The sequence below is a fragment of the Cornus florida genome, unplaced genomic scaffold (assembly GCF_030987335.1).
Source record: "Cornus florida cultivar Cherokee Brave unplaced genomic scaffold, ASM3098733v1 CherokeeBrave_3.0.0_Hap2_Chr10, whole genome shotgun sequence".
Classification (NCBI taxonomy): domain Eukaryota; kingdom Viridiplantae; phylum Streptophyta; class Magnoliopsida; order Cornales; family Cornaceae; genus Cornus; species Cornus florida.
This window is the reverse complement of record NW_026775580.1, coordinates 112,481,185-112,542,132: the sequence shown is the minus strand read 5'-3', so window position 1 is coordinate 112,542,132 and position 60,948 is coordinate 112,481,185. Positions and strand designations below refer to the sequence as shown.

General features: G+C 33.4%; 5 protein-coding genes and 1 non-coding gene across 7 annotated transcripts in view; 3 read left to right on the top strand and 3 right to left on the bottom strand.

The window, feature by feature from the left end:
- The first annotated feature begins 7,987 nt into the window (after positions 1–7,987).
- Positions 7,988–12,292, top strand: LOC132277232 (protein PGR). Its single transcript, XM_059779016.1, has 5 exons — positions 7,988–8,308; positions 8,459–8,572; positions 10,146–10,368; positions 11,225–11,473; positions 12,088–12,292. Exons 1-5 carry the CDS (start codon positions 8,163–8,165, stop codon positions 12,217–12,219), a joined length of 864 nt encoding a protein of 287 aa, XP_059634999.1. The 5' UTR covers positions 7,988–8,162; the 3' UTR covers positions 12,220–12,292.
- Positions 12,293–13,900: 1,608 nt separating this feature from the next.
- LOC132277230 (palmitoyl-acyl carrier protein thioesterase, chloroplastic) lies at positions 13,901–20,995 on the bottom strand. The gene is made up of 7 exons (XM_059779015.1): positions 20,733–20,995; positions 19,105–19,626; positions 18,779–18,912; positions 16,801–16,914; positions 16,206–16,377; positions 16,034–16,102; positions 13,901–14,527 (listed from the first exon to the last, which is right to left on the bottom strand). Exons 2-7 carry the CDS (start codon positions 19,606–19,608, stop codon positions 14,258–14,260), a joined length of 1,263 nt encoding a protein of 420 aa, XP_059634998.1. The 5' UTR covers positions 19,609–19,626; positions 20,733–20,995; the 3' UTR covers positions 13,901–14,257.
- Positions 18,446–18,517, top strand: TRNAS-ACU (transfer RNA serine (anticodon ACU)). The gene has a single exon. It is a non-coding gene; the product is annotated as a tRNA-Ser (tRNA).
- Positions 20,996–46,552: 25,557 nt separating the features above from the next.
- LOC132277228 (E3 ubiquitin-protein ligase At1g63170-like) lies at positions 46,553–51,798 on the top strand. 2 transcript variants are annotated; one of them, XM_059779013.1, is made up of 5 exons: positions 46,553–46,771; positions 48,024–48,806; positions 50,189–50,314; positions 50,401–50,692; positions 51,380–51,798. In XM_059779013.1, exons 2-5 carry the CDS (start codon positions 48,127–48,129, stop codon positions 51,569–51,571), a joined length of 1,290 nt encoding a protein of 429 aa, XP_059634996.1. In that variant the 5' UTR covers positions 46,553–46,771; positions 48,024–48,126; the 3' UTR covers positions 51,572–51,798. The 2 variants fall into 2 exon arrangements, with proteins under 2 accessions (XP_059634996.1, XP_059634995.1); XM_059779012.1 differs by having other exon boundaries at positions 47,965–48,806.
- Positions 51,799–52,223: 425 nt separating this feature from the next.
- LOC132277229 (non-specific lipid transfer protein GPI-anchored 14-like) lies at positions 52,224–53,884 on the bottom strand. Its single transcript, XM_059779014.1, has 2 exons — positions 53,418–53,884; positions 52,224–52,713 (listed from the first exon to the last, which is right to left on the bottom strand). Exons 1-2 carry the CDS (start codon positions 53,746–53,748, stop codon positions 52,448–52,450), a joined length of 597 nt encoding a protein of 198 aa, XP_059634997.1. The 5' UTR covers positions 53,749–53,884; the 3' UTR covers positions 52,224–52,447.
- A 698-nt stretch (positions 53,885–54,582) lies between these two features.
- The window catches only part of LOC132277227 (dnaJ homolog subfamily C GRV2-like), a 28,268-nt gene continuing 21,902 nt past the window's right edge, over positions 54,583–60,948 (bottom strand). The window contains exons 16-22 of the mRNA XM_059779011.1: positions 60,557–60,902; positions 60,129–60,472; positions 59,579–60,046; positions 59,369–59,493; positions 58,723–58,846; positions 58,027–58,095; positions 54,583–55,215 (exon numbers count right to left, since the gene is read on the bottom strand). Coding sequence (XP_059634994.1) covers positions 55,009–55,215; positions 58,027–58,095; positions 58,723–58,846; positions 59,369–59,493; positions 59,579–60,046; positions 60,129–60,472; positions 60,557–60,902 — 1,683 coding nt within the window. The 3' untranslated portion in view covers positions 54,583–55,008. The remainder of the gene's footprint in view (positions 55,216–58,026; positions 58,096–58,722; positions 58,847–59,368; positions 59,494–59,578; positions 60,047–60,128; positions 60,473–60,556; positions 60,903–60,948) is intronic.

The window sequence follows — 60,948 nt, the reverse complement described above, 5'->3', positions numbered from 1 at the left end:
AAGCATCAAAAGCAATGAAAATCCTTCTGAATCTATTCACTCCATTGAATTTAGCATCATAATAATCAAGTGTGACTAAACTGCCAGGGTTTGTCCTCCTAATTTCATTCTTATAGGAAGGCAGCAAACTGTATGACTTCCCATGGTTACCCTCAAACACATCCAATGCCTTTCTTTTTGCCCTATAACATTGTTGTTTCTTTGCCCTAATGCCATATTTTTCATGCAGTACAGTTCTCAGACTTTCAACTGTCATTTGTGGGTTTTGTTTGAGTTTCTTAAAAAACTTCTTTGCAATCCATGTAGAATTGGCTAATGGATTTTTATCACCCCTCATACAAGAATGATTGTCATTGTATGTTTTTATTATGTAAGTCTTACAAGGCAGTGGGGAGGCATGGATCCTCCATGGACAACCTTTGGCTTTGCAAACACAAGTTACCCTTGAACTCTCATTTTTGGTCTTTCTAATTTGAAACTCTTCTTGGATTGTATAATCTGTCAACACCTCTCTAAAATGTTTCACATTTTGAAACAATAAATATTGTTCTGGTTTTATAGGTTGTCCTTTAACCTTTACATATTCCTTCCTTTTAATATTTTTATCCCAATCCTTGCTCTTTGATCTATTTCTCTTTGGATATTTTACACCAATCTCTACACTTGAATCAGAATGTGCTTCATCATTTGACTCATAATCTGACAGGCCATCCTCACAATCCACATTGTAATCTTCATCATTGTAGTCTTCATCATTGTCTTGAAACCCTACATACTCACCATCTGAGCTATCACTGTCAGTTTCAACACAATCAGTATCACCTTCTGCCATCCAATCTTGATTATCTTTCCTAAAATCATACACATCATTTTTCTCCACATCACTATCCTCTTCCTCATTGTTTTCATCACCCACTTCCTCATCACTATCGTCTTCCTCTCCCTCACTATTTTCAGCATCCACTCCATAATCCATATCCTCATAAGGGTCATCCATATCAGTTGATATATTTAAGGGTTCAACTTCTTCTATCTCAATATACACACTAATGTTAACTCTTTCACTATTTAAGTATAACATGTCTAACAAATCAGCTTCATTCTCAACCAATATCTTAGAATAAGAACCAGGAACATCACAGTATATAGAATAAGTAAACCCCAAACCCCCAGCATAATCCTCAAGCATAGCTCTACTTATGTCTTCCAGGAAATCATACAAACCATACTTATCAGGGTCTACATGATTAATAGTTCTACATTTTGACTTGTAGTGCACGTGAAAATTATGATAAATATCTCTCATCACTGTCAATAATTCAAATAACAAGAAATATAAAAATAAATGGCATAAATAAGGCACTGGCCAATTGAAACAAAGAGATTACGGACAAATTGAACAAATTCATGCATTTTCAAATTACAGACATTTTAACATAAATTAAACAAATTCATGCATTTTCAAATTAAACCCCCAAATTGAACAATTTACAGACAAATTGAAAAAAAATCAAGATCCTAAATTTACAGACAATCGAACAATTCAACAAATTCAACAAACCCAACAAAAAAACTCAAAAACTAACCCTAAACCCCCAAATCAAGATCCTAAATTACAGATATAAATTTAACAAACCCTAAACCCCCAAACCAAAACAACCGAACAAAGAAATAGTAAAAAAGAAACCCATTTTTCCAAACCCGAAACCCCCTATCAACTAAAACCAAAATCAATTTTTAGAAAGACAAAATCCATACCTCTAAATCGCGATTTTTTCTCAGCAGCTTCAAATCAAACAAATGTTTCCCCTTCGAACCTTCAACTATCTGCAGATATGTTGTTTGATCAAGCGTATTCGGTGTATGTATCAACCAAAATCGATGTCTTCAAATACGAACCTAGGGTTATATCCCTCTGCTATCTCTTCTCTCTGCCTCTCTATCTAGGGTTAATCGACAAAATGAAATTTCCAAAACCTAAGTTTGGGTTAACGAAGTAAAGTGGATTGAAGTGTTTGGCCACTGTGATTACAAGGTATTTACTTCACAAGATAAAGCAAAATTGGGTTAAAGTTATACAAACTTTGGTTTGGTTAAGTGTAAAGAGGAAAACGACAAAAGGGCAATTTAGTCATTTCATTCACTTATTATTTTTTGCCAGCCGACGATATCTGACAGGGTGTCTGACTGAAATTTTGCAAACGTGGAGGGGTCTCCTTGAAGTTAGGACATACCTCAGGGGATGTAACTGAAGTTAACAATTTTTTTTTTAATGTAAGGTTCTTCTTACTTAGAGACTTAGACCGTTAGTACGAAATTATGAACCTATGTAACTCATTTGATGTGAAAAATGTAAATTTTCAAATTTAGCTTTGATTTGACACACACATACAAAAGAAAAGAAAAAAAACATTATGATCACAAAAAAAAATACATAAATTTAGAAATACTAAAAATAAATTACTTGTCACTCGAAAAGAAAAATTAGTTGCCACTCTCTTAACCTTACTTGTATGACTACTAATTATTGAGATAATTTCAAATACTCTAAATTATGTTTAAAAATGTCAGAAGAAAAAAGCTAATGGCAGTGTAACATGATAAAATGCCTTCGTGTTTGGAGTGTCTGGATAAATTTGGTGTATGATTTGAACTAGTTTGTTTGTATGTCCATGTGGTTGTGAAATGGATGTCACAATCACTTTTTAAGCGCATGTGCGTGCTTGGCAAGAGAGGAGGAGTAAGAGCTGTGCTTGAATACACAGAGGGAATGATGAAAAATATGATTGACGAATCAGAGAATGGGAGGAAAGGGTGGTATTATTAAAATTAAGTGAGAGTATTTTAAAATTTTTACAAAAATGTATAAATAATTTAATAAATAAAAAAATATTGAGTGGGGGCTTAGTGAGTCGGCGCCTACATACAATCCACCAACCACAATGCATCGCCATTGAAATGATAATGAAAGTTGTGGTATTGCGGCTCACTTGTACGAACCGGCACCGGGTGGGCTCATAATTTGTATGGTTTGGAAGGTGGTGGTCACTCCAGACAGACACGGCATGTTTATGAGCAACCATTATCATGCGGCATTAAATGTAAGAAGCATGGTTATTTGAAAAGGAGAAGTGGGATAAGGTTCAGTCCACTAGCCAGTCTAGCCCCCGCCTCCCAACCCGACACAAAAATTATTTGATGCTCCAACAGGTGAAAATCACGAGATTGTTGCTCCATTCAATATTTGAACTTCCAACACTGTTATTGCTACATCCAAATTTAATAAGTTCAATTCAACTATAGTTTCTTTCTTTTCTTGTCAAATACTATCCAGCAGGGCGGAGCAAGAAATAAAAAGTTGGGATGGGATTTGAACTCTGTAATGAAAATTTTAAATTTTTTTAAATTAATTGTAATATAGTTTTTTTTAAATACTAGTCATAGTATATATATATATATATATATATATATATATATATATATATATATATCTTGAGAAAATTCAAAAATGAGAAAAATACAATTAGACAAAAAAAAAAAAAATTGATGTTAGAAAGAAAATTATAGAGAATAAATGTAAAGAAATAAACATGGTTAGAAATCAAATTTTCTTTATCAATTGTTTTAGTTTTTCAAAAATCTAATTTTTGGAAGAAGAAAATTAAGTACTTAGATTCCACTTGAAAAACATATACCTAGATGAAAGATTAGAAAAATATAATGAATTTTTACTCAAATATATATATATATATATATATATATATATATTTAACAAAATTATTATTGAGTTATTAAACAAGATACAAATAGTTATAAAATTTGTTATTTAGAAAGTGATAACTAAAAGTATTATCATATATGATATTATTATTGTTATTGAGAGTTTCATAATACTTTATTTCATCTTCTTTCTAAATATTTCTAAGATTTTGCAATAAAGATTGTTATATAATTTTAGATATTTTTCTTGTAAATACCATTTTACAAAAATGTTTGACAGAAAATGCTTCAAGTATTTTTACCAAACGTGAGGGAACATTAATTATTTTATTTTATTTTTTTCTCTCTTTAATTAATATTACAAATATTGTAAGTGTATATATAAGTAAGGGTAAATTGTACTGACACTCCCCCTGATGTTTTAGTCAACACTACCCAGCGATCGGTTAATGACTTTTTTTATATTGGCACCCCCTCCAGACCTCTGAAACCATATGAAATTACATTTTAGCCCTTTGACTTGCCAACAACTTCGTTTAAATTATAAAATTACAAATTTAACCTCCAAATAAAATTTAATGGACCAAACTATCTTCTTCATATCTTGTATATATATAAAAATAAAAAATAAAACACCACCAAAACCACCACCACCACCAATATAAAATAATAATAATAATAATTTTTTTTTTTTTTTTTTTTTTTTGAAATAGCCACATAACTGTACGACACCTTAACCACTACCACCACACCCAAACACCACCAAAACCACCACCACTACACCCAAACATCACAATAGAAGAAAATTAATTTTGAGCACTGGTTGTAAAGTTCGCGACTCAGTACACAAACATAACATGAATTGAAGGCGTGATTTTAGGACCATTTGAAGCTTGTGTAGTTTGTCATTCATAAAACAATTATAAAGATCTTAGAAAATGTAAAACTACTTTCAGATAACATTTTTTAAAAATTGTCAAGCAAGCAAATTTTTGTACAAATTTATAATTTTTTGTTCTCCAAAAATAAAAAACTGTTCTTAAAAGACCCTTGAATTTTCAATTTTTCTTTTCTTTCCCAAATTCTCTATGCCCTTCATTTTCACATCCCCTCTATTTCCACTTATAGTTTCTCCTCCCAATCTGTCTTCAAAGGAAACGCATAGAGTGAGAATTATAAAAATCTTTTTGTCTCATTATTATTCTGGTCGTACAACTAAAATAAATTTCTGGATCCCACTGACCACAAACATATAATTGTATCCTAGCAATTTTCTTTTGAACTTAGCCCAAATTAGAACGTTAACTTTTGAATTTGGCATGTGCCATATTTAGGTATGGCAAAAATTTCCACTCGAGTGGGACATCTCGTCCCGCCCAATTTCATGCGTTTGAAATAATTTTAGAGAATCGATTATATAGATAGAGATTATTTTAAAAAACTTGGCGGTTTTGGGGGGGCTTGTCCTGTCCCGCCTCATCCCTAATATATTATAAATTTATTAAATTACCATCACATACTATGATATATTACTAAATTATGTTAAATACACACACACACACACACACAACATGAAGCCCTGGCTCTCATTTTGTTTTGTGTTTTAAGCCTTGTGAAAGAAAAAAAAAAAAAAAAATCACGAATAGGGATTGCAAAAATTCTCACCTCGGCGGGACCCGTCCCGTTTGGGGCGGTTTTGGAGAACCGATTGTATAAACGAGGATGGAAATGATGACTACTTTGAAAAACCCAACAGGTTTTGAGATGATTATGGAAGATGAAAAAAATTAAACAAGAATAAAAATGGAGAATGAAATCCCCACACCATTATCATCCTAATTATATTACACAATTTATTTATGGTAGCAAGCGAAGTATGAAGTTATTAACTTATAAACTTATTATGATCTTTCAATTTTGACTTTTCCAAAACCATTCGTGGGCCAAAATAGTGAGCTGCTGGAAATTGGGTCTGAACTCTTATTGAGTGAGTCCAGATCCAATTAGAATTTGTATTATCAGTTTGTCATCCAGTCTACGTTATTAAGTTTCTTATGATATGTCCGAATGTATAAAATTAGTATCTTGAAATTAGAATTTAATTTAATTTAATTTTTTTTACTTTAATACAACAAAACATTGCATTAGCTTATCCCACAGGGTTGAAAATGAGAGCTTATAGTTAGTATAAAATTTTGAATTGAGTATTCTAGATCAATTTCTGAACTAGAAAAAGAGCAAAATGTTGGAGATGGGATTTGAATTCGTCACTTGAGGTGGGTTGAAATCTAACAAAAAGCAAGTAGTCAAGCAGATGGTACACCTATTTGGCACAAAATGAATGTGGTGAAACTTGCTTAGATTATTGAATTTGATTTGAAGGGACATATATTATTAGTAAATTATTAGTCTAAAATTCAAAAACTCTGAAAATGGGCCAATCGCGAAAAGTTTATCCCAGAAAAATCTTCAAGTGAAAGAAATTGATTTGCCAACAGAGGATGTGAAGAATCACATTCTACCAAACCTAACAAATGGCCTTATGAAGGGCAATCTGGGAAGAGCATTAAGTGTGTATTTTCCCTTGAAAGACGACACCATGGCATGAATAGGCAATGCAGAATCATTAATCATAGAACAAAATGTACATAAAAAACACAGAAGCTAAAGCCTATACTTGAGGAACCAAGTCATCACCGCTTTTACTTTCATCTTACAGAGGAGCCCAGCCTTTTAATGTTGTCCTATTAATTGTAATTTTGATGATGAATAAACACTTTTTCTTTTCTTTCTGAAACACCATTGAAGAAGCACTAGATTTCCAAAACTAGTTACATGTTTGTTCTATGATTAATGATTCTACATTGTTGATTTAATTTCACAATCAAACATTCCCAATTTTGTAAATCTTCATTTATACCCTGTAGAATAATATTAGACGTGCACCTTGGGCCTTGGCAACTGAACTCAACTCGATCCTAATCCATTTTTTTGTAAGCTTGGACAACTATTTTTATATATTAGGATTGAATGGGTTAAAAATTCTCAATCAAAATTTAATTAGGTTTCTAATATAATTTTCATATATGTTTTTATTTTAAATATATACATATATTATTCAAATTATGATTATATTTTTTCTTTTCAACTTACTTTATTTTTAGTCTGTGTTTAACTTGCATGTGTCATATTATTTGAGTGGTTGGATTACTTTCCGTGTCCGAGAGCTAGTGTTAGAACCTAACACTCTCCCTTCTTCTAATCTTACTTGCAAACCTCAATTTAAAACTAAAAAAATGAATTAAACTTAAATTAATTAACTAGGATTCCAGGTTGAATTATAATTATGTTAGAATGGAACATTTTTCACATATGGGATCCTAAATTATTATTTACTTTACTTAAACCGGATATATATCCAAACTTGGATATATTTTGTTCCCGGGAAAATTATCAAAAAAAAGGAATTTTGTAACAGACGAGAATGCATGAGGTGGGTCCTCCACAAGCCACCATACACACATAAATTATTGCGCGGATTATTGCTGAAGTCTGTAGAGTCACCTAGGGGCCAGGGCCGGTCCTGACAAAATCTTAAGAGTAGCCTAGGCAAGCTTAAATGTGAGGCTCTTAATTATTAAAATAAACACTAACATATATATGAAATAATAAAGGGTATATTCAATTTTGAATTTAATTATCAAATTATTAAGGACTAATTTTGAATGAGATGTGAACTAAAGAGTCCTAAGTTTTTATTTTATTTTTATTTGGGCCTATCACTCATGAAAAGGGGTTTAAGTTTTTTTTCTTTTTATTTGGGCCTATCATTCATAGTAAGGGGCCTAAGTTTTTTTTTTTTTTTTTTAACCTGCCACTAATGGTCCTAAAAATTTTGAGGCCCTAGGGTCACCTTGGGACAGGGCCGGCCCTGGAGTCACCTAAGGAGGTTACTGAAATCGGTATATGGAAAACAACACTGAAAAGCGCAAAAAAAAATTGGAGAGAAACATTGAGAGAGCAATAATAATAATAATATATAACATTAAATAAAAAATTGTAGATTATAATTTTTATTTAATTTATTTAATTAACATATAATCAATTCAAATTTATTTAATTAACATATAATCAATTCAAATTTATTTATGAAATTTTCAATTTTATATAACTTAGCATCAAGTAATTGAAAAAACAAATAAAAACTCTAATGATTTCTTTATTATTCATCTGAAGAAAATGCAACCAAATCATTTCTAAGGAAATTAATAAAATTCAACCACCAAAGGGACAAATTTGAACAGGACTAGAACCCTAGGGGTTCGAGTTGAAATAACGAAAGTCGAACTCTGACTTGCGCATATGAGAGAGCACAAGAAGTTTTACTTCGTTGCCATCTTCTACCTCCGAACACTCTAATTAGACCAGACCTGAGGGTAAAAATGGAACAAGTGTTATTCCAGCCGATAGTCGCTGCGTTAATTTCATCCGCAATCGCCATTAGAGCTTATAAAAGGAAGTCTCTTAACTTATCGGGAGCATTTACGGGGTTTGTAGTTATGGCGATTCACATCGGTGTCAATTACAGGTCCGTTTTATAGATAACAATATGTAGGTATCTATGTATTCAAATATGCATGTGTATATGTATCATTCAAATTGCAGTCCTCTTGGTTACATCACACACACATACATAAATGTTGTTTTTATATTTATTTGTGTTGATTATTGGATTTAGGATCGGAGCTATGTTGCTTGTTTTCTTTTTCTCTTCATCCAAGCTTACGAAATTCGGGGAGGAGAAAAAGCGAATCGTTGACGCTGATTTCAAAGAGGGAGGTCAACGCAATTGGTACTAATCTCTCTACTTTCTCTCTCTGACAGTGTAGACCAGTGGCTTAGTGCTCACACACACATGCACTCATGTGTGTTTATGTGGTATATGCAATATGCCTAAGTATGTAATGGAAATAGGTGATCTTTCTTGACAATTCAAAGTTGTTTCACATTTAATGCCAACTATTAGAAGAAGTAAAATTGTTAATATAGTAGGCTGGACTGTGCTTTAATTTTCTGTCAATTGCTGTTTGGAATGCTAGAGCACATTAGCATGTTGCTGGTCTTTAATATTGTCACCGTACTGATGTTTAGAGTGCTTGTTCTGAATTTATATTATTTATCTAGAAGTGCACATGCATTGTGGTTGAAATTCTTTAATTGCACATACAAGGGAATTGTGGGACTGGTGTTTTTTCAGAATCAAATCAATAAGCTTGGCCCTGAAAAAATCAATAATAATTCAATCAAGGCAAGAGGGTTGGTTTTGGTGTTGAATTTGGTTATTGATTTGATTCTGAAAAAATCAATAAGCCTGGCCCTGAAAACCAATTATTGTTATGTTTTTAAATTTTTCCAAATTAACAATGTAAATCCTTAATATTTTGAAGGGTTAATATTGGAACTTCAAGAGGGATGTTCATTAAATGCCTTGCCCATGAAAATTCTGAACCATGGGAGTAAACTTATATTAGTTTTCAGTTTCTCCATGCTTTATTTTATTGTGATTAACATTTATATAGGTCAGTGCATCTTATTCAATGCATTTAGAGTACATATTTGTGTTTTTGGAGAAATAAACATTTAGTAATAGTATAGCTGAGCAATATGATAGAGCATATGGATTGACTCAAACTATGGTCTTAAATAGAGCGGAATGGAAACATAGGATTCATGTGGTCAACCCCAAGTAGTTGGGGAAAAAGGCTTAGCATTGAATGTTTTTACTCGTGGAACAAATTTGACAGCTGCTACTGTTTAAGTTCCTACACTCTGACATGATCTTGCTTGTATGGGGATGAATTAGAAATCTCAACAGTGTAGTTCCTTGCTCTATCCTGATAAATGTATCAAACTATTAACTTTTTTTCTGGAAATTATTTTTTGAAAAAATAGTACATAAAACACTATATGATGAATTTGGTTAGTATGTTGGCAATGGATTGCTTAAGCACATGGTTTTAAGCCTGAAGGATAATCTAGTCAGCACCCAGCTACTGAACATATATAATCGAAAACATAACGTGGTTAATCTAAATATAGTAGGTGATATGGCATTTAATAGAAAAGAGTTGAGACAGAGAATTTATGTGGCCAACCCCATTCACGTGGGATCAAGGCAAGGATGATGATGATGATAACTTGGTTAATCTGTTAACTGAATCCACTCATACTTTTCCTAACCTTTGATCAGACTTGCATGCACACAATAATAATTAATGTGCCTTTCATATGTGATTGGACCAGCATGCATACGCTGCTAATGGCCCATACATATGTGATTAGACCGATCATAGCTTATTAAAAGCTGTCTTATCATTATTGCTTACTTCTGATTTATTGTTCTCTGATTCTCTCTTTGTTTTCAGGATACAAGTTATGAGCAATAGTGGCATTGCTACTCTTTTAGTCATGATTGTTTGGAAGTTGACAGGATTCCAGGACAAGTGCTTGGACTCAAAAGAATCAAGTCTTGTAACATCTCTTATTGGTGGTATTATTGGTCACTATTGCTGCTGCAATGGAGATACTTGGTCGTCAGAGCTTGGGATACTTAGTGATTCACAACCTCGACTAATCACAACCTTCGAGGTAAATATTCTTTTGCTTTGATATCATCTGATTTTCTTAGTCCCATTCTTCAACTAACTAAGCAACCAGTTGAGGTGAGCAAAGTATATGCCTTTGACTGTCTGGTGTCTATTTGACTAAGGTTGCCTGGATATAGCTGCATATAATTCTCATCATCCCTGATGCTGACCCCAAATAGTTAGGAAAAGGATTTGTTAAGTTTAGTTTAGTTGTACCACTCCTGGTCTTGTTGCTGCTGCTTCTTTTTTTCTTTTCTTTTTTCCTCTATAAATTTCATTGAATAGCATTTTTCCAGTGCTTTTACCTCACTTGGTCGAAGCATTTGATGGATTCCGCTTGCACTTGTAGCTACAAATGGAGCTTGAGAGCAATCTTAATGTTTCACAATTAAATTGTACCAATGTCATTATGGAGTGAAGAATGTATACACCACAAGCATTGAATATTTCCATATGTTATGTAGCATACTACATTATTATTTTAAAAAATAAGTCCTATTTATTAGTTGAAAGGCCTTCTCTAATGACAGACTGTTTCTTCTGCATTCACCATTTTGGCCTCTCATTTTCTTCATAACTACTAACTACTTTGCATTTCAATGGTTAATGATCAGTGCTGTTAAAAATTGCTTCTGTACAACTTCAACAAAAGGAATTCAATCTTGGTATTTTCTTTTACATTTTTAAATATTATGGTGGATAGAGGGCTCAAGTGGTAAGTCACTTGGCCTTGGTGCCTCATGAAGTATCTGGTCTAAGGTTTGACTCCTTTAACTAGGAAAAAAAGAACACGATATTATATTAATTCTTAAATCCATAGAGATTGTGGCCTAATTTGTTTCTATTATGGTTGTCAGCCAGTCAGGAAGGGCACAAATGGTGGTGTAACGAAAGCAGGACTTCTAGCTGCTGCCGCAGCAGGCAGTGTCATTGGACTGACATTTGTTCTCTTAGGATTTCTTACAACGAAATGCACATATGATGTAGGTCTGAAGCAGCTATTGGTAATACCACTTTCTGCCATGGCCGGGCTGTGTGGAAGTGTCATAGATTCCCTGTTGGGAGCAACACTACAATTCAGTGGATTTTGCCGTGTACGTAATAAGGTAAGTTCCATAGCTTCCTAAATTAATTTAGGTTAATGCATTTTGCAGCCCATGATGGATTTCATCATTGCTACACTAATTTAAGGGCTCATTTTAAGCCATTGGTTGTGGGCTCAATTGATATTCCCCAACACTCTCACCCCGCCCCAAATTTCGGAGGAGTTTGGTGATTCTTTGTAAAGATTGCTTAAGAATACCGTGTGTTTTCCTTACAATGTCTCTAGTTTATAAATTTAGTTTAGTCGTCAAACTTGTCTAAAACATAACAAATACCTGCTTACATGACTGATAAATGAACAATTGTAATGCGTTATCACTGAATTGATTTTATGAGAGATTATAACCTGGATAACCTAAATTCTGGATACGTGTTTAAAGAGTATAAAAAGAGAACTTCATCACACAGTTAATAACTATTTTTTGAAAAAAGAAAAGGGAAAAAAGAACTAGATGAATTGATACAATATGGGATGACACTGGTACACTTCTTTGTCATTGCAATCCAATCTACATTTATATATGTATTGTGGTAGAGGGCTAAATATATGAATGGTTAAGAATAGGATGATCTTAATTTAGGTTTTTAAACCCAGGGACTTCTATTATTTGTGCAGGTTGTTGGGAAACCAGGACCAACTGTGAGGAAGATTTCGGGCTTTAGCATTCTTGACAACAATGCTGTGAACCTTGTGTCAGTATTACTGACAGCAGTTCTGACTTCCATTGCCTGCTTGTACATTTTTTGAAATCCATTTCTCCAGCTGATTAATGTTGTATCAGATTATACGGTTCAAATCTGCGTTCTTGCAATTTCGTGTACCTTTATTAGTATCTAGTTATCTCAATAAAATCCAAATAAGGCATGCTCTGAGGTGGTTTATGGTTCAGGATTTAAAATTGCAGCATGCTAATAATGGCATTCGGATAAACAACAACTCAGCCTTTTTGAAAAATATTTTGTGTTTTCTGATATTTGGTTGTCATAAAATATTTACAAAGAAAAAAAATATTAAAACTTAAAGAAAATAACTTATTCATTAATTTTTGATAAGTTATTTTACATGTTTCACTTATGAATTCGACCTAAATTTTGATCTAAACTTTCGTCAAATATTGAATATATATATATATATATATATATATATATATATATATATAATAATAATAATTTACTAGAAGTGGCAGCCCATGTGGGGTTTATTGTGCGGACCACCACATCTAACGGTTTAGAAGTGGCAGCCATGACTGTCACTAGCTTATCCTTCTTCTTTTTCTATGGAAAACAAGTACTTGCACTCAATTTCGCGGAAGGAGCGGCAAGGAACAAAACAGATCTGATTGTACAATACTCCGTAATATTATTGTGGTAACGATGTTTAGGCAATCGCTACCATTTTTTTTTCTTTCACGCAATCACTACCATTCAACAGTCCAAAAATGGGAAAATTTGAGGGTATGAATAAAATAAAATAAAATAAATAAGTGAAAGATGGATAAAGATCAATAAACATTTTTTATTTAACACCCTATGCTCTCATGATTATCATGATGAACTATATTTAAGGGCGTCAACACAAAAGAACATCTACGGGTGTTTAGGGGTGGGATTTGGGTGGGGGTAATTAATTCGATTTTGGTCGAAAATTTTATGTGCATGAGCAAGGTATTGGAATCATGGGATTGGGATTGGGTTTAAATTTTAAAATCCGGATTTATTTTGGTAGGAATGTAGGATTTTGACAAGGATTACAATCCGAAGAACCGGAACACAATAAAATATATATTTTAATATTTTTAATGTTATACCCTGTTTTTGTAAAATAAAGTTAAAACTAGGTGATTTAATATTTAATTATTTATATTAATTGGATTTTAGTTATGAAACAATATAAAAAAGAGTATATGGTTTTTAATTATTTTCAAATTCTAGTTAAGAAAATTTTCATGAAGTCAACAAGTTTTAATCACCGAAGTCTTTAAAAAACCTTATTTGGTGGCTGCGGTTCTAAGTTCTCACAGTTTTCTTTTCTTTTTTGCCGAAATTTCTGTTTCTGTAATATTTATTTATTAGTAATATGATCTTTAGGTCGATCTACATGTGACATTTGTTTTGATGGTGCACTTGGTTTTATCCTGTACCCATCTTCTTATTTTGAAGATTACAAAGATTAGTTTTGGGTAATATACAAAAGGGACTTCAAAAACAATAAGAGAATATATTACAAAACAGGCGAGAGAGAGAGAGAGTCTGCACGTCTAACACAAACAGGCTTCCATATAATGATTTGCTAAACACACAGTTGGAAGCATTTTCTAAAAGCAAAAGCAATTTATTTTATTTATTTACGTTTTGGGCAAGCCATTTCTGAAATAAAAAACAATTGATGTTTCCTGCAAGCAAATAGATGGATCACACACCACGGGCTCTTACCCAACTATAAGAGAGACATATTTCATTATAATTGTCAAAGAATTGCCTAAAAAGGAAACTTGAAAATTGAAAAGAAAAACATAGAGCTGCCACCTTAAAGAAGACAAAGGATCTGGCAGAGAAAGGCGAGAGAGAGCTCAGGAGCTACTTACAAAGGGCTCACAACTTTATCCTTTTTCTCCAAAAAAAATAATAAAAATAAAGAAAGAAAGAAGAAATTAAAAAAGAAAAGAAAAAAACATAGATCAGAAGGAATATATAAAGAAGAAACATATATGAATCCAATAACACTATGATTATACAGTCGACAAATAACAACTGGACTACTTCCACCACAAGCTAAAACTTGAACACTAAGCGCTTTCTGCCGGAAGCTGACTGATGCTCCCAAGGCTGTTGGCAAACTTGGGCCTCCACTCTGTCCTTCCCTTTACAATCTCAGCCCCACTCTCCAGTCGAAGCAAATGCTGGCACTCAACATATCCAGTATCAAGCAAATTACCGATGCCAGTGCCTGATACAGCAGTGAGAGACTGCAACACACTATCCCTCCCGCACTCCTTCCTGTACTCTAAAGTCATGCTCGAAAGCTCGTGACCCTCCAAGATAGGCAGCGGTGCGCTCTGCAACAACCCAAAATGTCTTCCAATTAGATGGCAATAAACTTTTAACAAATGACAAAAAAAAATGCCACAAAGATCCAGAAGAAAGTACAAAACGAATCTAAAACTGGCATAAAATACAAACATCAATCAATTCATTCTTCAGGTAACAGAACAAACAAGCACAACAATATGTCACTAATTGAACTGCATAAATGATAAATCAACACTCACTATATTATGACCTCCAAGCAAATTTTGATCAAATGTGTTCAAATGGTGGGTGACAATGCTATTTTTTGTTGTCCACAAACAATATAAGTTGCAACATCAAAAGTCTCAAATTATTACTGCATTTCCATTGCCTTTATGTTATTCTTCCATTATTTCCATCTCTTTTACTTACTTCTACATTTCCAGAATATTTTTTTTCCCGGTATAAATTTCCATTTTGCCACATTTGGCACAAACCTGTGAAAGGGTTAGTGGGTCAATCAAACTCCTTATATTCATATGAGTAGCACTTGGATGAGCAGCCTGAGTAACTCATTATTGCATATTAAATCCTAAGAGAATCCTAGATAGTGTAGAACAAATGAGATTTCTAAAAGAATTCAGCTCAAGTACATAATATTGCATATTAAACAGCAATTTGGGATGGTACTAGAACCTTCCATTCCACCACAAATCCTATGAAGAGTTCAAGAAATGACATTATAGAAGGTAACACAAAATTACCTGCTTCACAATGACAAAATATGAAGCACGTATACAATTGCTTTGCACAAATGCATACAAACAAGCCAGCATTATCCTTGCAACAATTAAGATAGAGATCCAGCCCAACTTTCACTGTTGGGGGCCGGCTCCCAGCTTAATCAAATTACAACCAGAATGATCCCAGTAACTAAAGTTACCCCAACCAGTCTGATTCAGTCAAACACTTAACAAAACCCAATTACTGGGAAAAATAAATAAAAAATAAAAAAACACTTTTGGGTTTTAGGTTGCAGTTTTAGTGCCATATTCAACTTAACAACTTATTACAATGAAAGGAAATGTATACAGAAATACTACCAAGGCTCTAGTCTAGTGGTATCTCCTCCACATGAGAGGTTGAGGGTTCAAGTCCTCCCTTCAATAAAATAGTATGTGTGTGTGTGTGGTGTGTTCATCTTACCTACCAAAACAATTTATATCTTTCTATAAATATATGCGACAAATACACAGCATCATTCTTTCTGTCAACAAAAGAACATACCATCCCTTGGTACTGCCAAGTGTTACCTCTTTTTGTAGTTCTATAAAGTTTTTCGGCAAAGCAATAAAGGACCAGTATGATGAATCATGGGATTTTACAGATTTGGGTAGTTGTATAGATACTGAGCGGGCCGCTCAGGGTAAGCTGAGGTTCCAGTCAGCTTCAGAATCCGTCACAGTGCATATTTTATGAGCAGTTGCAAGTAAGAAAATCAATTGAAAGTGGAAACAAATGGATAACAAAACAAAAATCAGTAAAAATATTACCTCAAGAATCCAACCAATGTATTTCACATTGTTAACATGCTGGTTGACATCTAAATCACTCCATCTTGGCTGCAAATTTAAATAAACAAGTCATCATAAGAAAGCAAAAGTAGAAGCAAAACAGTTATGGCACATAAAATATAAAACATTATTCATAATTAAAGAGCCTTACAGTTAAACCAGTACGAACACAATCTGCTCTGCTGTCATCAAGTTTTGGTAATTTTTTGCTGTCCTCTTCCACCACAGGAGGTGAATCCACAAAGTAAGGCCCTATTTCCCCTCGGACTTCATCTGGCATTTTAGATAACCTCCGTGTCGTTTTATTCATCATAACCCATACACTGCAATTTATCCAACCATAGAATAATAAAAACTTTAGTCAATTCCTCCAGACAAGTCATTCAGATTCATCTTCAGAATATGATACCGCAACATGCCAAAAGTTTATGGCATGCCATGCCCTCAAGAATATCTCTTCCAAGCCTAAGAAAATCAGAAACTCTTAAATAGAAAACTTTTAGACAATTGTAAGTCCTTTTTATGGTTAATTACTCGTGCTATCTATCACTATTTAGATATACCCAAATAAGATTGTATCAGTTTAAATGGCAAATAAAACAGACTAATATGTGCACCACTTCAAATGCAGTAATCATGCCTATGCAACGTGGGTAAAAGTGACATGATAATTGAGAATGAATTGAATAAAGAAGAAGTTATGAGATCATGGGATATTAATGAGCTTAAACAAAAACATTTCCAACCTGGAAGCTCTTGTTAAAATGTCCCCCGTTTTGCAGTCACGGAGAAGCCAATCACGACGCATACCATTCTTTCCTGATGCAGCTACCCAGGTGTCTACTTGAACAACATCACCCCTGCAAGAGAAGAAGGAACAAAAGAATAGCTCAAACCATCAATCACTAACAACAGTTATCGGCTACATTCTGTAATCAGCTAAAATATTAGAGTAAATAAAATCTTGATATAAAAAATAATGACATGAAAACCCAAAACCAAAACAACCCACTTTTTTCTGACAACTGTATAGTGATTCCATTTGGTTCAAATGGCATTGTTCATAACCTCTTTCGACAAACAAATTTATTAAAAAGAGTACCAAACGGTAAGTAACCTGAGAAGCTCAAGTATGCAGAACTCAAGCATCTACAAGGAAAAAAGAATAACTACCCTTTAAACTTCCCGAAAATCCAAGAGCAACAAGTAAGAGGTTCACCTCCTGCTTCCAGCAAACAGCCAAAAAAAAAAACTAGTGTTTGTCTTATGGATTGACATCTCTTCCCGATTTAACAAAAAATGGTTCCTTTCCTCATACAGAAGCTTTTAGGATTTGATTTTCTGTTTATTTTGGTGATAATGACGATGTGAACATGACATCAATAGACTTGTGTGCTACACAGCTATGTAAGAGCACGGTAGACTGATGTGACATCCGTATGACATCAAAGATGCCTTCCTATTTTGAATAGGTGTTTTTTTTTTTTTTCCCAACAACAAATCAATGCACTTTAGATTTTGGATTGTATATGCTTGTGTTCTCCCTGTCATTTCATACTCCCAAACAAGTTCAGCAAAGAATATTAATTTTAAATGATGTAAAAAATAATAATAATAATAAAAAACACATTAATTGCAACTTAAATTTGTATGCGTTTGTTTTCTATACCTGACTTTTTGCTATATTTGTAAAGAGAGCCCCTCTATTTTGTATTCTACCCCTGAATTTGCCAAGAAGGAAGATATGAAGTTAATGAGACATGAGCCTATTAGGCCCTCAATCATGAATGGCAACCATGCCAATCAGGAGTGCAGACCTCATTTTTGAAGCCCAGCACCAATTTTGTGCCATAAACAGCCTTGTGCTTTCCAGTGCTTTGCATCAAGTAATACTTTCACAGTTGTAATGCTCCAGCCATACTAGTTTAGACAAACATTAACACGCCTATCTTAACCATACCACATTGGACAATTTGAGCTGCTAACTAATGGGGTTGAGCCATATAATCAATGCTAAGGATAAGATATAAATGTTGTGTCTGATACAAGGAAAACAAGATTGGCTAAACAATCTCTTCTTCTTCTTGTGAGACAAGAACATTTATTACCATCCTCAGTTTCTCTGGTGTTAAATTCCAGTTCATAATAGTCATGTTTTTGGCACCAGTTACCCATGTCTGCTTCTCATTAAGCTAATGAAATAAGCTTCGCATTTGCAATAATCATCTTAGGTTATGTCACCCCGTTAGGATCTAAATGTTGGGGGTTTGGCAAAGCCTCTACTAGACTACAAGCATCAGCAATCCTCAATTACCTTATTAAAAAATATATCTACATGTAACTTGAATTTAATATAGAAAGAACAAGAGCCGGCTTCCTTATGGGAGTTCTTCCTCAGTAGCTCAGTGGTAGAGCGGTCAGCTACTAACTGACTGGTCGTAGATTCAAATCCTACTCGGGGAGAATCAATAGTTATCGCTTTTCTGGCCTGGCGACCCGTCCTTTGACTGTCTATCTAAGCTAGCAGAATTGTGGGACATCAAAAGTGGGAAGTTGATTGTTGGTTTTTATTCCTATCTCGTATAGGTGAACTTGGTTTGTTCAATTCTTTCTGTCACACAATAAATTCCTAGAAAAATGAAGCTATCAAGGCCAAATAAAAAGATATGATTATCATTTCATGTAGTAAAAGGATAAAACTAGGTATACTAGTCTGTAGCTTACCAAGTCGGATAGCGATCAACCATAACCTGCATTTTCGTTACCACCCATATCAGGTTCTTTTTGCACATCTCTGGAGTCGAACCGAAGCCATCACCCAAGAGTCCCGCAGTCTTTACATGGTTAAGAGCCGTTTCCTGCAGAATGAGCTTGATATTGAGATGAAGTAAACAAATTTTACATATTGATGAAGAAATGACAAAAACCAATAAGTCATGTCTCATGTGCATTTAAGCTTTTAACATTGTGGTTTATTCTTTATCGGCTACATTATAAAAGAAGATCAACATCTCCAAACTATAAAATGCAAAATGAAGGCATGTTTATACCTGCAAATGATTCATCAATGTCTCTATAGATGCAGTCCGATCAGCCCCTATCTCATATGATCTGATTGAGAAGTTCTGACGGAAAACAAGACCATCCTGAACAATTCTCCCCAAACCAAATGGGTCAATGAGCATGTCAGGCCGCCTCGGCTTCCAATCAAGCATCATCCATTGCTTCTCAGCTGCTAAGAAAATAGTTGTTATAGCAGCAAGGAGCATGCTCCAGTCTGGCAATTGGTTGATAAAAGTCCTGGGGGGAGGTGATGATGTCTCATCCCCACTCTTGAGGCCTTCCATTACACCAACTTTGGTACCATTTATCTTGGGTGGGGCTTGTGCACTGGCCTTAACCTGCAAACTCCCAGAAGGTGCAGATTTCGACTTAACCCGTCGTGCATCTACATTTGCTGGTACACCTCCAAGCTTGCTGGAGGTCTTCGCACCAGATTCGGGTGGCGGAGAAGCAACAGGGAAGAATGATGAAGTAGCAGCAGTGGCAACCATGATGAGAATATATACCCACTGGGTCAATTAAACCCAATCAAATGTTAAAGCACGGTTTGGGTTATATCTGTTCTTGGCAGATTGAAACTTGCAAATAAGTGATGCAAATTGTGAAATATTCACCAAATTTTTTTTTCAAAGAGTAACATATTGTTTCTGGAAGGCATGAAATTACCAAATCAGGATACTTTGAATTTCTAATTTAAGCAATTGAATATCAATATAATTACAGCAAACAACAATTTTTCACTTCCTTCAACCCATTCAGCCGTCAAAAATAAGACCCCAAAAGGGTTCATATATGCCAAAGAGACTACTTTAAGGGGGTTATAAAATACACATGTATTACAGACCTTCTTTTAAGAGTATTAAAAGGAAAAAGAGTATATACTATTTTGTAAAGATCAATGCTTTGTTAATGTAAGAAAATAGCAATGATAATCGAAATTTTAAATCTTAGATTTTCACATTTGTGACATTTTTAAACACAAATCTCACACCAACTCAGCCTAATAAGATTAATTAGAAAACATACAATTTAAGACAATAACTTCCTCTGTTTTTTTTGGTTTATTGGCAACCGAAAGAGAAAAAATCGTAAATTAGGGAAGGAAAAAGAGAGAGAGAGAGAGAGAGAGAGAGAGAAGAAAAGAAAAGAAAAGAAGAAGCAATATCCTAAAAGAAAGAAGAGAAAAGGAGAGAAATTTTAAAACATTAACAATTTAAAGAACCATAAATTTCAAAAATCACAAATGAACCTAAAGTTCAAGCATATATCACAACGAAATGGTTCAACCAAGCATCATAAAACAGACAAACAACAATGACCAAACGAATTAAACAAGAAACAAAAACATAGAAATGCTTTCATGCACATAAATTCCAACATGCAACAGATTTAGAGCAGATCTGAGCACTCAACAACAAAAACCAAATGATAGATCACGTAACATTTCAGTTCAGAGACAAAAACCAAACATTCAACACCTCTTCCATTCCATCGCAAAATTACAACGACACCAAAGACAAATACAAAAAATTCGAAGCAAGACCTGACTTGGATCATAGAACTCAGATCAGACTATAATAAAATATAATATTCAAAAATGAAAAATAAAATATACCTTTTTCAGCTCAGCAGAATGTAGAAAGCATCAAACAAATTCAAACATATATACACAAATGAAATGTAATCAGATTCTTCGTAGTTTGATCTGCAAGCACTCCCTTTTTCTCGTTACTTCTAGGGTTTGCGATCAAGTGTTGTATTTTGCCGTTTTATTTTATTTTTGTGTTTCGTATTTCCGAAAGCTGAAATTTTTGGAAGAGAGAGAGAGAGAGAGAGAGAGTTGGGGCCAGCGGTTTTTGGGTGGTATGGATTTGGCGTTAATCGACTATTCTTATAGTATCCACCTGGCCTCCCGCCTCTCGTTTCCAAGTCCCAATTTTTATTCTTGTTTTTTCCTCTTATTGACGTAAATGCCCTCCCTTCTATTTAAAATTTTTTTTTCCCGTAACATGCAATATTTACAAACAAAATTTATTGAATAATTCTTTTATTTATTTTAATATCTTGACTTTAAGATCATGCAGTATTACTCAAAATAAATAATGGGATTTTGACTTCAACATCCAAAATGAATCATATCCCAATTGTAAAATCAATACAATTATATATATACAATAAATTTCTCTATCCCAATTGAAAACGCTTAAAGCATTTCCAATCGTTGTGTGTGTATCTATATATATTTGTAAATCTAACGTGTCATAATAGATTTATATAAAAAAATTAAATTATTTATTTTTAGTTCAAGTGATTATTTTATACCTTTGTGTAAAAATATATCCCCAATAATAACCAACCAACTATGTGTCATGTCAAACCCTATGTAACTTTTACAAACTTACTTAATATATAAGCTCAAACGATTGTTTTATACCTTTTGTGTAAAAATAGATCATCAATAACAACCAATCATGTGTCATGTCAAGTCCCGTATAACTTTTACAAACTTACTTAATATATAGTTAATTCTTTAATGGAATGAGAAAGAGGGAAGAGAAAGGAAATATGCTGAGAGCATCTTCAACGGTATATTAAAATTGCAAAATATACACTGTCACCTATGATGTGTTAATTTTTTCTATCTCCAGTAGTATAAATTGCCACATCACCAATGTGTAAAAAGGTTGTGCATTTTACACAATCTTTTTACATTGCAAAATCAACATATTTCCTTTTTCATCCATCTTTCTCATTTCAACCATATATTAAGTATGTTTGTAAAGGTTTGTAAAAGTTATGTGGGTCCTGGCATGACACATGATTGATTGTTATTGGGAGATATATTTTTACACAAAATGTATAAAACAATCGTTGGAGCTAAAATTAAATAATTTAAATTTTTTTGTGTAAATTCATCATGACACATCAGATTTACACAAAAATATATACACAACGGTTGAAGATGCTCTAACATGACTGTATAAAAGGTGATGTAAAATACAAAACAAATGTTAAGATTGCTCTAAAGATAAAAAATAAAAATAAAAAATAAAATAAAATTACACATCACTGATGACAATGTATATTTTACATATAAGGATATCTTAACATACTGTTGGAGATGCTTTTAACATTTTCCTTTTAAAGTTCTCTGAATTTTCTTTCCTTTTTCCATTTCAACTTCTTAAAATTTTTGTACATGCATATTTGAATAATTTACTTCTTCTTCATCTTTTGTATTTTATATTTGTTATGTTATACATATATATATTGCACCCGCGCCCCCTAACTTGAATTCCTTACTATAAATATCTTTTGTTTATAAATTGATAGCAAATATAGTAATGTAATACTTCAGTTATGCCCCATTAAAACAATTTGTGTCTTGCATATTAACATGTCCCAATAAGAGGTTGACACATCTTTTAAACTTAAAAAGATACAAAACATGGGTGATACCCATTTTTTAGGATTAAACCCAACAAATCTATTTTTTTTTCCTCTCTTTGCTCCCATCTGTGTATCTCACTCACATATTCATCTGCATTTTTTTTTCTTTCCTTTAGCCGCCAATCATTCGACCGTAGAATTGAGTGAAAAAAGAAATAACTTTCATGTATAGCATACATAAAAATAATTGAAATAGATTTTGAAAAGGGCAAAATAGAAAAGGAATAACTTTCATAAATAGCATGCATAAAAAAATAGTTAAGGTAGGCTTTGAAAAGGGCAGAATAGAAATGGTTAGTTCAGTTTTTTTAAGAATAGTTTTCTATTTTAAGAAAATTTAAAATAACATAAAAAAGTAGGAAAGACAATTTTCCATGCGTTCTTATCTAGAAACAGAATTAAAAGAAGATATATTCAAAGTTGAGTAATTTTAAAACTATTTCAATTTTTTTTTTTTTTTTTATATGATTCTAAAAAATTGCCTGGAACTATTTCAGAATTAAAAGAATTTTTATTATTCTAAAAAGTGGAGGTCTCAGTAGGGAATATTAGAATCTGAAATGATTGGCAGCCAGAGCTAAGAGAAAAGAAAGTTATGGATGAGCATGTGAGTGAGATAAATAGATGGGAGCAAAGAGGGGGCAAAAAAAAAAAAAAAAAAAAAAAAAATTGTCCTGTTTAAACCTAAAAAATAGGTATAACCCATGTTTTGTATTTTTTAAAGTTTAAAAGAGGTGTCAACCTCTTATTGAGACACGTTAGTATATAGGACACAATCTGTCCTGATGGGACAGGACTGGAGCATTATTGTGATTGTTTATTTTATTTGATAATTATTTTTTTTAATACTTAAATCATATCTAACGATCAGTAGTAAGGACAAAAATAATAATTTAAATTATTGTTTAAATTTTAAATTATACTAAATTCATACTTTTATTGACGTTACTCTGATTGCAGCAATCTTATTTGTTGATGACAGTTTATATTTCATTTATGTTTGTTCCTTAACTAAAGGAGTGGAGCACCAATAATGGTTATTTTTTTCTCATTTGGGTTGTAAAGTGTAAAATATAAATATAATTTGGAAAGATATAATATACACTTATGTACATAATTTTTTATACTTGTCAAAAGCCTAGACAAATTTCATTTGCAGCTTGGAAATTACAATTAAAATTCTTTTGGGGTTAATAATATACTCACGAACGTAAGTATACTGTAAATCTCATGTATTATTTACTGAAAAAAAATAAATCTTAAACATTTTACTAAAAACATTAAATTACAATGAGTGGTTAAAACCGAGGTCACCAATCCAAAGTCGTCTTGTTTACAAATGAAACAAAAGGATTCAACTATAAACTACTGATGATATTGCTTGGAACCCATCATGTTTGGAAAAGAATCCAAATATAATCCAGTACATTAAAAAATTGTATTTTCAACTCTCAAAAACAGTTGATGGGCAAGTCAAAATGGGTCAACTCTAGTTATCTTTGTTAATATAGATAGTAACAATGATTTTCATGTTAAAAGAAAAGGAAAGTTAATGTTATTGTTTTAATAAGGTTGTATTTGTTTTAATAAGGTTGTATTCTGAAAATCAAAGTTAATATTAGATAATAACAAAGTAAATTGTGCTTTAATTTGTACAATAATAATTAGTCACAAATAGTGCATGTGGATATTAACTATAAACAATATATATATATATATATATATGAGCGGAGTAAGGATTTTATTTCAAAGAGGAATAATGCACTTATTGAAAAAAAATTCAATAAATATGACAAATATAATATTTTTAAATCAAAAGACAAACAAGAAAAAAAGTAGTTGTAAAATAATATGCTAAATAAGTATCGTAAAAAATATATACTTAAAAATATAAGAATCAAAATATTGATTAATAATATTTTAATTAAATACAACTACAAATGTCATCGATAAAAAGAAAGAAATGAAAAAAATGGAACAATACATAATTATACAAAAGTGGAAAACAAAATTTCAAAAAGGAAACAACAATTAGAAAAGGAAAAATATTTGGTGTACCCTAAGAATGGGGATATACGTAACTTTTTTTTTTTTTTTTTTTAAGGAAATTAGAGGAATTTAAAAATTTTAGGAGGCACTATTTAAAATTACTATATAAGTATATGTATATAGCAAAAATATGTACCTATGTATAGTAGGTTGAAATAAGGACAGGGGCACGTGCCCCCTTCGGACCTTAATTGGTTCCGCCCTATATATATATATATATATATATATATATATATATGTTCCCAAAAAGACAACATTGATTTGTCAGGGGAATTCTTTATTCTCGAGTAGGAAAAACTTTCATTAGATGTATTTATACTCCTATATATTATATAATTAATTTTGAAAATGATAGATGCACTTTTTTTCTTTTTGTTAACATAAAAAGATAAATATATCTTTAATACTTTATTTATTTATTTATGTGTTAGAAACACTTGTGTTCATTTTAAGAATGAAGTGTATCCGATTAAAAAGGAGCAGGGGTGTAGGTAGTAGGCTCCTTCTTAAATATTACTCCTTTCATTTCAAAAATAATAGTGCCGCTTTTGAAGAATCATGTCAGTTTAATTTGTGAGAGTCATGATTATTCAGAAGTGATACTTTTTTATGGAACAAAGAGAGTATCTTATTTCAATTATTTGGATTTTGACAACATGAACTTTATTTCCTATCTATTTACCCCAAAAAAAGAAAAAGAAAAAAAAACTTTATTTCCTATCTAATGTCAATGGTTTTGTTCACACTAAGACGTGTTATTCTTGCTTTTCGGTGGTGTAATGTCATATCATTCTTACTGGGTAAAATTGATTTTCTAGAGGATATTGAAAAGCAAAAACTTTCATCATTATATATATATATATATATATTGGTATGATGGGTAGAAAAGGTAATATATAATTAAAATAATTAAGTACATGCAGGAAAAGGAAAATAAAGAAAGAACGACGAAAAGCGCTAAAAGATACATGCATTGCTAGCCAACGCCTAACTGCTTAGACTTGAAGGCGGCTTGGTGGTCAATTTGACCCCGTATATATGATTTATGGCCCCTCCTGGAAAAAAGTAATGGTACAAGTAGTTCAACAATTTGTCATCCATTCTTGACAAAGATGTATGATATACTTGTATTTGTCATCTATACATTTCATATAATTAAATTAAAATAATAATAATAATAATAATGAAGCTGAATTTGCCTCTATACTTATAATAAAATAATAATAAATAACATCGTCTGAACTCTTCATTACACAATTAGTGGATGAGTGGAAATCTTCTACAGTACTTTTCACCACCAGGTGGGTTGAAGAGTATCCAAGTTACTGTTAAATAGACTCCATCTGATTATTGTTCCAAACTGTGTTGTGTGTCATTGCCGTGTGTGTCCATATTTATAAGAAACTCTTATAGATTTGTCAGTGAAGTTGGTGCACGTGAATGGTGACAATATATAGTTATTTAAAGAATTTGATTACCCTAGTAATTTGACCAACGTATTAATAATAATTTAATTATTAATCATGTTTGAATAGACTTGCAAAACTGAATTTAATTTGAAACAATTACTAATTATGTGGACTTAAATATTTAATATATTCTTGATGTAAGGTTATTGTCCATGTGGTATGTTTTTATTTGAAGGAGACCTCTTTCCATTTGTCTAACCAATGCGACTGTCCTCTCTAATGTTCTTCAAAATTTGCAATCATATCATGATTTTGTGATGATATATGGTTTATATATATATATGTGGCCGTTGCATTAAATCAACCTGTTACCAAATTAAAATCTATTTATGTGACGCAAATTAATGTGATTGACAGATGGAACACAACCAACTTGGCTTCTCATTGAATCTCCTCAATCCTTTTCAGGTACTACTACACCAGAATACAAGTATGTGAAGCTGCATGGACTTGAAGATTGATGTGGTTAGGTAATGGTTTGTTGAACCATAAGCATAATATAGCGTGATGGATTGGCATTATTATATACATGTGTGTATGTATATATTAATTGTTGTACATATATAATCCGTGGTTTTTGTGATCACGTTGTTAGCCGACAATACAAATTTTTGAAAGATTATCTGAGGGTGACCGTGCAGGTGGTGTTGATAATTCAACTAAAAATATGGATATTCAGATGGACTTAATAAATTAATTGAATAGATTTAAATCAACTTCCATTTTGGAAGTAACCGTGTTCTAGTTGTTCATCCACGTTGAATCAATTTCATGTCTCATCGAGTCCATTATTGAATTTGTGGTTGTTGGGTCATTGTTATGATTATTACTAGACCTTGGACTTGTGCTATCTTCACACATGATAAGGGACTTGAAACACTTTTTAATAACCTAAGTGGTTTTTAGTCGATTCGGAGTAACGCTGTCTAACTTCACTTGTTAATATCATTACAAAAGCATGTTCGGTTACATGAAATTAGAAAAAATTTTGGTTCAAAGTTACAGAAAGTTAAACTAAAATTTTCAGCAGTTTCCGCAATTTCAATTCTAAGACTTTATTTTTATACTACCGAACATAGCTTAACTACATTTACAAATTAAAACAAAATATGTAATGTTGTATGATGACATTTCAAAAAAGTTGTATAATGAACTATGACAATAGATAAAAAAAAATTAAAAAAAAAAAAAAAAAAAGACCTTGTAAGAACATTAAATTTAGTGAAAAAGGGTGAGCCGAAAATGATAATTAGTTTTGGACTAAGAACTAACTAATAAGTAAGTAAATGAGTCAGGTTTGCGTTAAATTTTTTTTTTTTTTTTTAACTTGTGTATTAGGTTATCAGCTAGTAACTGGAAACAAAGAAAATTTCTCCAAAATTTTCTCGCGAATGAATGTTATTTTTTTCATTTTGACGAGAAGTGCCAGTGAATCAAAACGGTGAGCTGAAAAAAAGGGCTAGAGAATTTCTCAAGCGGGACATGGAATTGCTTCACAGGTTATTCAAGTACTGACTGACGATATATATTAATGAAACTGCTTCACAAGTTATTTGAGTCATTGGATGTTTAATGGGATTACGTATACTTCAGCAAAAGTTAAATAAAGCCTTATATTTAATGCAGTGGTTGTGTAGGTGATGGATAGGAAAGTCCACAAAAATTAAGAATGAGAACTTGCAAACGCATTACCTAGGAGCTAGGGCAGCGTAATTATACAGGCCATAGCTAGGCACAATAAATACCGACGGAGAAAGTTTATAATATCAGTACCACATGTAAGCTTACATGTTATAAATCCTTTTAGGGGAACTGGAATTTTGATTCGAAGATGACATGCATTTCATACAATATATTATTTTATGATTGTTAGGGATGCTCGGCTCTAATCGAGTCATTTGTTGCCAATGAATGCATCGAATGGCCACAAATGACTCAATTAGATTCGAAATATGAATACATCGATCAAAAAACCTCAAATGACTGATTGGTTGCAAAAGCATCTCTATATATCACTTTTCCGGTGAGTGATGAATAGGCTTTCTTCGTGATAGTGTATATGTGTGTGTATTATATGTATAAACTCTCTGATATGAAGATACATAGATAAGAGATGAAGAATTGCTATATATAATGTGAACTCTATGGCCTTGTCCGTTGACATATGACGGTGAATTAGACATGGTGTGACAACTAACAAACTTTCGATCCACAAATATGGGTACATGAAGAATTGGCGCTCATTGCTCAAGGACCAACCAGTTTGGCCTATCTTATTGTCTACTAACATGTTAATGTGCACTCATTAATGACATATATCATCTGTTAATTCGGCCATATAAATGTTTAGACTCGTGTCAAATTTTCATACTTTCTTGGAAAATATTGATGAGTATGATCACAAGTTGCTTTTCATGGCTGTGCTTTTGCTTCATAATTCTTCCATTTAATTAATTGTAGGATAAAGTGAAGCAACACTCCTGAGATTTGTCAAAAGGACATTTTAAGAAAAATTTGTCTATTTTGGAACAATAACATTCAAGTTTGATACAGTTACCAAATATACCCCAATAGTAATAAAATGACAATTTTACCCTTTGACTTTTATATTAACTAATTTGAATGTTGAAATGACCTTTCTACCCATAATCATATCTTTCATTCTCTCCTCTCCTTTCTGTTTTCTCTTGGATGATGGCGACGACGAGCTAGGCTTTGGATGATGGCGGTCCGCGAGCAAGGACGGCCAGAGAGAAAAATCCGGCGGTGATGGCTTGATTGTTTTGTAAATGGGTTGCCCATTTTTTTTTGGCTTTGTAATTAATTGGTGGTGAGGGGAGAAAATAAATTGCCGGGTGGTTGTTGGGTGGAGATGGTGGCAGTGGTTTGGGGGTGGGTATGGCAGTGATTGTGGATTTTGGTGTGTGGTGGTGGAGCCGGAATCTGGTTGTAGGATTGGGTGTTGGGGATAATTTGGTCATTTAAGTATTTTGATATTTTATAATTAAAATTAATAAAATAGTGAAGGTGTAAAATGGACTTTTTATATGTTTCAACGCTCTGTTTGGATGACAAATTTTACAAGGGGGTGTAATTGTCCTAAAATAGACAAACTTTTAGGCAAATCTCGTGTTGATGTATTTTACCCTAATTTCAAAGTTCAATGACTTTTCAGCTCTAATTCTGCAACCCAATTCGAGATGTCTTGGGCTTTACAAAACAAGCCCATCCCATCTAGGCTCTAGCCCATAGACATTAGTATGGAAAAAGTTTATCACTGGCCTGTTGTTTTGGGTCCAATGACGACTAGTTTAGGCTGTTGAAATAAATGAGGACCCCATTTATTAATATATTACATCGAAAAATTATTAAATAATTATGGTATTGATACTTTAATTTAATTCAAACTCTTCGATAAAAAAAATAACTCCACAAGAGTATATTAATATATTATAAAAAAATCTCAATATCGATTTGAATTGAATCGATTCAACACGTGTCAAATGGTACACGATCTTTTTATTAATTTTCCTATTTGAAGGGATGTTACTCAATGCCCAGTAACGTAGTTGGTATAGTATCAACTCCATGAATGAGCAAAAAATATATATATATATATATATATATATATATTTATTTTTAGAACATTCCAAAAACACAAAGATCGCATGTATCTTACAATGGTTCCCCGGCACCATACCAAACGTTCTTAGCCATACAATACACATGTTTCCAGCAATTCACATGTCACTGTTAAATGTTACAAGCCTTTGATAAAAATCATGGTCATTAACTAACTGTAAATTTTTTATTTTACACAACATTATTAGCGAGGACTTCAAGGAAATAAAATTAGAATAATCAATAACAATAATTTAATTACAAAATGCATGATTTGTCGTTTGAGAATTTTCACTTCACTTTTTCAATTCTTATATTTCTACTTGTTTGATGAAACAATCATAATTTAAAATTAAAACCTCATATATAAACGGACTAACTTAGTCAGTTGCACAAAAGACTAAAAATCAATCGTTCAATACTTTAATATGAGATGTAACAACCTACCGTGATCATATATTAAAGCATCTCACATTGACTAAGATAGTTAGAATAACACGACTCTTTAAATACATAATGTAAAATTATTTATTTAATTATAACCCACATGATTTGGACATGTGACATATTACTTGGTGACTAAGTAAATAGATATCAATTAATTATTCTTGGTCAACTTGTAATTACCTATTTGGTAATTACTTATTGGAGAAGTGTTTTCCTTCTAATTCCTTAGAAAGTAGAATTATGTTATTAAAAGAAAAACTGGTCATCTCTCTGCGTTTATAAAAGTGCATATGCTCCATCAATTATGTACGATTATTGAGACAACACGTAAAAGGTTATTGTGTGTAAAAGGCCAAGAGGGATAAATCAGTTTCCACCTTTGCCTATTGAATTTAATCTCAATAAGGTTTGATATCATGGATAGAAGTATGTATATCTAACTATATTTATTTATGTGTTATAAGGATGTGAAATTAATTGAAGTTCTAAGATCTAGGGTTTTATAATAATTTGTGATTAAAATCTAATACAAATTTAATTAAAGTTTACACGTGGTATCAAAGCTCGTAATTATAGAACTCATTATTTTTCTATTATCCTTGCATAAATAATATGTTTAAGTTTAAATTAAAATTAAACAATTAAATAATTTTAATTTAACAGATCTAATCAAACCTTGTTCAATTTCGTACACTAGTAGCGTGTTTTTTTTAAATTACTATTACATATCTGTTTGTTTGTATGTAATCAGTTTTGTCAAATTTTTCGTACCTAATGAATGGTTAAAAGTTAACTATCAGTAGAATAGTTATATATACCTAATGAGACAAATCTAAGTGATTTTCGTGCATCACTTATCAGTTATATACAGAATGTAGATTCTGTGCAAAACGAGGTGCCCAATTGTAATATTGACTTTTGTTTTGTACATGATTACATATGCTTATTGATAGTATACCTACAGTACATATATTGATGAAATTTTGAAACACCCACTAACAATTTAATTAATTGACTTTGTAAATTATATGTGCATAATATGGTGCGTAACTTAATGTTGATTTTATCACTGGATAATTAAATATTCATATTATAAAAAGGTTGGTAACAACCAAAGTGGCTTAACCATAATGATTAATGGATATTAATTTTAGTGGTAGACATAATTACAATATTTTATGAATAATGATGCTTATAATTTTTTGTAAAATTCATGAATATTGGGTTTATTCAATTATTTAAAATAATTCCTCAAAGAGAATTAATTTTCAAATGATTAAATAAATATTAAGGGTTTGTATGTAATTTTTAATTGGGTAGATATAGGATATCCAAAGATAAGTTGTCTATTTAATTACTTAGTTCATCACCAATGAAGCTATATATAAATAAATATATCTAAGCATTTTTTTTTTTTTGTATTTTGTGGTTACTACCCAAAGGGATACCATAGTTGTACAATGTGCTTATTTATTTTTATATGTGTTGTTATCTCAAAATATTAATGTTATGAGCATTTACTTTATTATGGTTATTTTATTGCAGTATCTCTTCTTGTTTCAATGAATTCGCATGCTTTATCTGTTCCAATTCTCAATGGGACTAATTTCTCAGAATAGAATGAGCAAGTTCAGTTCAACTTAGATGTGCTAGATCTTGATTTAGCATTTCAAATTGAGAAACCTACTGCTATTACTGGTGAAAGCAGTTAGGAAGAAAAGTCTCTCCATAAAGTTTGGGAGAAATCGAACAGATTAAGTATTATGTTTATGCGAATGACTATTACAAACAATATCAAAACAACTCTTCCCCAAACTGATAGTGCTAAGGAATATTTGAAAAATATTGAAGAACGTTTCCGTACTGCAGATAAGTCTCTTGCAGGGAAATTAATGGCTGACCTCACTACTATGCATTTTGATGGTACTCGTAGTATGCATGAGTATGTTCTTGACATGACTAATCTTGTTGCGAAATTGTAAACTTTAGGGATGAATGTGGATGAGACTTTTCTTGTTCAATTTATTCTTAATTCCTTACCTACTCAGTATGGGCAATTTCAAATTCACTATAACACTATTAAGGACAAGTGAAATGTGAATGAATTGGCCAATATGTTAGTTCATGAGGAAGGAAGGCTTAAGCAACAAGATAATCATAATGTTCATCTCATGACTCAATAAGCTAGAAAGAAATTTGGGAAAAGGCATTAAGCGAGCAACACCCCAAATAAAGGATTATGATCAAGCTACTCAAAAGAAGGAACGCAAGAATGATAAGTGTCATTTTTGTAACAAATCTGGACACTTTCAGAAAGATTGCATGAAATGTAAAGAATGGTTCGAAAAGAAGGGTAAGCCTTGGCTTTTGTATGTTTTGAATCAAACTTAATTAAAGTTCCTTCTAATACTTGGTGGGTTGATTCAAGCTCTAATGTTCATATTTCCAATACGATGCAGGGATTCCTTTCAACCTAAACCACAAATCCAAATGACACAGGGAATAGGGAAAAAATTCCAGTTGAAGCCATTGGGACATTTCATTTAGTTTTAGATAGTGGATTTCATTTATATTTGTTTAAAACTCTTTATGTTCCTTCAATTTTTCGTAATTTGATTTCTATGTCCAAACTTAATGTTGATGGTTTTTCATTTAAATTTGGTAATGGATGTTTCAGTTTGTTCAAAAAATTTCAATTTGTTGGTTCTAGTATTCTTGTTAATGGTTTATACAAGATAAAGCTTGATGATTTATTTTCTGAAACACTTTTGACCTTGCATCATAATATTGGAACCAAATGTAACTCAATTAATGAAAATTCATCTTTCTTGTGGCATAAAAGATTGGGTCATATATCCAATGAAAGGTTAAAAAGATTAGTAAAAGATGAAATTTTTTGGAATCTAGATTTTACTGATTTTATTGTGTGTGTGGATTGTATTAAAGGTAAACAAACCAAACACACAAAGAAAGGAGCCACAAGGAGTATAGAGCTTCTTGAAATTATTCATACAGACATTTGTGGACCTTTTGATGTTCCATCTTTTGGTGGAGAAAAATATTTTATCACCTTTATAGATGATTTTTCACGTTATGAATATATCTATTTGTTGCATGATAAATCTCAAGCCGTGAATACTCTTGAAGTATACTTAAATGAGGTTGAAAGGCAATCAGATAAAAAAGTGAAAATAGTAAGGTCTGATAGAGGTGGTGAATATTATGGAACGTATGATGAAACGGGTCAATGCCTTTGACCGTTTGCTAAACTCCTTGAAAAGCGTGGCATTTGTGCTCAATACACTATGCCAGGCACGCCACAGCAGAATGGTATAGCTGAAAGGCGTAATCGTACTCTTATGAAAATGGTTAGGAGTATATTAAGTAATTCCTCGTTACCCATATCATTATGGATGTATGCTCTTACAACTGCTATGTATGTATTAAACAGGATTCCTAGTAAGGTAGTTCCAAAAACTCCATTTGAACCGTGGACAGAAAGGAAACTAAGTTTAAGGCACCTGCATGTTTGGGGTTGCCCAACTTAAGCTATGATTTATAATCCACATGAAAAGAAATTGGATTTTAGAACAGTTAGTGGGTACTTTATTGGTTACCTAGAAAAATCCAAAGGGTAGACGTTTTACTGTCTTACACATAGTACAAGAATTGTTGAAACCGGTAATGCCAGATTCATTGAGGATGGTGAAATCAGTGGGAGTGATAGAAATGAGAATGTGATCATTTAAGAAGTTACGGTACAAATCCCTTTACCCACAACTTCTAAAAAAATAATTGTTTCACCAGTTGTTGAACTGCATAACAACGAAGAACAATTAAATGATTAACAACTTCATAATGAAACTATCACCAATGAAGTTATAGAAGAACCACAAGGAATAGCATTAAGACGGTCTCAAAGAGAAAAGAGACATACTATTCCAGATGATTATGTGGTATATCTACATGAATCTGATTTTGATATAGGGATATGTAAGGATCCGGTTACATATTCACAAGCCATTAATAGTAATAATTCTACTAATTAGATTAATGCCATGAATGAGGAGTTGAAGTCAATGGAACAAAATAAAATTTGGGAACTCGTTGAATTGCCTGAAGGATTTAAGCAAGTCAGGTGTAAATGGGTCTTTAAGACCAAACGCGACTCTAATGGCAACATTGAACGATATAAAGCCAAACTTGTAGCCAAGGGCTTCACTCAGATAGGAGGCATTGATTATAAAGAAACCTTATCTCCTGTATCTAAGAAGGATTCCTTTAGAATTATCATGGCATTTGTAGCTCATTATGATTTAGAGTTGCATCAAATGAATGCGAAGACAGCTTTCCTAAATGGGAGTTTAAAAGAAGAAGTCTATATGGATCAACCTGAAGGCTTCAGATTAGAGGGTAAAGAACGCATGGTCTGTAAACTTAAGAAGTCAATATATGGACTTAAACAAGCTTCCCGACAATGATATATTAAGTTTAATGATATTATTACTTATTTTAGTTTTAATGAAAATACTGTTGATCAGTGTATATACCAGAAGGTTAGTGGGAGTAAGTTTATATTTCTGATTCTATATGTTGATGATATTTTGCTTGCTAGTAGTGATCTTGGTTTATTGCATGAAACTAAAAATTATCTCTCTAAGAATTTTAAGATGAAAGATATGGGTGAGACATCCTACGTGATAGGAATAGAAATATTCCGTGATAGGTCACGTGGGATGTTAGGATTGTCTCAGAAAACATATATTGAGAGAATTATAGAGAGATTTGGTATGGAACATTGTTCACCTAGTATTGTTCCAATACAGAAAGGGGATAAATTTAGTTTGATACAATGCCCAAAGAATGAATTAGAACAAAAAGAAATGTAAAATATTCCTTATGCATCTATTGTAGGAAGTTTGATATATACACAGGTTTGCACTCGTCCAGATATTGGTTTTGCAGTTGGAATGCTAAGCAGATACCAAAGCAATCCAGGAATGCATCACTGGAAAGCTGCAAAGAAAGTCATGAGATACTTACAAAGAACAAAGAATTACATGCTCACATTTAGAAGGACTGGTGACTTAGAGATTATTGGTTACTCAGACGCAGATTTTACTGGATGTGTAGATAGTAGAAGATCCACTTTTGGTTATTTGTTCCTTTTAGCTGGAGGGGCAATATCATGGAAAAGCACAAAACAGTCTATTATTGTTTCATCTACTATGGAGGCTAAGTTTGTAGCATGCTTTGAGGCTACAAATCATGGTTTGTGGTTGCGGAACTTTATTTCAGGATTTGGTATTATGGATTCAATTTCCAGACCGCTGAAAATTTATTGTGATAACACCGCAGCTGTCTTCTTTACTAAAAACAATTAGTATTCCAATGGCGTTAAGCATATGGAGCTGAAATATCTTACCGTTAAAGAAGAAGTTCAGAAACAACGAGTATTTTTTGAAAATATAAGTACACAATTTATGGTTGCAGATCCATTAATAAAATGATTACCACCCAAGACATTCATAGGGCATGTTGAAAGAATGGGTCTTGAATGTAATCAAAGTTAATTATTATTTTATTGTGGATTGTTTAACAATGCTTATATATATTTGACATTTTGAGCTCATTAAAATGTGTTTATGATATTTCCTGTTAATTTATGTATTTACATGCATATTTTACTTTAAATGATGAAAACGTGAATAGTCTTAGAAAGACATTATTGCTAGACCTTTATTAATGCTTCTCACTTATAGATTATGTTAAATGGGTTACTAGTGTTGTGGTACACGAAAGGGACTGTATCATTTAGAGACATACAACCGCCATGACTCACATTGGTAGTTTGTTTACCATGGTATTTATGATAACCAACTTAATACCTTAATCTGATTTATGGTGCACACTAATGACTATTTTACTAAACCACTACAAAAGTTATCATATGTGCCAAGTGGAAGAATGTAAGATTATTTATTTAATTATAGCCCACATGATTTGGATATGTGACATATTACTTATGTTGGGATTTATATGCCCTGGCATAACAAATTGCTATCTGGATTATAGTGACATATGTTCCTAACGTTTCTGAAATATTTATGCTTTATACAATTGGTGAATTCAATGTATTATGTTTCGATTCATTATAGAATTGATAGTGTCCATTTGATTACAAGAGATATTTATATATATGTATGTGATGGCGATCAATGCATGGTATATAAATAATAATCATAAATTGTTAATAATCGGTAATTATGGATGAACTCATAATTAATTAAGACTTGAACTGGATCTGCGTTAGGTTGAGATATATTGCGAGAGCCGTCGTATGCAATTGCTCCCTATCACCGTCATGGCATTTGACTCTTAAGCATGAAAAAAGTACAGACTCTTGTATTAATTAATAATTACTTTGATTTGTTCGGCGGATTCTTCGGGATTTTTAGACCGACACTTTAGGTAGTTATGTAATTAATAGTTAGAGGGTTATATTTTCAATATTTGCATCATTGCTACTTGTATTTATTTTATATTGATTATGGTTGATCACAAAGTAAATTCGAAGGCCTTCGTGTGTTTTTAGACAAAATGATTTATTATATATTTATTTATTTAAATTATTATTTTTGTCAAACAAATGTTTTATAGTGATCGAGCCAGAAATAATCAAAGATATCAAAATAAATATATTAATTAAGTAGTCGGATCGATGACTTTATTTATCCGATAACTAATTATGTATAGAGGGGTCAAAGTGCGATATTGACTTAGAGGTTATTTATTATTTAATTGGAGTTCAATTAATTTCTTTTAGTGGAGTAGAAATTAATTTATCAATTAATTGAATTGGGTCCATGGACGGGCCAATTATTAATTCATTATAGCCAATAAAATAATAGGCCCAACGGATTCTCACTCATAGCCCAACTTGATATTGGAATCATATTAGATTTGAGACATGTGAATTAGAGATTGAGAAGGATTTGTTGTTTCCTTTTCTTTATCTTTTTGTTGCCTATAAATATACATGGTCTATGTATATTTTTGGGTGTGATTTTTGGAAAGAAGTAAAAAGGAATAAATTTTCTCTCTCTAGAAAATTAGGGTTAGTATTCTCATCTAATGGAGGCTCCCACAAGCCTAGTTTTCCAATGTCATTCATGGAATCTTATGAGTGATTCCTAAATGCAATAACATTACCAAGAAGATGGAGATCCATGGAAAAGGTGTCTAGCAAAAGGGATCTATAATAAGTGAGAACATTCACTTTAGAGGAGAAATCTAAAGTTTACTCAAACCTTGATGTAAGTATTCAATTTTTTAATTGAATGATACATCATGTTTTATTTTTACATAAAACTTGTCTCTGTGTGATGAATCAAGATCTATGAATTAAAATCCCTCGAAAAGTTTTTAAAATTAGCACGTTTCCCAACAGTGGTATCAGAGCATGGTTTGATTCATTACTAGAGATCATGATTTTATAAAAATCATCATTCATGGATCCAAATTTTTATATGCATATGTATATATTTTTATATGATCATGATATATGTATATTTGTGATTGGATGAATGTTGATGAATGTTTGGGCCATGGATGAAGCTTATAGGTTATTGGAATGTAATTTTATCTTTGGATGAATGTAATTAAGGCTTTGATTTAGCCGTTTGAAAGTTCAATGATGTAATTTAATTTTTTCCATTATATTTCAAATTGTAAATATTTTTAAAGTCATGTAATATTCATTAAAGGATGCTATGCAGCTTCAAGAGGGTCCGAAAGGGTTAAATTATGCTCCAGTAATTTTCTGAAATTTTTTTCGAATTTTTTGGAATTTTTTTAGGCTTAATTTAATTTTCTGGGAATTTTTCTAATATTTTCTGGAATTTTCGGCGTTTTTCCGGCCACCGGAAAATTGTCGGCGGCGAGGTATTGGCCGAAGATAGAAAAACTGATGATCACATGCTTCGCGGAACACAATTATATGGTGTAATTGGAATCTGAGCTTTTGGATGATGGGAAGTTATCCCATGTGGCGCAAGGAAGTGCACCTGGCGCGTGTTAACGCGCCAGGAGGTGGACATGGGCTGGCGCGTGGATCTCACGCGCTAGCCAAGGGAAATTGTTCCCACGCGCGTGGAGGCGCGTGGGGGCGCGTCCCACGTGCCACAGGCGCGTCCCAGTGCGTGGGGGCGCGTGAGAGCGCGTGCCATTACCTGGTGCATGCCCCAGGCGCGTGTGAGCGCGTGTGGGGCCCTCCGGGCGCATTCTAAGTGCTGTTTTGCCTCCGTAAGCGGGTACCAGCTCCCTACAGGTGTTTATAAGCTGTTGGAGGACGCTTGTACAATACTTAGAGTAATTAAATGTTAAAAGTTGAATCCATTGGCCATTTAAATTGCTTTTGTCTGTAGTTTGATTATTTATGTGATGTATGGGATAGATAATTGTTGATTAATTATTATTCATGCATTAGATTTATGATATTTAATTAAATGACTTGATTTATATTAATTAAATTATGAAAATTAATTGGATTTGATTACTAATAAATTTGAGGGCACTTATTGGGAAACGAAAATTTATTTTTGTAAATTATTTTTAAAGTGTGCTTCAAATTAAATATTAGTGAATTATTTAAAGTCCAAATATTTTCTAAATTTATTTGGATTAAAATCAAGACGTTTAGCATGCATCATATCATGTATTTGAATAAAATGAAAACCCTAATTATGAATGATTAAAAAAAAAATTGAGTGGGAGTGGGGATTTTTATACATTGCCCCATGGTCTTCGTTATTAACACCATTGTAATTAGATCTTCAAAAATAAGGCCCCACGCATGATTTGAAGAGTCTTAATATTACAAGAATGGTTGTCTTATAAAAATAAAAATATTAAATGTTCATTATAATTAGATCTTTAAAAATAAGGCCCTACGCATGATTTAAAGAGTCTAGATTATAATGACAACATATTTAATGTTTTATTTTTTGTTAGAGTTTTAATAACGTTATACACTGAATCTAAAATCAATAGTGTTAGCTTCCCAACGGAGTGGTCTACACTAGGTGATTTTAGAAATGTTAAATAAAATCGGGAATCATTTCTTATGATAGACAAGGCATTGTCTTAAGAGATATGGAAATGATGGGATTTGCCCGCCAATAGCAATAATGAACTTCGCCAACCGAATAAGTTATTGGCGTATTGGTTATCCGATTTTTCATGCAGTGGTTAAGGGACCCACATATTATTATTTTAATGGAAGTGCTCACCTAATAGCAAATGAATCTCTATAATAGTAATAATAAACTCCTCCAACAGGATAAGTTATTGACATATTGATTGGTTGATTTATTATGCTACAGAGTTGAGGGACCCGCATTAATTAAAAGGGATTGTTCACCAATAATGATAATGATCTCTTGTTCGATTGAGATTTATTATATTATGTGGTTAACAAACTCATTTTAATTTTAAATATGCATGACAATATTAATAATTCACCTTACATATTGTATGAATGCATTTATATTCAGATTAATTATGTCTAATTCAGTTTATCTGCTTGCTTACATATTCAATGTAACTGGACCTTATTAATATTGACTGGGAAAGGAACTTAGATATTTTATTCACAACGTAAGGGTACAAATGTATTTATTACTCCTAAACCTAATCCTTTTACTTTAAGATACCCAAGAGAACATTAATGCTTTGAATAAGTGAAATAGGGCAAATGAGATGACTTGGTGTAATATTCTAAAGTTTACCTCGAATACGCTCCAAAGCTAACATTTACATTATTTTATTTTCTTGAAGCATCATGTTAAATGTCAATAAGATGTTTTGGTGAGATTAGATAGATAGTATGCCAAAGTACTATGTCAGACTTGAATAGCATCAAGATAGCCTAAGGAACTCCAGTATGAAATGAAATTTTGGAAAATGATTGTTTATTATTTAAAAATTAGCTGGAGATTAATAGGGCTGACTTAGGTGGTAAGTTTCAAGTTGACATGATTATTGCCTTGTTACCAAACTCGTTCGACTCTTTTAGAGTGAACTAAATAAGGAACCAGTTTGAGTTCACACTCGCTGATATTCTTATAAAATTGGTAACAAATGAAAGGATAATCAAATAGTATAAGCATTCCGATCAATCTAACCTAGTCTATACCATCTTCTTCTAGGCCCAAGTGGAAGGGCAAAGTAAAGAAGAAGGATGATAATAGAACTAGGCTAGCATAAAACATGGGTATCCAAAAGGTTAAAGGGAATAAGGCAGTGTATGTTGAGAGCAAAGAAAACTGTTTCTTTTGTCGCTAACTAAGACACTAAAGGACAAACTGTCTAAGCAATGACGTGGCATAGGAAAATATATATTTAATCATTGAGCCATGTTATGTGGTTGTATCTATTAATTCCTGATGAATAGATTCTGAAGCCACTAAACATGTTTGCAATTCATTGCAAGGATTTCAGGAATCCAGAAGCCTCGATGATATGGAATATATTTGTACTTGACCTAATGTCAAGGTTGTAGCTAAGTCAGTGGGAGTATTACATCTGAAATTAGAGAGTATGAGGATATTAGTATTAGAGAACTATCTTTATGCACAGATGTTAGACGCAATCTCATTCTTATTTCACTTTTGGTTTATAAAAACTGTGTTGTTATTTTGTAAAACTGGTTTTATAAAATTGAATAGATATGCGATTGTTTCTGGTGCATTGAAAGATGGTTAATATACTATAATCACAAACTCTTAAGATTTGCAGGATGTAGAAACTAATGTTGCATATTCTAGATTGAATGTTAAGAGAAATATTGTTATTCCTGACTCATTGTATTTTTAGTGTCTATTTTTGGGTTATAATCAGTCAAAATGAGATTCAAAGATTGGTCAAAGAAAGTTAATTACCTAGTGAGGCAGAGGAGCTTAAACCAAACTTGTGAACCCTGTTTTGAAGGATAGATAACTCTAAGGGCTTAATCAGCCAGATGAAATAGACATAAAGGACAATTGGAGTCGGTACACACTGACACGTATGGTCTTATGAACATCCAAGCAAGATTACTCACGTTTTGGATAAGTTTATCTGATGCAACACAAGTCTTAAACTCTTGGTATATTCTGAAAAGGTCAAGACTGATGTGGAGCACAGATTAGGTAAACTTATCAAGACACTTCGATCTGATCGAGGATATGAGTATTTCTTGGGATAGTGCAAAGACTATATGGTCAATGAGGGTGTTGTGTACCAGTTTTCCGCAATTGACGCTCAATGGATTAAGGTGTCAAATAGGAATAACAGATTTTTTGTTTAACATGGTTAGATCTATGAACAGTTATGCTACATTATCTCTTTCATTTTAGAGTTTAGCTTTGACGATATCAATGCACATTATGAATTGCATTCCATCTTAGTCTGTCTCAAGGATACCGTTGAGATGTGTTTTTGACTAAATCTTAGTTTGAATCACATGCACATATGGGGTAGTCTTACACATGTGCGCTTGATATGGACAAGTAAGTTAGAAACAGATCATACGCATGATAGATTTGATAGCTACTCTAAAAAGTATTAGGATGGATTATTTTATGATCTCAATGATAAAAGTTAATTGTATACACTCGCTGTTTATCTATAGGAGGATCATATTATGAATCATATACCTAGTAGCATAATGTTAGAGAATATGGTATGAGTACCAGATATACCACATATGAACACACTTATTATGATAGAGATTGAGAATAATATATGAATTCCTATTGATGCGTTAGCATCATTTAGTACACAGATTCCTGCATCGGTACATTGATGTAGTGGGAGGATTATCATCCAATCCGACAGAATCATGTTTTTAAGTGAGACCGTTATGGACATCCCTGTTAAACATGAGTTGGACCTAGTAAGCTACACGGAAGCGTGAACCGATATGGATACAGATCGTTTTGGCGAGTTACTATGAAATCAGAGTTGGAATCTATGGATTCTAATAAATTCTGGGATCTTGTAGAACTTTCTAGTAGGGTGATTCCTATGGAAGGCAAGTTAATCTACAAAAAGATACCAGAAGATTTCTTAGTGAATAAATCATGAGTGTACAAGGGAATATCATTATTTTTCTGATTCTATATATATATTGATGACATCCTACTCATATAGAATGATGTGGAAGGTTTATCATCAATAAAGAGGTAGTTGTTCAATTACTTTTAAATGAAGGATTTTTCAAGATGTAAGCTATATTCTTAGGATCAAGCTTTTGCAAGATCAGGTTAAAAGGAAAATAGGCTTATCTTAATAATCCTACATTGATAAAGTTTTGACCAGGTTTGGTATGTATAACTCAAAGAATGAATTTTTGCTTTGTTAACATGAATTGCTCTCTCCAGTAGGTAGTTTTACAAGACTGACAGAAGAGATTGAGCAAATGAGACTGGAATTATATGCTTTGGCATATAGGAGTCTCATATATGCTATGGTATATACCAAACAGGACATCCGCTACATAGTAGGGATAGTCAGTAGATATCAATCCAATCCTGGACTTGATAACTGGTCTATTGTGAAAAATATTATTAAGTACCTAAGGAGAACCAATGATATCATACTCATTTATGGATGTGATGATATGGTCCTAGTCAGGTATGCTAGTTCTGATTTTCAATCAGAAGTAGATACTATGAGGTTCATGACTTAGTGTATGTTCACTCAATGGAAGGGAAATCGGTTAGTAGATTGTTAAGCAGATTTCAACTGCTGACTTAAACCTGCAGGTGGAGTACATTGCAGCCTTAAAGGCGGCAAAGGAAGCCTTTGGGTTTGATCTTACTGATTTAGGGGTTGTGAAGCATACTAGCCTGCCTATCGAGTTATATTGCGATAATAGTGCAGAAGTAGTCCAAACAAATGACCCAAGGTTCCATAGAGGAACAAGGTACACTGAGAGGAAAGTATCATGTCCTACATGATATTGTCCGACAAGAAAATATGCTCATGGCTAGATCATTGCATTGGAACACAACTTTGTTGATCCATTAACAAAGGTGTTATCGATCAATAGTTTTGATCATCACCTGGATAACATTGGAGTTAGATGCAATTTGAATTAGCTATGACGACAAGTGGGAGCTGTTGGGATTTATATGCCCTGGCATAGCAAATTACTATCTGGATTATAGTGACATATGTTCCTACCGTTTCTGAAATATTTATGCTTTATACAATTGGTGAATTCAATGTATTATGTTTCGATTCATTATAGAATTGATAGTGTCCATTTGATTACAAGAGATATTTATATATATGTATGTGATGGCGATCAATGCATGGTATATAAATAGTAATCATAAATTGTTCATAGTCGGTAATTATGGATGGACTCATAATTAATTAAGACTTGAACTAGATCCGCGTTAAGTTGAGATATATTGCGAGAGCCGTCGTATGCAATTGCTCCCTATCACCGTCATGGCATTTGACTCTTAAGTATGAAAAAAGTACAGACTCTTGTATTAATTAATAATTACTTTGATTTGTTCGGCGGATTCTTCGGGATTCTTAGACCGACACTTTGGGTAGTTATGTAATTAATAGTTAGAGGGTTATATTTTCAATATTTGCATCATTGCTACTTGTATTTATTTTATATTGATTATGGTTGATCACAAAGTAAATTCGAAGGCCTTCGTGTGTTTTTAGACAAAATGATTTATTATATATTTATTTATTTAAATTATTATTTTTGTCAAACAAATGTTTTATAGTGATCGAGCCAGAAATAATCAAAGATATCAAAATAAATATATTAATTAAGTAGTCGGATTGATGGCTTTATTTATCCGATAACTAATTATGCATAGAGGGGTTAAAGTGCGATATTGACTTAGAGGTTATTTATTATTTAATTGGAGTTCAATTAATTTCTTTTAGTGGAATAGAAATTAATTTATGAATTAATTGAATTGGGTCCATGGACCGGGCCAATTATTAATTCATTATAGCCAATAAAATAATATGCCCAATGCATTCTCACTCATAGCCCAACTTGATATTGGAATCATATTAGATTTGAGACATGTAAATTAGAGACTGAGAAGGATTTGTTGTTTCCTTTTCTTTATCTTTTTGTTGCCTATAAATATACATGGTCTATGTATATTTTTGGGTGTGATTTTTGGAAAGAAGTAAAAAGGAATAAATTTTCTCTCTCTAGAAAATTAGGGTTAGTGTTCTCATCTAATGGAGGCTCCCACAAGCCTAGTTTTTCAAGATCATTCATGGAGTCTTATGAGTGATTCTTAAAGGCAATAACATTACCAAGAAGATGGAGATACATGGAAAAGGTGTCTAGCAAAAGGGATCTACAATAAGTGAGAACATTCACTTTAGAGGAGAGATCTAAGGTTTACTCAAACCTTGATGTAAGTATTCAATCTTTTAATTGAATGATACATCATGTTTTATTTTTACATAAAACTTGTCTCTATGTGATGAATCAAGATCTATGAATTAAAATCCCTCGAAAAGTTTTTAAAATTAGCACGTTTCCCAACAACTTAGTGGCTAAGTAAATAGATATCAATTAATTATTCTTGATCAACTTATAATTACCTTTTTGGTAATTACTTATTGGAGAAGTATTTTCCTTCTAATTCCTTACTTTGATGGAAAGTAGAATTATGTTTACTAAAAAGAAAACTGGTCTCCTTCTGCCTTTATAAAAGTGCACATGCTCCATTAATTATATACGATTATTGAGACAACACGTAAAATGTTATTGCGTGCAAAGGGCCAAGAGAGAGAAATCAGTTTCCGCCTTTGATTGTTGATCAGAGTTGCAGATTGGTTCGTGGTTAAAGGATCTGGATGTTGGATTTAATCTCAATAAGGTTTGATATCATGAATAGAGATATGCATATCTAACTATATTTATTTATGCGTTATAAGGATGTGAAATTAATTGAAGTTCTAAGATCTAGTATTTTATGATAATTTGTGATTAAAGTCTAACACAAATTTAATTAGAGTTTACACATAATTCTTTCAACAAAAAAATAAAAAAATACTCTTACCCTATTATAGAAATTGTCATTTATCAATAATTTGTTAAAAATATTACTTAAAGTCAATAAGTTCAAATATATAGTGCTTATTTTTTTGTTTATTACATTAGGTCTCCCTCGAAAAATGAATCATCTCTTTCCAAGATAAATCATAAAATTAGACAGTTTTAACATGTTATGTCCTAAGCCAGGCAATCTTTTTCAATAGGAGTCGTTAGCGCGTTCCCGTTTTCACGTTACACGCACATTTTTGTTCAAATTCTCACTATTTATGACATAATTTTGCTGTTCTCATGTTCTAGTTCTTAAATTCGCTCTCGCTTTCGCTTGATATGACTTAGGTTATGTCATTATTTTTTAATTATATTTCATTATATATATTTTTATTGTATTGATTTAAATCCAATAAAAATAAAATCATAACGTATTTCTAACCATTGGACGTTGGCTACACACATCTCGTGCTAGTACTAACGACAATACTATTTGTACCAGGGAGCAGCTAAACCTTTACTGCATTTCAATTTTATTATAATAATAATAATGATAATAATTTTCTCACCTCAAGTTGACAGAGAATTTAGCGGTGCATGCCAAGCAATCAACATTTTCTTTTTCCGACACATAATAAGATTTTAACTTCGGTGCAGGCCATGTAATTAACATTTACTCTCCCAACATAAATAACAAATTTTTCAATAAACATCCGCTCTCTGTAAATTTTAAATAAATAATTATTAAACATTTCAACTTTATTCAAGACAATATTATACGTTTACTTAAACTTTTGAGGGAAAAAAATATTAACAAGGCATTATTTTTTGTAGAATTTAAAAATGCTTTATAAGGCTTTTGGTTGAAGTGTTTGTTTGACTTGTGTTATTGTGTATCACAACTTTTTAAATATTATTTAAGTATTTTTATAATGCATAATTAAATTTATTAAAATAAAAATTATATAGCTACATATAGACTTATAAGTAGGTAAAATTTGAATTTTCTCATGATTCAGGTTACATTTACACACATATATAAATTTGTATTACCTATAAATATATACTTAAAGGTGCTTCACTTTTTAAAGATTTCATTTATGTTATATTATTGTAATTAAAAGCATATTGTTTGGAGTGACTTTTTTATCATTGAGAATTCTAAAATTTAATAAATTAATAATGATTAAATGATCCACTTTAGAAAATTGTAATTGACACTAAAAAATAATAAATGTATCACATGACTCTCACGTGCTTCTTCCGCATTATGGAAAGTACCAAACTACAGTGCTGTTTCCCAAATTCTCTTGCCTTTGAACGGCAACCAAACAGACCCAATACGGACTTGTAATTATTAGAGTTATTTTATACATTTCGTCTCTCTCTCTCTCTCTCCGATTCTAAGACGAGTCGGTGAAGCCACGGTCGATGATAGCTGACGTTATTTTCTCGAGAAAATATGAAAGCCAGAGAAAATATAGAGGATTGAATTATACAGAAGACTTGTCATCACCAAGTAAATTACAGGTAATTTTTCTGTCTTCAATTCATAATCTTAATACTATTCAAACTTTTTTCCATTTTTATGTCATTTTTTAATCATTCAGCTATACGATTCATTATTCGTATAAATTTATCTTGAAAGCTGTAGTATTCGCTGAATCGATTGGTTTGATTGAGACTGTTATGAATTAGGAGTACAAGTTCTTGATGACCGTCATTTTGGAATTAGGGTTTTGGGTTGTTTTTGGTGTTATTGCTTCTCTATTTGGTTTTTTTATTCAAATCTGTTTGGCAGCTGAATAAATTGAAAGAAAGAAAAATAAAATTAATTGGAGGATATAAAAATAGAATGAACTTATAGTTTGGTATTGTAATTTACGTATTTAGCTTCATTGAATTGAGGATTCTCTTTTCTTGGGTGCCGAAGAATGGGAAATATAAAAATTCAGAATTTAGTTTTTTTTTTTTTTCTACATTTTTTCTGCAACCAAACAGGGATGCAGTGTTCCTTCTTGGTTGGAGTTGTCATTGTTCAAGACTTGAGATTCACTTGAAATTAAGGTATTGCTTCATGAGCTTTGTTATTCCCCTTTTGAATATCCTACCCTTTGCTCCATCTTTAAGCAAGAGCCATTAATTTTTTTTAGGTCTGTTTTCCCCTCTAGCTTGGAGGTAAGGCTGTGTGCATCTCATCCTTCCCAGATCCATCAATGGCGGGAGCCTCGTACATTGGGCTAGCCCCAATAAATTTGATTTTATATTGGTTTTGTATTTAATTCATCTTAATCTTGATGACTTAGTATATTAGGTGTGGGTGTTTGTGAGCTTGATTTGTTTCAGGCAAAGATTATGGTTTTAGATTGTATTGTCTTCATTACAGTGGTATATTAAGTTGTAGAAGAGCATCCACTGGCATGTGTTGCTCTTTTAGCAAACACATGATTGAATTAGAATTATTTAGATGCAACATGTGCCATGTTGTTGCATACTGAAAAAAAGAAAGGAAAAACAGTAAATATGTATGGTGAATTGCTAATGTATTCACTTCATTATTTGTTTATTTAACAGAATTTTAACCAATTGCTCGTGTAGTCACTTCATTATTTGTTTATTTATCAGAATCTTAACCATTATAATAAATGTGTTCCTTTCTTTGCTTGTCTACATTGTTTTTTCTGTGAAGAGGAAACTAAATTGTGATTGGTCTCTCATACTAGGTTTGGTTCATTCACCTTCAGAACAAGTATAGTAAATTTTTTGAGGTTTTGTGCTGCAGTCCTTTTGGCATTCCATACAATATTCAGGCCTTCATGCAGAAAGGAGCCATATTGATAACTTAAATTATATGATTCTTTTGTCTGCAATTTTATTGGACTACAATGTCTGTTCCCTGTCAAGAAACAAGTCGAGATAACCCAATCGACAAATACCCTTTGCTCATGGAGCGGCCAGAGAACCATGAAAGTCATGAACATGTTATTGACATAGAAAGGGGTCATGACGCTTCTTCATCGGGTTCATGTCATAATGAGTCTCCTCGTGGCTTGAGTCTGCCCGCTGACGAAGGGAGACCATCAAGTAGTGCCCGGGTTCCTATAACTCAAACTACTTCAACTTTATCCAATGGATCAAACACTAGGAGTTCCTCACTCTCGAGAAGAGGGGAAGGTTCTGGCCGTCGTCATCGGAGCCCATTTAATACTGTGTTATGGCTTTCCATTGAGCTGGTGTTCACTTTAGGCCAAATTATTGCTGCCATTGTTGTATTGTCAGTGTCAACAAATGAGAACCCACAAACTCCATTATTTGCTTGGATTGTGGGTTATGCAGCTGGGTGTGCCGCAAGTCTTCCAATCCTTTACTGGCGTTATCTCCACCGCCATCAAGGTACTGAGCAGGGGTCGACTCAAATGCGTCAGGGCTCTTCTCAAGGCAACTCTGCATCAGAACCAAATTCTTACATTAATATTGCATTAACTCGGTCCTCAGATGAGGAAGATCGTCAGAATACATCTAGAGGGACTTGGAATGGTCAAACAATGGAAGCTCCAAATGCTAGGTGAGTGTTTGCTTTTTTGTTTCTCATAATGTTTTGGATATCAAATTCCACAGTACATAACATGTTTACTTGCATTTCTTCCCTAGTATTTTGTATTAACCTGGTTTCGTTTGCATATTTAACATGTGCTACTATAGGTTGCTCAGTAGTTTTGGATTCCTTTCAGTTCATTAGAATAGCCACAAAACCTGGTGATGAGTAAAATTAGGTTCTATGATAAATGTTAGAATTTTATGTGTTTCTTTTTGTTTTGTATGCAAGTAATGTCTTTGTTTAGCAGCTGAAAACATCACAAGATCAATTTGAAAATTCTATCATGGACTTTAGATAGAATTGTTTGCTTAACCTCTTAAGTGCAGACCTGTTGTAGATCTAATAAATATTGACATGCACAACCCATCTCTCTCTCTCTCTGTCTCCACATTCTTTTCATTTATCAAGAAAAGTTTTACAATTTTCGACAATTTTGGAATTATGTAAAAATAATGCTTTAATTTACTTAGCAAAAAAAAAAAAATGTAAAAATAATGCTTTAACATTTTAGAATTTGGATACATGAGTCATGTTGCATTTCTTACAACTCATTGTTGAAAGAAGATTTACTACTACTAGTTTGGTTAAAAGGTTTCATTATTCTCCTCTGCCATTTCTCACATCCCATTCTTTATGTCGTATTATGTCAAAATGCTCATCCAGATATATCTTTTAATATAAATAACACACACACACACACACACATATGCACACAAGGGTTAATTACCTTAATAAGAAAAATAAGAGTTGGATTCTAGTTGCAAAATATATAAATACTTAAGGGTTCAATTCCTTACCCAAATATATGTATATATTGGGTTGAATTCTAATTGCCATTTTCTGAACATGAATATTAATAGGTGAAAGTAATCGCACGGCGGAACCTTCCTCTATTGAAATGTAAGCAGATTACAGCAACAGCATTTAATGCTAGACCATCCTAACTGACTGTTCATATATTAGTTTAAAAATACCACTGTTACTGCACTTTGAATGGTATCATGCACATGTTTGGACAGTTTAAAGTGTGTCTTGCACATGATTAGGACACGGCAACACATGGTATAAGTTGGAGATGATTCAGATATGGACCTGAATGGTAAAGGCAAGAGGCATGTGCACTTCTTTATGTGTGGGTATCAAAAGAAAAAAGGGAAAACAAAATTGGACATTGAATTAATAAAGCGTTGCCCTTTGTTGTGGAACTTAGAGACATGCACTCATGTAACTGTTGTTCTTACTTAGGCATTTTATTGTTGGCAAATCTTTGATTTGAGTGTGTTTCCACATAGCTTTTATCATAATTCTATATATGACTATGTGGCTTACCAATTATTAATTCTTAACAGGCTCAGTGTACTAATGGACCACTTTAAGATGGCCTTGGATTGCTTCTTTGCAGTGTGGTTTGTAGTCGGCAATGTATGGATTTTTGGAGGCCACTCGTCTTCTTCTGATGCTCCCAACTTGTATAGGTACCAGTTGATGACCCGTAAAAACATTTTCTCTCTTGCTTCCATCCTATTAGGAAAGCCTAACGTGTTATCTGGCTCATTTGCAGATTATGTATTGTGTTCCTTACCTTTAGCTGTATTGGGTATGCTATGCCCTTCATTTTATGCGCATTAATATGCTGCTGCTTGCCTTGCATTATTTCAATCTTGGGTGTCCGTGACGATATGAATCGAATGAGAGGAGCCAGTGAAGAAATCATTAATGCTCTGCCAACATACAAATTTAAGTTAAAAAAAGGTGGAAGCAGCAATAGCAGAGCATGTAATTCAGGAGTTGATGAAGGTGGTTTTATAGCAGTAGGAACGGAAAAGGAGCGTGCCATTTCTGGGGAAGATGCTGTAAGTTCTGTAAATCTTTTTTTAATGGTTTTATATTATTTGATAATTTGGGATTCGTAGCATGAAATAGCATTGCCATGTTTTATATGTGTTCCCTAATTTGTTGTTCTTTATCAGAACATTACTGTTCATAGTTTATGCCTACCATATATAAGTTAAATTGCATACTTTTTTATAGTGCATTCAGCACATCTCCATAGGAGGTGCAACTTCTGCTCCATTGCAATATCCTATCCCACACCTCTACCGTAAGCATCCCTACTAATGCTAATGGGGAAGAGGAAATAGCAGGTCCGTGAACTTCACTTAGAAAGAAACAGTTAATGAGTTACAATGTCCACTGTAAAGGCACTGTTTTTGTGCAGTGGGTAAAAGCTTTTATCTGGAAAGCATGAGAACGCGACTTGAATTTGTGGGTAGCCACTTTGTGCAAATAATATAAGTTGGGTTTGTACCCAGTTCCATCTCTTCCAGTGACCTTTAATTAAAGGAAATCACACTGGCTAATGGTCTAGTTACTTTCATTTTTTTATTTTTTTATTTTATTTTTTCCCCTCGTGGACAGACATGGATTAAGGTTTTCTTGTTGGGTATTAATTCTGTTCTGTTCCCATATATTGTTGTTGTTGTTGTTCTTTCTCCTTTGTTTCGTTTTGACCAACAGTGAGTGCTTTAAAACTGGTGCAGTTATGTTGTATTTGCTTGGCAAAATATGCCGATAATGATGAGATGAGGGAGCTTCCTTGTGCACATTTCTTCCATATGGAATGCGTGGATAAATGGCTGAAGATCAATGCTTCATGTCCCCTTTGCAAATATGAGATCGGTGAGAGCAATGAGATCTTGGCAGCTACAGTAGATTCCAGTCAGCAAACGTGAAGTGGTCAAGGATTTAAATTACTGGGGATGTTATGCAATCAGTCTGGAATTCTCTAGCCTTTTGAATGGGGAGAAGTTCTCTTGGACTGATTCTTGACCTATTTTTTGGCCATCAAGTCGGGTGTTGTACAGAGTCAAATCAAGAGTCTTCGACAAGCTTATATGATAAATTGTATTTCAATTGAAATTTATAAATGAAAATACAAGATTGAAGGTTGTGAAATTCACCTCCGATATATGGAACAAATTGCATGATGATTGAACAGGCATTAAGATGGCAACTAGCGAGAGGCTCAATATATGCCAAGTTGGTTGAAGTCACAAATTTTGGTCAAGGCCGAGTTCAGATATATCATCATTTTCGTTAGTTTTTAAGAAGTATTTTTCTTGCTTAGACCTGCTTTTCTCTTCTCTGGCTTTGTCATCAACAAGAAGCTATCAAGGTTTGATTGATTGGCAGCTATCCACCAAATTTGTCTAAAGTGAAATTGAAACTGAATATTTAATTATCTTTTTGTGGCGAATTATTACCTAAAAAGATAAATTGATTAAGTTGATGTATGTCTTGTGCGCCTTTTCATGTTTTTGAAATATTATAAAAAATTTAAGATTGAGTTTCTTGCTAGCCTCATTGTATCTTTCGTGTGAAACGTTCTCATTCAATCATAAAATTGATAGCCTCATTGTATCTTTCCCATTAAACCTTCTCATTCGGTGATCATAATATTGATCTTATTTTCGTTATTAAGAAAGTTGAAGAGAGAACAAGCTGGCAAAAACCAAGCTGATTAACTACCACTACTACTACTACTACTAAAGTTCTACAACGTTCTCTCCCTCCATGGGTCACAAGTTGAGGACTGATTGGCAACTAGCTCAGATATTGAACATCCATGCAATTGAAGCCAAGCTCATTAGCATCACCAACATGCAGTGCCCATTCAGCTTTTCTCCCTCATTACTGGTTGGAGTGGCCTTCGAATCCTTACTTGAACCGGTCCCCGAGGAAGAAGATGACGACGGTGAAGTCCCCGATGTGGAAGATGGTGGTGAATTTGTCGCTGAGCTGGTGGTTGAAGTACCTCCATCCGCTTCTTTAAAGATCTTCGCGTCTGGTGAATCCGGTGGGAGATTCAGTAATGCTGTGAACAACATCAAACAATAATTATTATATCATCAAGCCATCGCAATAAATTAAAGTTCTTTTCCAAGTTGTAATCGAAATTAAATATTCATCAAGTCTAACGTCCAAGTATCTGTAGAAGCAAATTAATGTTCCATCGATCTTAATGTCTTGTCCTAGTGATTATTTCGACCAGGATGCTATGGAAGAGACAGAAGTATTCAAAACACCCATTATCCATAACCCACAAAAAGAAAAGAAAAGAAAAGAAAAGAAAAGAAAAAATGTCAACCTTGGGCATATGACTAGCGCATACCATTTTGTGGCCTATATTGCTATAACATTTCAATATCAATATTAGTACGTTATATGACCAACAATATCACGTTATGTTAAAAATTAGGATTTGGATTCTCTCCTATGACTTTTCGCTCCAAGTATCTCCAAGTCTCTATGGCAAGAAAACACGAAACTCATCATTTGTACAGCTCACTATTCTTAATTTCATGCACAATTTAATCCAGTAAAGATGATGATGTGGTTTTTATGTAACCGTTAGATTTAGGCTAGGAGATACACAGAAAATATTGGAGAGTATCCATGTCCTGAAATTTATTTTAGTTTTCTCCCCAAGAATCAAACTAGATAGGGATATATATATATATATATATATATGTTGTTATTTGCAGGGGGAGGGAGGGTATTATTGGAGCTAGGAAATACTGGGGCAATCGGAGACTTTGGCATCGATGTTGCAAGCAGAGGGCATTTGAAGTGCCAAAGTGGTATTGACAGGGAGGCCCATGGAGGGGTCAGTGCTCTCTTTGATGAGAACACAAAGACACTTGGGCTTTGCACTCTTCACTTTCTGTGTGTCCTCGCAGCACTCAGGCGTCGGCTTCTTGGCACTGCCACTCACATACGGAATGCAAGCTGCAAGGTTCGTCAGCTGGTCCGCACAATCCTTCTCATCCTCCTCCATCGTACCCATTGTGGACGCCACCAACGCTGCCGCTATTATGCAGAACACCACTAGCTTCTTACCCCTCCCCATTGCATATACTCGATCCCTTTTCTTTCTAGCTCTCTGATTATTCTAATTACTGTGTTTGTGTGTGTGTGTGTGTGTTGTGGGTAGTCTTTTGTTTTTGATATGGAGGTTGTATCTCTCCTTTGTATTTGTGGGTAGCTTGTATTTGTAGGGTATATATGAGTTAGGTAAGTTAGTTGTCTATGACCTTTTCAATCCTCTCCGTCCTTGTCTTTAATTGTGACATTCAATGCAATGTGGAGATGAATAATGGTAGCTACAATAATAATAGTATTTTGCTTTGAAAAATGTAATTTGATATCCCGAGGGAGGACAAATTCATTTCTGTTTGTGTGAGGTTTGGGTTACCGAGAAAATTCTTCACCCGTCACCATTATATCTCAGGTCTTGTCACCATTTTCCTTATCCAACCCACTAATCTCCTTTAAGATTCACATGGCCCTTGAGTAAATAAATATGTGGAAATATCGGTCCACCGGGCCCAACAGATCTTTTTGGGTGGAGTAATTTATATACACAGTCTAACTTTTAACATCGGATGTGCTCTCGGATGTGTTGGATTTAAAATGAGATCAACAAATCTTCAACGAATCACAACTTCCACTGACAAAATATAAAGAAACCGAAGGGTTATATCATTGTCGCAACAAGGATTAGGCCCACATGTTCTAGCCAAACAGAACCGAGGTCCAAACCCAATTATTGAAGTCCCTCTGTCCAAAACGAGCCCATAGCCAGTTAGCCATAAGGAAAACAGATGCAGAAATTCAAGCGGAGGAACAATGGAACACCACTGACAAACATATAAAAACAAATCGTTACAGAAACAAAAAGCACTCACACTAAAAAAGGCCTTTATATATATAAAAACACCTCACATCGAGGAATAAAACCAATATGCATTCAACAAAAATCACCTCAACTATTTATAGAAAATTGGGCATTAACATGATATACAACACGTCAGAGGTCCTCTTTACATCCAAAGGCATGTACTTTGAAATCTCTTTTAAAAAATCTCTCCACCCACCTCATGCATACACCATAGAAGAGGAGGGGAGAGGACAAATGAATGTATACAATGTGCTGTACAGAGATGTAAAACATGAGACTTCAGTGACAACTCCATCTGATTATGGTGGTGATGTCTCTCTTCACTCTATCCACATGAAAGCTGATCACAATTTTCAAAGACTACGTCAAAGTGTGTTGTCAACTGCTTCATCAAACCACGGCAATGTGATTTTTCCTAACTTGTTCCTGTTATGAAAGCAGATCCTGCTTTCCATTTGAGTCTGATGCGACTGAAGCAGGAGGTTTCATATGACTAGGTTGTGGTGGTGGAGCTGTAAGGGCATAGGTAAGCCTAGAAGAGGAACTCTCAATTAGACCAGCAACTCCAGCAGCTGCAGATTGAGCATTTGAAGGAAGGAAAAGATCATGCTTCTGGTCTTTGTACGCGCTCCAAACCTATAAAAATCACCATATCATAAGAATCCAAGTAAACAAAATTTCTAACATTCTAAAAATTGCCATATCATAAGAATCCGAGTAACATATCTTTCTAATAGTACAATCACATTGTAAGTTGACTTCGATAAATTTCCCTCACATCTTACTTGACTATTTGCAAAAAAATGAAAAATAAATAAATAAACTTACCTAGCTTCTTTGAAATTAAATCACGAAATCACATATTGATGACCAAAAAGAACGAGAAAAAAAAAGAAAAAAGAAGAAGGTACTCTCTACTGCTCTACAGGAAGCAATAGAGCAAATCCCAGGTAAACTTCTGTCAAGATATTGTTCTGAGTAAACCGATTTGCATTCTGGACCAAAACACATATTAGAACGTATTTTACTTCCCAGTTTTATGAGTTGCAGTAGAATGTATTTTCTTTCAGATTTTACTTTTTTTTTTTTTTTTTTTTTTTTCTGATAAGTAATAATAACATAAAAAGGCATTCAAAAGGGAAACGCGTCCCTTATACAGAAGTGGAACCGGGGCTAAGGCCCCAAAGAATCCAAAAAAAATAATTAAAGCATCAGAGCTCCTCTTCACAAAATTGAAAAGAGAACGAAGAATGTGAAGTTTCAATATTGCCGTAGACGACTCTTTCCCTTCGAACATTTTACTATTTCTCTCCTTCCAAATGCACCACCATAGACAATGTGGTACAATTCTCTAGAAATCGCGTACATCCCTTCTCACACGACATCCTCTCCAAACATGAATCAAATCCTTAGTAGATCGTGGCATTACCCAACACATGCCGAACAACCCAAGAATAAGATTCCAACAGTCGTTCGCAACAGTCTTTCAGATTTTACTTAATAGACCAAGATAGTGCATTCCAGGAGGAAATTGTTGAGAGAGAAAAAAAAAGAAAAGAAAAAAAAGCACCGTCCATTTATCATGTTTTAAGCACATCTTAAGCCCATCCATCCCCCATCCCAACAATGTAGAGAACAACCAAATTTTAATCAGGGATCTCCCACACCCAAAAAAGAAAACAAGAAAAATTGTCCAAGGATTTCTTTAACTAAATTGGTGTATACAACAGAACACCGTATCATTTGTTACTTGTTAAGAGTTTGGCTAGTGTAGAAAATATTTAGTGAATAATAGAGAATATCTACTTCTATTTTGAACCCTATAGAGTTGGTTGAATTTCTGAGTCCAATATTCCACCTCTCTAGCATGGTATCATGATTTCTGCATTTGTGGTGCCCAATGAGAGACCACAATGGATGTTTAAACAAGTAACGGATGACATACTACACAACTCATAACTAGACGTCTGGTTTTGGTATATGGGCCTTACATTCAACTGCTGCACTCTTCTAGTTACATGAAAAATCTGCTGCTTATAACAACTATAGTCCCAAATTACAGCACTTCCAGAGATGACAGAAATATCAAATGCTCAAAGAAGTCTCTTCTAATTTAATAGTTAATACCACTAATCTTTTCTAGACACCATTGCTTTTCTTAGTGGTGAAAAACTCAAACAGCCAAGGATAAAAATGTAAAAGCCTGAAGGCAGCCACTTTGAACAACTAATGCGGAAGGTTAGCTTTGTACCAGGTCTGCCCCTCCAAGTATCCTCAATTAATGGGGACCACACAAAGTAATGGCTTTTTAAATTTACTATAGAGATCAATAAATATTTTATGATATTCATTTCACTTGTAACCCAGATAGCAATCTTCTGGCCCTTTAAATTTGAGGGAGTGTTGAAATAAAGGAATTCCACAGTTGTATAACAGTAAAATCTATTACATCAGATTATGCCTAGTTACATTATTGTAAATTTTAAAAATTTATAAACTATATAAGAATTAAGAATATCTGCTTTTGATGTCATACCTTTTAGCTCTTCATTACATTTTCTTTTTCGATATCAAAACTTGTCATAGTTTCTTTAATATCCACTTTAAGAATCAAAAGAGAGAGAATAAATTCTCTTGCTTGCTAGCTAGCAGTTGCTGTAATTAAGAATATAAATTGTAGCTGCCATAGTCATCATTGCTGTTATTATTGCAAGCTATCAGTGTTGCCACTGGTGATGATCCCTATTTGTGTTCATATGATGATCATAATACGAGCGTACAATCACAACCCTTAAATACACTCATGCATAATAGCAAAAGTATGAGGTAAAATGGATGAAGAGAATGAATTAGGGGAAAAAAAATAAAGAAAAACACAGATGGGCAACCCCCCTACATGACGGCAGGGAAGAGCAGGGTGAACAGGCCATTGAAGCCCAACTTCTAAAGGTCATGAGTTCCAACTTTGTTGTGTGCACATGATGCCCACTTTTAAGTTTGTAGGACTACTGGCTTCATGTCCAGCCTATTAAAACTAGTTTTCTCGCGTTAAGACACATAAATCAACTTGCGAAGAAGTAAAAACCACTGCCTTTTAGTTATCATAGGCATATGATGCCTTCTTTATTACTTTGAATCTTTCCTTGCATGCTATTAAACTCTGGTCAAGGTTAACAAGAAGTATTTGGTTCATTATATGGTACATTAATCATTTAAAGAAACTGACTTTCTTATTTCCATTCAATATTAGTGTGCTATTTACAACCGATTTGGATTAATCAAAATTCAATCTTGATGAAACAAATTATAGTCTACTCAAGAAACTTATTAAAAATAATTGGTTTGATAGATCTCAAAACTTGGACAAAAAATATCAACATTCAAGATCTTACATTACAAGCACCAACAATTGGAAAAATTAAGCAAGTGATCGGAGTTGGGACTTACATCAGAGTCACTTAGTATCTCACGAACTTTAGAACAATGAGCCCCTTCTGCTGCAAACGCATGCAAAACCTGCATCAACATATCCCAGACCATGTAATTGCACAAAACTCATGAACTCGAGAAAAGTTATTAAAACTTTAGCATGAAAAGCACTAGCCATGCATTTAGTCCAACTTAGAGAATCAACCAAATGAAGCAGCCAATATTTGTCTAGATAATCGTTCATGTGTATTGTAAGTTGTAGCATAAACTGGTTAAAAGAATTAAAAAAAATTAATTTCAAAAAGACTATCTTAGATCTAGCTTTAGTAAAAGGCTCCTAAAGCAAAGATGGCCAATTACTGGAAGACATACTATTTCTCCTCAATATAACAATGACTAATTTAGTATCAAGGACAATTTGAATTTTTGCCCCATGTCGTATTAAAATGGCCTACCGATAAGTTAAAAACAGAGAAGCATTAAGGTGATTGGTGTCAATGACCACAAGAAACATCACTTCTATTCACCAGAATCAGTCAGCATGCAACCAACTTTAAATGCTTTGAGGTGTATAAATTGATAGTCTGAGGTGAACCTTAAAAGCACGGGGAATGTCACGCAGCAGATGAATGAGAAGATTGAGTGTCTAAAAAACATATAGATAAGAGACCACACAAATAGATACATTTATAATTATCAATGAAGTACACTAACCTCAATAGCGAGCACCCGGCCAATAGATGCTTCAGATTCATTCCACTTCATCTGAGAGCAAAGTCCATTCCTTCCTCCAGCCCTCCAATCAAGAAGTCCAAGAAGTACTTCAACGAGACCAACCCTACATGTTTCATGCAATTGTCCAAAAACATTACCCAAGCGTACAAGAAGGTAAAACAATTTTCATATATAAACCATCAAAGAACTAATTTTTGATTGATGGCGATAAGATTCAATAACTCTAGCTCACATAGTCACATCCCTTTTTAAATCATGCTAGCACTTTGACCACTGTGCTATAATAGTTTGGCAATCAAAGGGGTAATTTTTTAATCAGAGGCGTTATTCTCCTATTTACTACTCAATAACTCAACTCTGTTGATCATAATAATTACCTATCTGACCTATTTTTTTCTTTTCTTTTCTTTTTTTCATCATCACAATAAAATAACAAAGGGTGAGAAGACATGAGACAATAAGCGCGGGCATAGATAATTGATACAGATAATGTGCAATACTGATAAGTAAACCTCCGTATCTGCATGTATTTAATGTTCATGTGCATGTCGATAACTTCTTTCACAGCATTGGTCTGGAAAGAACAATATACTTATGTGATGATTGATGTGCCTATGATACTCACTTAAGTCCTTGTGCAACAAGTGCATCCCTAGCTCTATTTCCAGCAACCACAACCCGTTTTAATGTCTCAAGAGCTAGTATACTTCCACCTTGCCATCCAATAGCTTTCATTAGAAGTGGAACAACCTGGAAGCAAAGGCAACATGGGTGAACATCCAACGAACCAAAAATGAAAACATCTAAAGACCAAATCAAGGGACTTGTCATATACCTGAGGTGTTCCTACACTAGTTGCTGCCATGGCTTCTGCACACGTTGTACTGGCAGCAAGTTGATGTAGGACACGTAAACAACTAAGGCGAACACGTTCTTGTGGAGTTTGTGAACTTGGCTGTGTTGAACTGTCCTCAGTTTCAAATGTTCCATCAGCATGGCTGCCATTGTTCATCTCCCCTGAGGCCATTGTTTCTCTTCTTCCTTCATAGGCCACTGCAGACACAAGTTTGGGCACGTATCCAAGATATCCAACATGATCTGCAAGTGCAGGGTGTACCCGCAATAAGGAAACCAGTGCAGCAGACAAAAGCAGTGGGAGCTCAGGGTCAACAGTTTGCATGTCATAATGTGTTGCAGCAATGGACGAAAGATACTGCTCTAATAATCCTTCCAAAAATCTCTTCGGATTTCTAAGGGGAAATTTGGGATCTTTCAAGAATAGCCTGACATATATTCCACCAACCTACAAGACCACAAAATTTGGATTCACCAAACAGTATGAACATATTGGATTGAAAATTCACATAGCACACACCAAGTCATACCTGTGGCTCATCTTTCATTTCCTGTGCACCAGATGCTCGCTCAGGTACATCCCAATCCACAACACGACCTTTTATTTGTTCACGATATAGGTCTGCTGCCATGGTTGCAATTTGTGCAGACAATGAAGTTGCCATTGCTGGCGTCCAGACAAGTTCTGGAGTCTCTGTTGTTTGTTCAAGTGCACGCACAACAGCTTCACCAGGCCCATCCCTAATAACTGATACCAAGCCATCTGGTAGAAACCTTGCTAGTGTAATGGCCACTCTGGGCCCATGCATTGGCTGCCCAACAAGCTTCCCCAACAAAGAGGCAGCTGCTGCTCTTTGCTGTAGGGGAATTTCTTCTGCAAAAGACCATTTTCACTCAGTATAAGAAATAATTCATTGAAAGGTTAATGTGAAAAAGAAGGCAGAAGGAAACTCTTTACGTTGCAAAGGCAGTAGAAGTTCAAGAATGTACACCACTCCACCATGCTTGGCAGCAGCCCATGCGAGTTCTGGTGTACTTGCCAGGGCAAAAAGAACATGTAGAGCCCCTTCACGACAACTAGGGGCAGAGTGAAGCATTTGCAGTAAAAGGAGAAGACTAGAGCCATCAGCAACCATGGCCTCCAAGCACGGAGCATATGTAGTCAGTAGTGACAGTACACTCAAACAAAGTTGAGGGATGTTGCTTTCTGAAGCAACAGAAACAGAAAAACATTCAAAAAGAGGTAATAGTTTTTCCTTCGTAGAAAATACAGATGCCAATTTTGGGTCACTCGTCAATAAGTTCTGCAATTATGAAAAATAGACATCAGAGTGAGTATATCAATTTATA

What these genes read in the sequence shown, in the direction of transcription:
- LOC132277232 (XM_059779016.1), top strand. Translation starts at nt 8,163, where the DNA reads ATGGAACAAGTGTTATTCCAGCCGATAGTCGCTGCGTTAATTTCATCC. An exon ending in CACATCGGTGTCAATTACAG is followed by an intron (nt 8,309 to 8,458) that starts GTCCGTTTTATA and finishes TATTGGATTTAG; the next exon opens with GATCGGAGCTATGTTGCTTG. An exon ending in GACTAATCACAACCTTCGAG is followed by an intron (nt 10,369 to 11,224) that starts GTAAATATTCTT and finishes TATGGTTGTCAG; the next exon opens with CCAGTCAGGAAGGGCACAAA.
- LOC132277228 (XM_059779013.1), top strand. Translation starts at nt 48,127, where the DNA reads ATGTCTGTTCCCTGTCAAGAAACAAGTCGAGATAACCCAATCGACAAA. An exon ending in ATGGAAGCTCCAAATGCTAG is followed by an intron (nt 48,807 to 50,188) that starts GTGAGTGTTTGC and finishes AATTCTTAACAG; the next exon opens with GCTCAGTGTACTAATGGACC. An exon ending in CCATTTCTGGGGAAGATGCT is followed by an intron (nt 50,693 to 51,379) that starts GTAAGTTCTGTA and finishes AAACTGGTGCAG; the next exon opens with TTATGTTGTATTTGCTTGGC.
- LOC132277229 (XM_059779014.1), bottom strand. Translation starts at nt 53,748, where the DNA reads ATGGGGAGGGGTAAGAAGCTAGTGGTGTTCTGCATAATAGCGGCAGCG. An exon ending in CAAAGTCTCCGATTGCCCCA is followed by an intron (nt 52,714 to 53,417) that starts GTATTTCCTAGC and finishes TGTTGTTCACAG; the next exon opens with CATTACTGAATCTCCCACCG.
- LOC132277230 (XM_059779015.1), bottom strand. Translation starts at nt 19,608, where the DNA reads ATGGTTGCCACTGCTGCTACTTCATCATTCTTCCCTGTTGCTTCTCCG. An exon ending in CATTGATGAATCATTTGCAG is followed by an intron (nt 18,913 to 19,104) that starts GTATAAACATGC and finishes CTCATTCTGCAG; the next exon opens with GAAACGGCTCTTAACCATGT. An exon ending in GTTGATCGCTATCCGACTTG is followed by an intron (nt 16,915 to 18,778) that starts GTAAGCTACAGA and finishes CTTCTCTTGCAG; the next exon opens with GGGTGATGTTGTTCAAGTAG.